The sequence below is a fragment of the Amaranthus tricolor genome, chromosome 16 (assembly GCF_026212465.1).
Source record: "Amaranthus tricolor cultivar Red isolate AtriRed21 chromosome 16, ASM2621246v1, whole genome shotgun sequence".
In the NCBI taxonomy this organism is placed as follows: domain Eukaryota; kingdom Viridiplantae; phylum Streptophyta; class Magnoliopsida; order Caryophyllales; family Amaranthaceae; genus Amaranthus; species Amaranthus tricolor.
This window is the reverse complement of record NC_080062.1, coordinates 585,027-657,115: the sequence shown is the minus strand read 5'-3', so window position 1 is coordinate 657,115 and position 72,089 is coordinate 585,027. Positions and strand designations below refer to the sequence as shown.

At 31.6% G+C, this 72,089-nt stretch overlaps 3 protein-coding genes across 3 annotated transcripts; 2 read left to right on the top strand and 1 right to left on the bottom strand.

Annotated features, from left to right (window-relative positions):
• Window positions 1-25,661: 25,661 nt before the first annotated feature.
• On the top strand, window positions 25,662-31,440 carry LOC130802184 (cytochrome P450 85A1-like). The gene is made up of 9 exons (XM_057666111.1): window positions 25,662-25,995; window positions 26,544-26,865; window positions 27,341-27,490; window positions 28,109-28,354; window positions 28,870-28,956; window positions 29,062-29,140; window positions 30,580-30,686; window positions 30,787-30,911; window positions 31,197-31,440. The coding sequence occupies exons 1-9, from the start codon at window positions 25,805-25,807 to the stop codon at window positions 31,282-31,284; spliced, it is 1,395 nt and encodes a 464-aa protein (XP_057522094.1). The 5' UTR covers window positions 25,662-25,804; the 3' UTR covers window positions 31,285-31,440.
• A 12,289-nt stretch (window positions 31,441-43,729) lies between these two features.
• On the top strand, window positions 43,730-47,593 carry LOC130802183 (UDP-arabinopyranose mutase 1-like). Its single transcript, XM_057666110.1, has 4 exons — window positions 43,730-44,308; window positions 46,160-46,410; window positions 46,499-46,667; window positions 47,080-47,593. Exons 1-4 carry the CDS (start codon window positions 43,994-43,996, stop codon window positions 47,410-47,412), a joined length of 1,068 nt encoding a protein of 355 aa, XP_057522093.1. The 5' UTR covers window positions 43,730-43,993; the 3' UTR covers window positions 47,413-47,593.
• A 149-nt stretch (window positions 47,594-47,742) lies between these two features.
• On the bottom strand, window positions 47,743-53,662 carry LOC130802182 (tRNA (guanine(26)-N(2))-dimethyltransferase 1-like). Its single transcript, XM_057666109.1, has 12 exons — window positions 53,388-53,662; window positions 52,131-52,439; window positions 51,646-51,733; window positions 51,397-51,518; window positions 50,949-51,088; window positions 50,786-50,858; window positions 49,869-49,957; window positions 49,508-49,613; window positions 48,934-49,146; window positions 48,626-48,820; window positions 48,431-48,508; window positions 47,743-48,095 (listed from the first exon to the last, which is right to left on the bottom strand). Exons 1-12 carry the CDS (start codon window positions 53,514-53,516, stop codon window positions 47,856-47,858), a joined length of 1,782 nt encoding a protein of 593 aa, XP_057522092.1. The 5' UTR covers window positions 53,517-53,662; the 3' UTR covers window positions 47,743-47,855.
• Between the last annotated feature and the right edge of the window lie 18,427 nt (window positions 53,663-72,089).

Here is a 72,089-nt window from a genome sequence, read left to right as displayed (position 1 = left end):
TATCCTATCATTCACATTTACGTTACAATTACAAAATTAGCTTGCCTAATTAATGTATGTGATGTGAACCAAACTTATAGCATTGATAAGGTCATAGGCTCTATTTAGGTCACCTGCAACCCACAATTAACAATTAAATCATACATTCTATTCTGTATATTAGCAAAAAAAAATTAATTGTGAGCATGTCATTTATCTTTTTTTCATTAAATGATATTAATTTGAATTTCACTGATTTACATTTTTATATTTATCATATTTTCAAATTTATATTTTTGGAAAAACTCTATATTTATGGATGCAGTAACTCACAATTATTTCAATTACATGGTTGTATATAAATACATTGTTTAAAAAATTATAATGAGATTATACTGATTTTCCACTAATCATATTTACAAATTTATATTTTCGGGTAAACTCATATATTTATGGATGCAATAAATCACAATTATTCCAATTGCACTGTTGTATATCAATGGACTGTTTAAAAAATATAATGGAAAATATATGATGTACTGTGTAGAATATTATATATTGTCTGATAAGATACTGGAATTACACTGCGTAGAAAATTATACTACATAATAAATTACATTTATTCCAATGTAATTGGAATTACAATATTTAGAAAATTATACTGCAAAATTACACTTTGTATAAAAGTATACCGAAATTTAGGAAATTAGTTGATCATTAAAATCAATTATTTACATTGTTGGACTAGCATAATTACAATTTTGAATTTTATGAAAAATGTGTATATTGGACCAGATGATAATTATAGAAACAAATAAATTAATGCAAAAAATCAGCCAACTGGAATCTGTATGAAGGCAATCACACTATCTTAGCTACCAAATATAGTGCAATAAAAATAAATCAACTAAAAAATATTGTTTGATTTTATGTAATGTAAATATGTAATTATTCCTTTATAAAAATAAAAATGTATTTTCACTATAATGGCAGAAATTACAATCAAATAAAAATAGTGATTAGCAGGAAATGGCTAAGAATTCTCATATGCGACAAGAATGGTGAAATATGTCAGCGTACTGAGAATGTAATATATAAAGAGGTGTTTCAAAACCTAAAAAGTCTTTATTAACTGCCTATTTTGTGTTTCTTTATATTTAAATCTTTTTAAATTACAATATACATATGTAAATACTCTATTTCACATCTTCATTTAATATTTTCATTCGTCTAAAATTTTATTAAATATTAACGTATTTAAAAATTTGTGCATTGCACGGATTTCTATCCTAGTTAATCTATATTTAAAATCAAGTAATTTTAGAGAGGCAACCAAGAACAGTAGTCTATCACCGATTGTTGAACAAAAGAATAATTCACATGCTAGTATTTTAGTAAGCTATTACTTCCTTTCCACTTTTAATTTGTATCACTTTTCACTTTTCTTTATTAAAAATCGTCATATTTTTCTTTTAATTTCATTTACAAACTTATATTTTTTTTCCATCTTAATTACTCAGATCATTGATGTTATCTATTTTTGTTTTTTTGTCTCATTATCCAACTTAATTCTCATTTTCACTATTTTACAACTTGTGCAAAATGAGAGAAACACATAATATATTAATATAGTAAAAAAAACCAATGTATCTATCTCTCACTATTCTGGGTATCACGTCACCACATTTTGAACTCTTATTTACATATTTTCTCTCATTTTTTTTAACTTTTAATTTTATTTATTTATTTAAATTACTTTCACTATTTTCTTATTAAACGTATAATATTCTACTGTATAATCTCTTAAAGACAAAGGAGTAATGTGGATCTACTTTTGGTTTCTAGAAGTAATGATAAAAATGCAAAAATAACATTACTTTTATTAGGTTATACAACGTGTGTCAAAATTGATGACACATTGGGGGTCCTCATTTTGTTTGCATATAGGATAATGTAATCAAGCGTTCATTTTAAATGTTAAAGATATGTTTATAACCATTATTGCAAATTGGAAAGGGAAGGATCGAAAGATCGTACTACTCCTACGCTAAGATTAATCATACCCCTAAAGAGGCCCTAGTTTCAAGCTTATATTATAAGCAAGCATTCAATTTTTTTGTTTTATGGGAAACAATGCTCAAGAAAGTACTAAAAACAATGAAATTTCAACCAACACTTAAAAATGCAAAAACAATGCTTAAGAAAGTATTAGGAAACAATTCTTATTGAAATTTCGAGCTAAGGAACTCTTCTTTATGACTATAGGTTATTGTCTTCCATGTCTCTCCAGAGTCTGATTATATTTTTTATAAACAGAATACACTAAGTATGATGATGACGAATTTTAGAGAAAATATGTTTTGTAACTATGGTAATAACAATTAGGAAGTGACAAAATGCCTTTCAAGACTAAAATGCTAAATCAAAGTCAAAGTATAATTGATTCATCTTAAAACAATAAATGATGTTAAGAGAATATAAGCTTATATTAATTTTATTAAAATCATTCTCAACTTTTGAAAATAAGTTCATATATGTATAAGTTAGTTTCATTAAAATAAAATTTAGTAATTTCAAGAAGAAAAATCATATTAATACAATAAAAATAAATTAAAATACTAAAATATGATCATCCAATACATGGAGGATTAAACAAAATCTAAATTGTCCTTAAATTTTTGAATGACCGCAAGGGCAGTATATATGGACATTTTTATGGTTGTTACTCTTTAATTTTCATGTTTGTCAATGTACAATTTGAACCAGAAATATATTAAATTATTAATTTATTTATTAAATCTATATTGTGAAAGTATATTTTTATACATGAGTATTGAAAAAGTCAAACTGTAATAATTATATAAAAAAATACTCAAGAAAATTGAGATTAAATTGAAAACTAAAATTTCTCATTGAGTACCTTATTTAAGCCATATAGTAGGCCTAAAGATCAATCAAAGTAGTTATGTGTCTCAGGAGTATTCTGGTCATCAGATTAATTTCAGATTAGGTGTTTCGAGTTGGTTTAAAATCAGACTTTGTGTTATATTGATATTTACATAATTGTTGAAGTTGTGTCAAATCGAGTTCAATTAGAAGCCTAATTAATTTTCAGGTCATTAGATTTGCTTTGAATAACTCTTTTAAGTAAATTGTCACTATCTAACATTTATAGAGGTGTATATAAAGTGACAATAAGTTTAAAGAGTTACTGTGTCATTAATAAGCTGTAGTTGATGGAGGGTTCATACTTCTTCAAAGTAAAAACATGCAAACAACAAAAGTAGGAGTTGCACAGTAGCTTGTAGGTTAAGGTCCATGCAAGTGCAATTTATTGGGATACTCCTTCCAGTATATCATCAATATACTGTCACAATGTTAATACAATAGAAGTAGTTGACACTTTAGAATATAATGATATATTTAAAAGTTTTTATCATATTTCTTCACCCCAGAGCAAATTGAGCTAAAAATATAGATCAGGATTAAGATTTGGATTTAACGAAAATTTTCATATAAAAATCACAAAAAGAAATTTTAAGTTAGCAATGAAAAATTGCAATTATTTTATGATTTTTGATCGATTTTTTAAATTGACAGCAAGACCAACATGTATTAAATTATAGACATGCCTATATTTAAAGTAATTTATGGTCTAAATACCTCATATATACTAGTACACCATATTTTCACTGATTTTTTAAGGTGGGTTGTAAGTATTGTAACTAATCCTTGCCTTAAGTAGTTTTGTCAATTTCTAGTGTAGATGCAATATGTACATTTTCAAATTACATGACGTTATATTTTCCACTTAAACGAAAGAGCAAATGAGATTTGAACTTAAAACTCAAAATTATTATTGTACCATATGAAGGCGGCATATTCAGTATTATTGTGATTTTCTTAAATAAAAATTAATTAGTCAAGTTTATTGGGAACATAATAATTTTGAAAACTGACAACTAAAAAATATTGTTGAGCTTTCTTGTGTTTTTTAATCAAAAAATAAAATATTAAAAACAAAAAACGATAACAAACTATTGTTGAGCTTTAAAAAATATTCTTCTCCCACTCAATTTTTCTTGTGTTTTTTCGTATCACTTATGAGTCAATCTTTATGAGATACTTTTATGTGTGAATTTAGATACATGCTCCATCAAGTATAATAGGAGTATAACTTTTTCCATGCAAGAATTTAAGATTTCCTTCAATGAGGCATTAAATTTCTTGGTTGACATTTAATTTGTTCATCTTATGAATGAATAGTTAGTTGGGCAAGCTAATCAACAATAATTTATTTGGCAACATCATAACATGCAATGAGAAAAAGTTCAATAACAAATTCACAACAAAATATATATAGCATAAGGTACCTTGTAAAAGGCTATTTTCCATCATATATTATATAAGAAGTTAACTTAAAATAAGAAGAAAAAAATAATTTTTTCTGCTTATTATGTTATGAAATAGGAATATTTTTCAAACATTATTTAATAATATAGTGCCACAATATTTAAGTTTTTCTTGCTCCATATTAACTTATAAATCATTAAAGTTAGATTAGGTTAAAGATTAAAATGTACATAATTGCACTCCTAATTAATTGTTGAGAAGTATCCACTTGTGAGTTCCAATGCTACAAGGAAAAGTAGAGGACGTTTGACTAATAAAAAAGTATTAATCAATAAATTAATCAATTTATTATTGATTGTTTTTAAGATTGGAACTTGTCAAATTTATAAGAAATTATTTTTTTTTCTTGTATGGGCTAATAAGTGAAAGACTAACAAAAAAATTTAACATGATATCAGAGCAAGTTATATACATTTGGATTTAAATTAATTAAAGTGTTGTGTCTCATTAATTCTAAAAGATAATAGATTTAGTTATCAAGTACAAAAATAGCAGTGTTCTCATTCAAGTTAAAAAAAAAAAGCCCAATGTTGAGAATTATCCACTTGTGATCCAACGTCGAATAGTATAGAGTATATGACTAATATGAGATCATCAGATTGATTTTAGAATAACAACTCATTAAATTTATATTTGATTATACTTTTCTCTGATGTAATAAGCCTATCGTACCACAAATTTAACATTAATAATCCTACCATAAAAAAAAGTTAACAATACAAACCTATGACAATTACCACTAATATCAACATTCATGAAATAAAGTTTTTATTTGTATGATAAATGAAATGGGGCTATAATGATGATGTAATATTGTATTGGCTTCCACAATAATCATAAGTTTAAGATCATAAAATCCCTAAATAAAAAGTACTCCATTATCCCATAATTCCAATCTTATTATTATGATAGAGAAGAAATGAAGCAAAATATATTTAACATAATCTGTAGTCCAAAGTGTACATGGAAACAACATAGTATAAGCAAATTGATTAAATGGAATAAGCTAGTATTTAAAACCACAAACTAAACCACCAAATGAAAAAAAGGACCACAAAAAAATATGGCAAATTTCAACTATCTATTTGAGTATAACCCAAAAGGACAGTTGGAAAATTGCTCTCACCCCACGAGGAGATAACATGCAAATGGGCATTTCACCTTTTGTTGTTGACTGAAATAACAAGTTAGTGTAGCCCCACTAATGGGTTCAGTTTATCCCTTTTCATGCCCATTTATATGACCTCTATCACATGTTTTCGTATACATTCTCTTGACAAATTTATAAAAACATATGAAATTTTACAAGTTATATATTTATTTTGATGAAAATCGTAAGGGTTATATGTATTTTCCTATAAATAGATACAATATATTTATAGATTTTAAACATATATAGAATTTGTTATATATTCTATTAAGATACACATAGAGCGATTTCTGAAAGGAACACACTAGTCGATTATTCTTAACTTTATGTAAATCACAAGGGTTAATTGTTTTTTTCCTAGAAATGGATATATACAACATATTCGAAGTCTTTAAACATATAGGATACGTTAATTGTTATATCTGAAAGTAACACACTAGTTGACTATTCTTAGCTTTACATTCACGACAATATGAACTATGATGTGATTTCTGAAAGATATACATTAAGCAGCCATTCTCAACTCTCACATTCTCGAGTGTATATATAATGTGATATGTACTCCAAGTATTTAGGTTATATTGAGGTATATTTTGTTAAATCTAAAAGAATGGATAAAATCAAATAAAATATATTTTGATAGAAATATATAAGGGGATGAAAGAAACAACAGCAAGGAAAAGCAATATAATCAAAAGCTAATCTAGAACACATACACACAACCAATTGCAATGGGGACCTTAACACATGGGGAAGTGGTATAGTGGAACCAAAAACAAGGGCTAGGAATCTTTGTTGTGATATATGTTGGTAGGAAGCACACACTTATGGCAAAGTTGTTTGTTGATAATTAAAATCACTCTAATAAATTGTACTCCTATGCTTTAATTCTTTTTCTTTATTATTATTAATTGATTTTTCTATTCTTAAATATGATCCATATCTATCATTAGGGTTATGTAAGGATGCTTTAATTAATGTCAAAAAAGGACTAGGTGGTTGAAGAATTCTATAAAGGAAAACTTCTTGATATTGAAGCTACATCTTTGATTGAATTGTGAAGTATGTGGTTTGTGGGTGCTAGCTTGAAGTTTAGTTTTTATCTTCGTGCTGATTTTTGTCGTTATGCAATTCTAAAATGTTTCATATTTTAGATATGATGTACTTTCTCTAATTATAATTAATTAATATTTAGACAATTTAAATTTTTGTGTTTTTAATCATTTAATTTTGACTGTATATATCCTCAAATATCTATAAGTAAAACCATTGAAAGTTGTATTATAAAATTAGACATCATTGGAGTAAGAACCTAATATAATCTTACTTGATTATGTTAAACTTTATTGGTTAATTGTGTAAAAGTCAATATAATGCAAACATATAGATTTATTAATTAGTAATAATTAAGTAAAAATTTCCATTCCAAGATAATAAATTAATAAATTTTTTTTGTTAATAAAATTCATAAAGCTTTATTATCGATAATTGAATTTAGGTTTTATCTAGCAAGGAAATTGATAAAACTTTATTATCGTTAATAAAGTTTGGATGGTCATTCAACTTTAATTACTTTATTGTGTTTTAAGATAGATGTAAAAGTATTATGACTAATTAATATCACAACAAGTAAAATTAAGCAGCAAAGCATTAAAAACTAATTAAGATTTCTAATTTGAGTCAGAGGGCTCTTTGAGAGTGCACAAGATGATTGACAGCACATGATCTCCTCTTTTTCCCGTATATGAAAAAATTAATCAAACAAACAAAATATGTTAATTTTATTAATAAAATAAATACATTTACTATAAATAAGACGCAAAAATAAAAGTTTTGCACAGGGCCATCAAATTTTTCAAGATGGCTGTGATTCGAATCATTACACAATTCATGAATTTAATATTTTTCTATTTGATAGACTTTTCTTTTAAACTACAGAATTTTCGCATTTATAATATTCAAATCAAATTAATCAAATTTTAACTTGCTCTTATACAACAATTTTGCAAGTACATCAGTTTTTTAAATATTTCATATATTTTCAATTAATATACGAAATTTATTATTTTATCTTTATAGTCTCAAAAATCAAATTACTTACTAATAATTTGTTTCAACAAATTAAACATATCAAAAAGAATGAGTATTTGACAAGAAACAATAGGTTTAGTTAGTGGAAGAGTGGCGCAACATATAGTAGGGAGTAGGGAGTACCGAAATTGATGAAACTCCATATAATGTTTGTCTATAAATAAACCCTACAAATGCTTAAAGTTTCTCGTGCAATACAAGCAATGCCATGCATGGCAAATAAGATACAAGGACGTTTGATAATTAACTTATTTTTGTACAATGCATTATAATGACGCATTCTGTTAGGAGGCCAAATCCTACTCCCAACATAATCAGAAGAAGATTAACTAATGTATAAAACAGCTTATCTTTAGAGGAGATTTTGAATATGTTTAATATGTTTAATGGTATAGGGTCTCGAAAAAAAATTAGAGGCCTTAATATTAAATTATGTTGTATATGTTAAGTGTTAGCATACAAAGTAGTTAGAAAAACATCATAAATTTTGAAATTGCACAAGACCTTTATAAAATTTGTCAATCTTTACTCTGGCTCTACTCTTGTGATAGACGTACGTACGACCTCAACAAGAAAGTTATATGCTAATATAATTTGTATTAGTTTGGCTATTCAGCTCATGTATAGGCATCGTCTCATGATGAAACCGTCTCGTACAAGATAATAAGAATCTGTGTATGTAAAACTAAGTATAATATTTTCAAGAAATCAACTCAACTAAAATTTTATAATTTAATCAAAATTAGAGACGCATATGTTTATTGACTCAACCCATATTCACACCTTAACACACGAGAGTCTGTTGGGTTAAAAATTCGAATGCAATACAACTCTTTCTCGTAAACATAAAAGTGTTTAAATTAGAGGATTATTGCAAACCCGATTTTGTTTACCTCTTAATCCCTATAATGGGTAATGAGATTTGAACCTTTAATTAGAATAGCTTAGAGTCAAAGTCTTAATTAAACTTAATTAAGTGAGAATTGTATTTTGTCTCGAATGAAATAAATATTACTTTTCCTAAATACTATATATTAAGATTCTAAGTTTTTATTTTATTTAGCTTTTCTCTTGGCTTGACTTGTAATTTAAATTACAAAAATTAATGATATTTGTTTTTATTATCCAAAATCCATAATAATATCTACCCATGACCAACCAAGTCAACAAGAATGAGCCTCAGAGGAGATGCGTAGCTCTGCATGAGGATACTTTTAAAATTAATAGGGAATATAAATCAATAAATATCTTTAGTTGATAACCCTAAATATTCTTATTTTCACTCATTTAATGCAATTTAATGTGTTATTTTAATTATTTATATATAATAAAAATTATAAAAAATTAATATTATAAAAATATATAATTAAATAATTCAAATAAAATTTCACTACTATATTTATTTAAACATTAATCATAATATATAATATAAACTTAAATAATTAGTAGTATCATTAACCTTAACTTAGCAAAGTATTTGATGAGAAAGATAGTATAAAATTTGTGTACATAAAGAGAAGTGCACGAAGATTCAGAAGATTCAAAAAATTATTAAAAAAATTATTAAAAAAAATATAAACTAAATTCTCACTTTTATGAAAAGCGTGTTTTTGTAAATAGTTTGAGACTTCATTACCTCTTTTGTTAAGTACTACAAGAGAAATAATATTTGCAAGTAAAGTTTTATAAACTAATTAATAGAGCGAGTAATTTTTTAAACCTAAGAATATCTCAATGACAAAAGAGTTATATGACACTAGATGAGAGATTAATAACAATCAAATAGGTAATAACATTTGAAATCAAATAATAATCTAAATTAATATTGTAAATGATATTTAACATTTTTACGTATCTTCTTTTTACATCTTTTTACATCGTTATTTAATATAACTTTCAACATAAATATGTTTCCACCTGATGAAGTATGTGATTAGACAATTTAAATAAGATCCATTTTAACTATATTTTTTCTTAGCCTTAACAAATAAAATAAGCTTCAACTATAAATAGTGTCAATAACCATAAAATAGCAACTATTTCAGAACTGAGGAAATATAATACTTCAATTTACAACTTTGAGATTTTTATTAAAACGACATTTTCTTTTATAATATGTCAATATCTGTAGCAATTTCTTTTAAAGTGTATAACATATCTTGGAGCCTCAACCATCAGCTTAAGCTTTTGATTGAGTTGGTTTCTTAAAATGGTATCAGAGTTAACGTGATAAGAGGTCACGGGTTCGAATCTCAATCACCTTTCATTTAAAGTGAAATATTCAGCGTCTGTGCGCATCCACACTTCTAGCCCAAATAAATTTTCATGTGAGAGAACGTATTAGAATATACTCCCTCCTATTCAGCTTATGTGTCTCATTTTCTTTTATGGTCAAGTCTCATTTCTATTTTTGATATGGGTTTTTGACTTTTATGCCCTTAGTACTTTTGTCCTATTTTCAATTATATCCTTCATTACCCATACTAATTTTCCTCCCTTACATTAAAAACCCATAATACCACTCTCTTTTCTACCCTTAGAGTCCCACTTTTGACTCTGCTTAAAATTCGTAAAAAATCAAATAAAACTCCTAAGATATATAAAAGGGATTACAATATATCATGTGATATCAACCATCACCTTAAAGGCTTAAACGATTTCAAAGAGATGGAGTTTGAGAGAGTACTTAAAAGTTGGAATAAAGAAGACGTATTAACTGCCATCTGCCAGTGCGTTGGTATTATTTGAAGGCACACGTGCAGTCCATCTTTTAAGTGAAAAGTGCCAAAAAATTCTACCCACCCCGTCTATTTTCTCTTCCACTTTCAAATTGTGTCGAGCCCAACACCATCACTACCTTCATCAATAATAGGAGTTATTCAAGCTGACTACTTTTTTAAATTCGAACGACCCACTTACATTTACTCCTATGTATAATAAATACCCTTTTTCGTCATTTGATAATTCCTCCGTTTTCTAATTTTTTTGTTGTTTGGAATATTTTATTATAAAAGAAGATAAATTTGACTATAATTTGTAAGAGATATATAGAATATATAATATATATTCTATGAAATTGTATTAGATTTGTCTTAATATATACGTTATTTTCATATATTTTTTATAATTTTTTATAATGCGTAATTAGAGATATTGAGACCGAAAATTACTTTGAAAACTATGTAAAAAGAACGGAGAAAATAATTGTTATATTTCTTTTGTATGTAATTGTATATATTTTTAGATTTTGATATTAATTATATTTTTGAAATAATTAGCAACATACAGTTTTAAAGTTAATTACTTTTGCGAATTATAACTATAATTTTTTCTATTACAGCCACCAAAATATCAAAAACTATACCGGTCAAGTCAATTCACATAATTTCAATCATTTTAGTGGTCGTAATTTTAGTTTAAGTGGTCAGAAATTTGTAATTTGACTTGAACGCTGCAAATTTTGATCTGTAATTAGCAATAAATAAACATTGAAGTTGTAATTCACAAAAAGATAAACATTAAAATTGTAATTTGCAAGAGTTCTAAATTTTAAGACTATAATTCACTAAAAAACTTATTCTATAAATTAGAAATTACCTTAGTACATTTTTAAGAAATAAGCACACTTTATAAATAAAAATTATTTATAATTAATCACAAATTATAATTATTATAATGAAATCAATAAAAAGATAAATTCAAAAATTTAATTAATATTAAAACTAAAAAAGTAAAGAATACAAACTTTCTCGCAAGAAGCCACTTGTTACATTATGATTATTAATAATATCGGATTATTAAAGTTTTTTATAGTATGAAAAAAGAGCGAGACTTTTTCCATAGGAAAGTGGGAACTGCAAATGTTGCAGACTAGGCCTTATTTAGGTCAGATCACCGTCATAGTTTTAATAAATCAAAGTATACACTCACTCAGTCACTCTTTTTTATTTCAACTTTTTTACATGAATTTTATTTTTTTTCTTTTTCCTTTAATTTCATTTAAATTGTTTTTATGTATTAATATGGCTAGAGCTCTTTAAAAGTGACCCGACTCGAAATCGAAAGTAAATAAACTCGAAAATGTATTTTTTTAGGTTTATCGAACCGACATTATCCGACCCGAAGTTATATCTGAACCAGTTGACAACCTAAAATGGGAAAACTAAACCTGAGATGTAACCGCTTTTTGTAACCAACACATAAACCGTTAACCGAGATTACCCGAACCTAATAATGATCGAGCCGAATCATGCTCGAAACCGAACTTGATCCGGCTAAAACCTACTTAACCCGAACGAAGTTCAGATCGAACTGCTGTAAAACTAAACCAATTTTTAACATAGAAGTATTATCGACTCATATTCAATCATCTTATTAGTTATTCTAATAAAGTGATAAATATTTTAATATAATAAATTTTATAAATACATGATTTCATATATTTAGAGTTAATAATCAAATCAATGTTTATTTGACTACCTTTAATCCAATTAGATGAAAATTGATAGAATTTTATAATTTTAATTTTCGATCAAACAAGAAAAAGTAACAATGTAATAATGATCACTAATTGATTTGCATGTTAACTAAATAAATGAAACCTTACTAACAACTTAATCTGATACTGAATTGATCAATAGTAATTCGTAATTCGTAATTCGTAGTCAAATTCTACTTGAAAAATACTCGAACCGATCTGTACTCGGTAAAACCGAACCAATTATTAATTGATGACAACCTGAGACCGATTGAAACTCAACATGAACTTCAACCGACACCGAACTGATGCTAACCCGATAGCTCGAATAACCAATCTTCAACAAAACTGTGACTAACGACCCGATCCGAGTATGACCCACCGTGACGCGCATTCGAAATATAATCGATCGAAATACAACTGAACCAAATGACACCCGTCCAAAACCGACACGATCACTCGAATGAACACCTATAAATACGGCTAATATGTAAAAAAATATAGTCAAATAAAATATTATTTTAATTATCTAATTCCATACTTTTATAATATTAATTTTTTATAATTTTTAGTTATTCATAATTTAATATATAAATTATCACAATTAACACATTAATTGCATAAAAAATTTAAATGGAAGAAGTACTAATATATGGTTACATACTTACATAGTTGCTCACTCTTTCCCAATAAATTCCCTCATTTTCCTTTTTTTATTTATTTATTCTCCTATTTGTCTTAGATTTATTTATGATAATGAATGACTGTTAGTTTTTCTTTAATTATCATTTTCATTTTTAACTTATTTTTTTCATGTGCATATTTCTCCACCATCTCATAGAATTTGTTTTATTTCCTTTTCTGATTTTTCAATCATATGTCTATGAAATAAATTTAATATGATAGAAAAAATATTTTAATATTTTTATGTTCTTAAAAGAAAATATGACAAAATAAAATGTACCAATAAAACAATGATAGTTTCAAAGGGACACAGAGAAGATTGTGTTATACTTTCTCAGTGGCTTTGATATTGGAACACATCAATGACCGAAGTATTAAGAAAATACTTTGTTTTGTCTTTTTGATATTGCAACACGGCTAACAATAACACAAATATTAAATGCGAGAAAAAGTGGGAAAAAATGAGTAAAAAAAAAATTAAAGAAAGTCTAAAACTGGTAGAGACACTATCCATAAATGATTGCATAGTTAAAAGAATAAACCAAAATAATTATTAAATTTAATATTAAAAATCACAGCTTTTGCTCGTTGTTTTTCAAAAATCTCACATTTTGATTATTTTTTAAAAATTCAATCTTTATATAATGTTTTCATTTAAAGTACTGACCTCATTAAGTTATTTGCAAAATTCAGCAGTAAACAAATTAAGAACCAAAAAGTCGGATTTTTAAAAGAAAACGCAGTATTAAGGTCGGATTTTTAAAAAATAATCGAAAGGTGAAATTTTTAAAAGACAACGAGCAAAAGGTGGAATTTTTAAATTTAAATTTTCCTAATAATTATGACAAAATTTATAAGTACAAAAGGAGTATTAGGAACCACTCAATTGTGTGAAAAGAGTGAGAAAATAAGAAAATATGTATGAATAAAAATTAATAAAAGTAGTAAAAAGCGAGGACTCTAACTAATATGTAAATGTTAGAAAGTTAAAACACGAATGAAAATAAAAATTATGGCAAATTCATATATATAAAGGGAGGGAGCAAAAATTCTTTGGATGTACATTTCATTGAAAGGAAAATTTCATAGAGACAAGAGATCTAATAAAGGAGGTATATTGATATTCTTAATTTCCTATCAATGGTAAAAATTAAAATTAAAATTAAACTTCCATTATAGGGAAATTTCCAAATATTAGTGTAAGGATATGATGTAAAATATGCTTTGTTGGTGAATATAATTCCATTTTTAAAAAAATGATAGTTTAATTGTTTTTTCAAAGACTTGTTTTGGCATGAATATAAAGTATACTTCATTAATTAAATACACGTAAGATATAATCACAACACAATTACCTAAAAACGTTCCACAAATCACTCATTTTGCTTGGAAAATTAGCCTTCTAATTAATCATATATTTCACATCAATCAATGATGCATATACAAACACTATCAATAATTTTATAAATGCATAAAGGACTTGATTGGAAGATTTTTCAAAAAAAAAGCCAAAATCACGAGAAGAAAAGGGGATAAGACTTAAGAAAAGAAGTATTAATTATTATTATTATTATCATTAATATTATTATTATTATTATTATTATTATTAGGAAATATTGATATTATTAATACAATATTTTATCTATCCGTCGTGAATAATTCCACTTTTAGATTATTTTTTAATAATTTTACATTTGAAATCTATTTGTGTTTAACATACCATATTAATAATAATAAGTAATGATAAGGTATGCTAACAACAAACTATAATTAAGATACGGATTGGATTATTTACGGCAAAGTAGGGGTAAATGTTTGATTATAAGAAAATAATTTAAAGGTGGGATTATTTACAGCGAAGAAGTAAAATGTTAGATTATTAATGTCGATTTCTTTTAATTATTATTATTATTATTTTATTATTATTATTATTATTATTATTATTATTATTATTATTATTATTATTAATTTGTTATTATATTAGGGGAAATTGTAAAAAATAAACTAATTTTTGTTCTATCCGCTTAAAATAAATCCAACTATTGTTTATTATTAAAATAAACCCACCTATTTGATATAATTGCTAAAAATAAACTCAACTACTGTTTATTTTTAATTCTTGACTTACAAATAAGTTTTGAAAATTGTTATAAATAATAGCTTGGTTTATTTTGAACAAATATACCTAAATAGGTGAGTTTATTTAAAAATAAATAATAAATAGATTTATTTTCTGAAAATTAAGCATAGATTAGTTTATTATTAACAATTTACCTCTTATTATTATTATTATTATTATTAGTTGTAGAATATATAAATCAATCAATTGCAACTCACCTCATAAGGAGAAGATAGCTAAGTTGGTATTGTTTTAATTTGTGGGGGCAATATAGAGGAACAAAAGTCAGTGGGACAGAAAGCACAAGGCAACAAATTAGAGGCACTCGTGCAAATGGGATTTTTAAGATGTACATCACCCTAAACTTTCCCCAACTCATTATTGTTTGTTTTATCAATTATTATCATACATGTATATACATTCATTAAAATCCAAAGGGATAGGAAGGAGAAAAAGAAAAAAAAAAAAAAAAACTTATGAATGAGAAAACATTGTGTATTAATTGTGACCAACCTCTTGTATTGCCTTTAATTATTTTTATTGTGAAGTCTCTTTCCATACAAGACTACAATTATTATTTATTTAAAATATTAAAACAGTTTAATAACGGGTAGATTAATTGGTCATGTGAAGATTTTAGAGGTATTTGTCGTATCCCTTGGTTCTCGAGCATGAGCCTCTTAGAGAGGTTGTGAATAGTCAAATATATCATCTCCTGGTAATCAGAGTTGAACTAGTTTAATAGTTTGCTTTTTTGTCAGTTAAGGTTATGATTGAGAGTTTACCTAGTGCACAGTCCGATATATTTATGAACAAAACGATGATAATAAGTTGAAAAGAACAAAACGCACGAATCTTTTAATGTGTTTATGAAACGTTCACTAAAAAATATACTACTCAAAATATCTTATAAAACTAAATAGGACTTATTGACCAAAAGTTATTATTAAAAAGTACAAAAATTAATTTTAACCATATATATTTTATTCTACAATCAATTTATATCGTAGTTTAGGATGATATCATTATTATTCTTAAATCTTTTAATAATATAAAACTACTTTTATTGGTTTGTAATAGTTATATTTCTCACTTTTATGTGAGAGTTCTTTTCGAAGAAAACTATAAGTGTAACTATTAAAAAAATAAAAAATATTATAATTATCATTTTTTTTATTATCTATATAATTCTAATTTTATAAATAATATAAATTTTGGTTGTTAATAAAATTATTAACTATATATGTGGATTATTTGCCACAATTATTTAAAAGTAGTTATTGATGTCCCTTTTCCGACGATCCTAGCTAGCTAAATCATTTGGTGTGCTTGGTGTTTCTTTTGTATCCATAAAATTGCTTTATGCTTCCCCTCAAAATTAATCATGTATAAGAACATGTCCTTATCTTCTGGTCCAATTCTTCCCCACTCTACCTTATTTCTCTTTCAATAATGGGGTGTTATTTAGCTAGTTGTGGTGAATTTTAATTTCATAAATAAAGATATATAGCTTGTCCTCTCTTTACTAAAACAAGTTAAATTTTCAATCTTGGTTTCTACTTATATATGAAGTACTTATATAGGGATGAACAAACTCTTATTAATACTCTTTTTGTCGCTTTTGTATTTTAGTTTATTTGATTCAAGATCAGCTTTTTCGAAGCAATTTATGTTTTTGGTCATAGATAATAGAGATGAACGAAGATTTTTTCAAACTATTTATTTAGTCTTTAATGTATGTTCAATCGCACCTACCTATTAATTATGTTCAATCGCGATATAAGAATGGCGACAAAATAGATGTTTTGTTGCCAACTTAGTGACAAAAAAGGCGACAAAAATATATTTTGACGAACAAAACTTTTTATTTTATTTTGTAGTGAGTTTGTTAAGGATTAAACTCTAAAGTAGTTTGCTATTAGAATTTAGTGACTAACATATATTTAAGTAAATATTTGTTTTTCATTAGTGCGTTGTAGATATTGTTCAATAAAGTCTCACTATATACAATTATACATATATCAAACAAAACATTATTTCATAATATAAGGATGCAAGCAAAATTGCCAATTAATAAACTTTACATTTGGATGAGGACATGACCTTACAATTGCATGTACGGATTACTCATCTAATTTGAGAAGAGATGAAGATGCATGTCCAATATATTTGCTACCACATATTTCCTTTTCAACTCCATTATTATATCATCTATCGACCCCATTTTCAATCTAAGAAGAATTTTCAGTATGTTTTCAAACGTGTTGTGTATCACTCATCTTATTCTTTACAGGAATTCGTGTTTCGCGCAACGTATGAATATGATATGTCCGTTGCTACTTTCCTCCCTGGATCATACGTTATGTAAAATATTGAGTGGATGACTCTAACTCTAACTCATCATATACCCGCACTTTTTGTTCCTTTGATTTTATTAGTGATATAATATTCTATTAAGCTAGCTAGTGTTAAACTTATTGTAAAAGAACTTGAATGCTTTAAATTTATGTTTATGATTTTCAAAAAAATATTTATTTTTTGATTTTAATATCAAATTTCTCATCTGATCCTATAAAAGTTGCACAAAAACTATCACCAAACTTTACAGCCTACACTTTTATCCCATAAATATTATGCAAGAATTGAAGTAAGTTTGAAGAATTAGGCAAAATATTTTATCAGACAATTTTAACTTATTTTAACACAAATAGATGATCGAATCATCAATCATTTTTATTCTAGTATTTGTTAAATTAGTTGGTTGAAACAATTTATTATTATGAATTAATTATTTTTGAACATTATACTCCTAGGCTCCTAGTAGCATGTTCAAGATCAGCAGGTCAAACCAATTAATAAAATCAACTACACAAATCAGTCACTCTAATAGATTACCAGTTACCAGCTATCATGTATGATTTGTTCGTCAAATACAAATAGTTTGATTCACAAAACCAAATACACAAATGAATAATACAAGTACAACCGTACAAGTATATAAATAGTATATACTAATATTATTAGCATAATTAGTTCTTAGAATTTGGCAAAATTATGCATGCTTTTGTGTCCAATCCCATTCCACGGATCTCTCTACGGATTCTTTCTTTTCTATAAGTCACTATCCAATTTAAACTTTTGTGCCACACCATGACAAACTCATTCATCTCAATTCATGTAAGTCCTAGTCCACCCATACACTAATTTTAATTTTTTTCTCTTCCAGAAAAATCATTATCATCATCATCATCCTCTCAATATATCTCACTCATAGAAAACTAAGGCCAGGGTTTGGAGAGGAAAAGACGGCGGCAACTCACACCCATAAAAGAGAGCGCGGCCAAAGGAGTCCCCCGGCTCGAGGAAGATAAAGAGACGTGATTACACGTGATAGATAACTTAAAGGCCTATAAAAATAAAAATAGAACCACTACGAAAGAAAACAAAGAACTAATAGAAAGGAAACGATAAAAGCAAGAGGTTAAGGACACTAAAAGGTAAATTAAGAGGACATCAATAATCTAAGACATGGATATGGCGTCTCTAACTGCTCCTATTCCTAGTCAGGTCCGCAGAATGGTTTAACTCATGCAAGTCAACTCTTATTTGCTCACCCCAAGTTCTCCTGGGTCTTCCTCGACTCCTCTTACCCTCTACTATAAAGTTTTCTACCCTCCTCACACGGGCGTTGAAAGTCTTTCTCTGCACATGACCAAACCACCTCAATCTACTTTCGCGCATTTTTCCAGATATAGGGGCTACCCCTAGTTTGTCCTTAAACTCTTGGTTCCTAATTCGATCCATCAATGTGTGCCCACACATCCACCTCAGCATATGCATTTCTGTAACTTTCATCTTATGTTTGAATATCTTCTTTACAGGCCAACATTCAATCCCATATAGCAGAGCAGGTCTGATTGTCGCCCGGTAGAATTTTCCTTTTAACTTGCTTGAGAATTTTCTTATCACATAGCACTGCGATTGTTGCTCGCCACTTTGAGCCAACCCGCTTGTATATGATGATTTACATCCCCGTCAAAAAAATGACTAATAATCAATATTATAAAAAATATTGTAGGATTTTTCACATTTTTAAATATACTAGATTATTCATTGCGTATGATTTTCACATTTATTACTCTATAATTTAGTATGATTTTCACTTTCAAAATACATATGTAATTTATAAATATTCAATAAAATTTCCACAATTTAAAAAGGTGTATATATAGATAATTGTTCATGCGTTTTTGCTTATTATAGTAAATTTGTACAAAAAATAATTTTTGAATCTAATATAAGCAATTGGAAGAAAAAGCTAGAATTTTTTAAATGAATTTATTTAAATTATTTTGTTCTTATGTAAATTACTGATTTTTTTAATAAGTTATGATGCAAAGTAAATTTATACTAAAAATAGGATTTTCTTTTAAAGAACTTTTGCAGAATAGAGTATAGCAATTATGGTATTAGTAGTCAAGAAGAATAAATCAACGCCATGTATGAATACGATACATTCACACTTATAGCCCGAAAATATGTGAAAGGGCGTAAATCATGATAGAATATATAATATCCTAATGATCCAATCATCAATTTAAACTTTTGATTGAGTCGGTTCTTTAAAGGTGTCTACTTTCCTTTAACACACTCATTTTCTTATTAAAAAAGATAATTTTTATTTAGCAAAAAATCAATATAATCTTCCCAAGAAATAATCAAATTCCCCTTATTCTTGGACATGATATTGTTCGTACAAACAGCCGAATAATGGAAATATAAATACACCATTCAAGATTTTTAAGTAGCTAATTATGATTGGATATTGTATAATTAGTAATTAGCTTCAAAAATTTAAGCTATGAAATCTAATAACGTGGGATTTGGTAGTTAGACTTGGTGGCCTTACTGATTTTGTTTGTTTCTTTGCCGACGTCTTTATATACGTGCATTCGTTGATCATATTCATGACAATATCAACCCATTTGCATTGTTCGATTATATCATAATATAGTTTTTATAAATTTATATGTGATCTTTAAAAATATTTATACACCCTTTTTTGTTATGTTCATTTGAATTTATATTATATGATTAAAATATATTATCATAAGAGCATTTTACATTGAGTGGTGTAAATTCAAATAGACAGATAAAGTATCATCTTCTTGAAACATTATATCATGATCAAAATAATAACCTAGGTTAAAAAATGTGTTTAAGATGTAATGTTTGTGAAGCATATTATACTTTCCTAATATCAAGATGTGCGTGATTCATAGTTGGATATGATTAAAGCTCTCGATAATCTATTTAACTAAAGTAAAAAATTGTAACTATTTTTTTTTACTCTTTTGAGTTTATATTACTAAATAAAATAATATGAAGAGCTTTTGATTGAGTTGATTGTCTGATATGGTATTAGAAGCAATATAATTAGAGGTCACAAGTTCGATTCTCATCTACACCTCATTTCAAGTTGAATATTTAAAGTCATGTGTAAGAAAGTATGTGTTGTATTAATACTTCTAGTGTACATGACTCTCGAATGAGAAGATATGTTTGAGTACATATAACATTACATAAAACTTCAACTATCAGTTTAAACTTTCGATTGTGTTATTTTCCTAATTATATATATTATTTTTTTAGTTTTAAGGGAAAACACCTCAATTTTTTTTTTCATTGTCAATTATTGGAACTTGAATATCTATGCATGTTCATCTAGAAATGGGAAACATAATATAAATAATGAAGCAACCTATCTAACCAATGGATTATAATTGGGGCACGTTGCCCACTTCTAGCAACTAGTATTGAAGTTTATTTTGTTGATCAATCATTTAAAGAAATGGGTCAAGATTTCCTTATCATGCATGTATATTACAAATCAAATATTAAAGAGTATTTATTGTAATTTTAACTTAATATATCCATGCATGTCATTGTAATGCTTTCTACATAGCATCCTAGACATTTAGCAAAATTAGTCATAAATGATGTGATTAGTATATAATTTAGCTCAATTAAATTGTCTATGACCTAATGGTTGATGACAATTTTGCTTGTCTTATGCAAAATTGTCATTAATTGTCAAACTTCCCTACAAAATGCTCCCTTTTTCAAAATAACTTTTCATTGATTGTGGAACTTTTATTACTTTAAGTTGAAGAAAATTCAAAAAGAAAAATATAATAATAAGATCACTTAGTTTGATAGCTCTTTGTTGGAGGATTATTATTGGATAATTAAATTAATTCATTTATTTGAGTGGCTATCTAGCTAGTATATGCATAAGTGTAACATCTGTATTGGATGTTTATGTTCTAGCTTAATTAGAGAATAAAAAAATATAGAAAGACCATATTATTATCCCAAATCCACAATTATCAACAAAAAAATTCTAAAAGATAGTTACTTTTTAAAAATGTTTTTGTAAGACAATAACAAAACACATAAAGATAGAGGGTTAAAATAAATTGTAGATTTGGGCAATTTAGTCCCATTAAATATAATTTTTTTTTTAAGAATCTAACTCAATAAAAAATTTAAATTTATAATTAATCTAAGGTTATGTAATATAATATATCATGTCCTTTCACAAAAGAGTCTTTAAGATAAAAATGTAGATGCAGATCATGATCTTATACAAAATGCTTAATATTTTAATGGAAGAATGAAATTTGAACTCGTGACCTTCCACTATGTTGGTTGTTGATACCATGTCAATGAATTAAGCTTAAGCTGATAGTTGTAAGGCCCAAATATTTAAATGCAAAACAAGTTATTCTCACACCTGGTATAAAAATTTTCACTCAAACTGAGGAGTAAATGAGATTTTAAACCGATTTAGCTTCTAATAACATATATATTAAGAAACTAACTAAATCAAAAATTTAAAATTATAACTTTAAATATATTATATTCTCTATTAAACTTTTATCACTAATCAATCATTTATTTGATGAGTTGGTCATTTTAATTCTAATGTATAATTGTATATAAACTCATTATAGATTCACCATGTCATCTCCCAGTGCAAACTTATCCAAACAAATTAAATTATTTGCAAACACTTAATTTCAAATGTCAAATCAACAATTAATTAATCTAATCAATCGTTCGTGCGGTTTCTTACAAAAATATTATTTAATTAATTGAACTGTTTTTTATTCTTTGCATACCAGTATACCACTAGTAGATTGTCATATACTCCCTCATCCATACGGCCATACCTCTTATATTGCCCCAATTGAAAACTGACATTGAAATTAAAAAATTGAATATAATTTATTAAAACATTGGTGTTATATTAGAAATCGATTTCTATATGAAAAATATATTTACGTGAAATTTTAATAAATTTGTCTCAATATATAATTTCTAAAAATTAGTTTTTTTAAATTTTTAGAAACTCACAATTATAATTATTTGATTTTAAGTTTATATTAAAATCTACGAAAAAAGTGAATAAAAAGAAAAGGAGAATAAACTAAGAGAGGTAATATATAGTAAAAATGATAGTATCATGTAACAATGACGAAATGAGTAGGACATAGTAAAAAGTTAAATAGAAGATGGAGCAAATTGACTGGAATGAGAAGATTAGTGAACATTTAAGTTGATACTTTCTACGCTATATATAATACTTGTTATATTACTATATACGTTATAAATTAACTTATAAATTGTTCTATACCCTAATTTTATTCCTACTATATAAACTTTTATATTTTTATGATTATTTAAGGGTATCAATAATATTTAATTATCAATCAATCATTTGTTTAATAATTTTTTTAAGCTGAAATAATACAAGTATTATAAAAAGAGTTATTATATATATACGATGTTACATAATAAAACAATGTATATTGCCAAACATGTGAATTGTAGAACCTGTGATTTTCTTACCAATTATAATTGGGAATGATGATGATAATGTGCATGTGACTAGTAGCACTTTACCTCTGATTTTCACCTCACAAGTTAAATAGTACAATCACCAACTTCAATTTTATTCCCCTGAATTAATTTTTTACAAACAAAACAAAGGGATATGTTAAACTAAAAATAGACAAATACTATGTATTGAATGATGATGGGATTTTTTTTTTCTCAAAATTTATCTTTTTTAAGTTATGAAATTGCAAGAAATAATCTTTTATATTATTTTCAAAAAATTTTCAAGCTTATTTATATACTGCATGTTAGTTGTTTGTCTTTCAGAGTTCGTCTCATATATAAACATATGACCATGTATTTTTCAACAAATTTTAAAAAAACCTTATACTAGATAGTTTTTTGCTACTTTGAAATTTCAAAATGTTGTTTATGACAAAATCTCTCAATATTTGTTTTATGCATGTCACTGAAAATCTAGTCTAACTCTTCCACACAAGTAGCATATCAATTATTAAATAAATTATAAATTAAAACTTCTGTAGTCAAATAAGTGATTTGAAAAATTAATCTAGTTTAGAAAAAATTAATAAAAAAGTTTTCTACAAATTAATTGATAACTTAAAAATTAAACCATTATAGAACCTACTAATAATATATTGAAATTTTTAAAAGTTATAAGATTGGATTACACACTTATTTAAAACAATCATAATGGAATTTACTATTAATAGAAAAGCAAATAAACTTGATTATTTTGCACAATAATTTACAAATTAATATTCTCTCATTATTGATATAAATATTGACTTCAATTAATAATAATGGAGAAAATTCAACACTCTAATTTGGGGAAATAGAAGTAGAAGAAAATTCAACACTTATGTTAGGTGTTTAAAGATATAAAATTTTATTAGAAAAATATCATATTTTTAAAATTATACAGAACCTTTGTAAAATTTATAATTTTTATTTTGAGATATATTATTATATACTCAAACAACAGAGAACAACTTTCTAGGCACAAGACTCTCCCCGGCAAGGCGCGTATTCTAATTATACGCGCAGTGAGCCATTGATTGAAAACAAATGGAAACTGTAAATAGTTGGTTGTAAATCGAGTGTCAGCATCAACTCCATATCTCAATCTCTTTCTGCGGGTTTCCGTCCACACGTGTGCACCATTCTACTTACATAACAACAAAACCTTTTACAAGATAACCCAGTCTCTTCATTTACTTGAAGAGTTGTCACACATTCTACTCATATCAAGCCAGTAGTCACGTACTCACCACACCCTTTAGCTAATTTGTCCGTATTTGCTTTTAGCACATAGATTAAAATTTAAATGTAACAGTTAAAATAATATACTCCCTCCTATTTATCTTAGGTGTTTCATTTATTTTTGAGACACTATTTATTTATTACTCTTAAATTTTATTTTATTATTAATCTATAAATTAAAACATAGTCATGTGGGATCTTATTTGATTCGTTTTGATGTAAAGATTATTAATATCAACTTTTTATAATTTTTAATTATACATAACTCGATATATTAACGATTGAATAAGTGCATTGAATAGAGTGCATAAAGTAAATGAGACACTTAAAATGAATAGGAGGAAGTAATATTTAAAAATAAAAGTAAAAGAGACTTGATTGTTTTCAAAAATAGAAACGAAGAATATTCAATAAAATGGGTTAAAATAAAAATGAGTCAAAATGAGTGAAGGGAGAAATATACTACTAGTATTTATTTTTTATTAATTAACCCTATTATTTTGTATTTTGGGTTGGAAGGAGATTGTTTGTAGTTCATGGTTGTTAAACTAATTTTACTCCAGTTTTAAATAATATATGAATAATGTTTTTATTTTTTGTCGGGGATAAGGAGTTCACTTTAATATAAAGAGTTTATATTTTATTATTTAGCTATTTAATTCATATGTGAATCTCACAATAAGACCACCTTATACACCATATTGCGTATTAGGCCTGAAGTTTAAGAGAACTACATACTAATTACACCCTCTGCCTCACTATCTCGTTTTCAATTTTTGGGTGTTCTAAATACTTAGTTTGTATAACTTTAATAAATAAATAATGGGCTTTGCCGCATTCTTTTTATTGTAACCATACATTTTAATTATATTTTAATACAAGGCATACAATTCAATCTTACTCTTTTTTTCTACTAAGTTCCAACCCTTTAAAGAATACTCATTTTGCAATTGATGTAAATTAAAGAGGATAAAGGAGTAAATTATGTAAAATGAAAGCACGAGAAATTTAGATTCATGTTATTTAATTAAAAATCTTGTTAATATTGAATTGTATATAATATATAACACAAAAGAATTACAATTAAGTTATTTCAACACATATACATAGTTGGTTTCAACCCACGCAATATTAATACCCTAGATTCGCCCTTGAGTAATTTAATTTAGATTATAATTAATCAATTTTAAATAGTATAATTATACTATTTAAAAAAAATAAATTTAACATGGAAATTATTCAATGTAAGATTGCAAACTTTCATTGTGAACCTACTCATACATTTTTTGTTTATGGAAGGGATTTTGTGAACCAAGAAGTACAAAAATTCCCCTTACAATGACAAAAAATAGGATACACTACACTTAATAAAGAGGGCAAGTCTACTAACTAGGTTTGTATACTTTTTTCAATGTCCCAAAACTTATAGGATAGTGCCCTTCCATAGCTAAGGTAGTAAAGTGGGTGCATAGTTTTGGCCCTATTTGACCTCTTCCTTCGCACTCCCCAATTTACATAACACATTTATAATTCAAAAAGGCCTATAAATACACCCTTCATTCACTTCACCTTCCTTAGTTCTATCAATTGTTTCTTCAAATCATTCTCTCTTTTTTTTTTCACTCCTCTTAGCCATTATTAAAATAATAAAAAAATAGAGGAGTTTCTTATAAGGAGAAGAAAATAAGCTTTTAAAAAATCATAAATGGCTGTTTTTATTGTAGTTTTTGCTATAATTTTCAGTCTTTTTTGCTTATCAACTGGTTTATTGAGATGGAATGAGCTTAGATATAAGAAGAAAGGTTTGCCCCCAGGTACCATGGGTTGGCCTATTTTTGGTGAAACTACTGAGTTTCTTAAACAAGGCCCTAATTTTATGAAAAATCAAAGATCAAGGTTAGCTACTTACTATAAATAAACTCCCCTGTTTTCTCCTCTGTTATAAAGTTGCCTCCTTTTATTCATAAATCATAACCCAAAACCCATTTTTTATTTTTCAAAAATACCCATTGTTCTAATATAAAAACACATTTTTATATAAAAAAACCCAATTCAAAAAACTCAAGTTCTAAAATGGACCTAGTGGTTAACGGTTTTTTCTTAATAAAATGATCAGGTCATAACCTAAAGAGGTTCATGCCTAGGATTGTCTCATAATAAAATTTAAAATACCCAAATTGTATTATGTAAAATTTAAAATACCCAAATTGTATAATGTAAAGCCTAAATTTCATTGGCATCAGAGCAAAAATTGATAATTTTTTTAAAGACATTATATAATTTCAAAAATTATAATAGTTTTCTAATTACTTTATCTCTAAACATTTTTAATTTTTTTGTTTACAATCGAACAATGTTGAACATGTTTAATACATTATCTGGATGAATAAAGTAGAGTATATGAGTATATATGACTAAAATGAGAAAAAATGTGTATTTTTCAGATATGGGAATTTTTTCAAATCACACATATTGGGGTGTCCAACAATAGTATCAATGGATCCAGAAGTAAACAGATACATACTAATGAATGAATCAAAAGGATTAGTACCCGGATACCCACAATCTATGCTAGACATTCTTGGAAAATGTAATATTGCTGCTGTTCATGGCTCCACTCATAAGTACATGAGAGGTGCTCTTCTTTCCCTTATAAACCCCACCAAGATCAGAGACCATATTCTCCCTAAAATTGATGATTTCATGAGATCCCATCTCAGCAACTGGCAAAATCATGTCATTGACATCCAAGATAAGACTAAGGAGGTATGTTTTTTAGTTTTCTTTTCCCTTTTTTTTTTTTTGCCACTCATTATGTTTCTTGTACTCTAGGCAAGGCTAGTTTACACCTATAGTATAGTAGGTGAGGCTCTATCACCGTGTTGTATAGATTTTTGAGTTACTGCCATCAAATATTAGCCATGTTGACTGCAAAATCTTTTATTAAAATCACTATCAACTGATGTCCAATTCTGAATATTAGTAGGATGACTCAAAACATATAAAATGAAATTGATTTAGTGCTTGAAAATTTTATGGTCTTATCTAGATTTAAAAAAGATAAATAAAATTTAAGAGTTGGAGTGACATAGTAGTACGTTGAGTAGATAATTAATTGTCTTGAAAAATTCTATCTTTTTGACTTAAATAGTTAGAAATTTTATTTAACATAAAGTTTAATAAAGTTTAATTGTGAGTGTTAATTAATTTAATGATTGTTTTTGTTAATGTTAATGTTTAGATGGCTTTCTTGTCTTCCCTTAAGCAAATTGCTGGGATTGAATCAACTTCAATTGCTCAAGAATTTATGTCTGAGTTCTTCAAGCTTGTTGTTGGGACTCTTTCTCTCCCTATTGACCTCCCTGGCACTAATTACAATAGGGGCTTTCAGGTAATTTCACATCTTTCAAAAGATTCTTTCCAAAATATTTATTTATTTATTAATATATATCAACTTTATACAAAAGTCTCTCTATTTTAAACATAACTTAAGCAGAATCGGTTTTGTCATAATCAGCATAGAGTTTGACATTAGTTCGATTTTTGTTCTCTCTTTCAGTCCTTTCCTTCCATCAGCTTATTAGTCTTACAATCAGTTTCATGCACAATTCATTAAAGTTTAATGCCTGTTTTTATTTTGATTTTTTCTAATGGGCTGACTCAACCAGATATGATCTCTCAATGAGATCGTCTCTTGTAAAAATTTATAATGGTGTTATTATTCTTTATGTCATTATACAACAACAATAATGTCAAATATTCTGCATGAGACGATACATGAGTTTTAATAATCATCCACATCAAGTTTTTCTCTATTTATTCCGATTTTCTATCCTCGATCTTTAACTCTTTATAATGATAAAATGTTTATTCCGATTTTTTATCCTTGATCTTTATGTCTTTATAATGATAAAATGTTGTTTCAAGTTCATTTAAAATAAAATATTATCTAAAATTTTGATAAATGAAAACATAATGATTAATTATTTTGTTTTTTTTGTTATTATAGGCAAGGAAGGCCATATTGAATATTTTAGCAAAACTAATAGAAGAGAGAAGAGCATCAAAAGGAAAAGAAGTAGATATGCTTAATTGCCTTCTAAAAGAAGAAGAGAATAAATATAAATTAAGTGATGAAGAGATTATTGATCTCATAATTACCCTTGTTTATTCTGGTTATGAAACTGTTTCTACTACTTCAATGATGGCTATCAAGTACCTCCATGATCATCCCCATGTTCTTGACGAACTTAGAGTGAGTTCTTACTTTTTAAAGTACCCTAGTTTTTTTTTTCTTAATTTTTTGGATAAAATTATGTACTATTTAGTCAACATATATTTTCTGCATTTTGACATACTTGTACCTGATTGTGATATGTGTGGAATAATATTGCTATTAGTAACAAGTATAATGGAGTGGAGGAAACTATTTGTTATTTTTAATGTCACTCCTAGTTAAAGTTCGAAATCATATATATCTAACTTTATTATTGTAACTATACAAATTTTTGGTTCATTTTTAACGGAAAGAATAACTGCAATTTCACATGAATAAAAAAAATTTTATAAGAAGGAATGTCAACAAGTGAAAGTCACGTAAATGAAGTTTAAGATTAGATATATGTAACCTTATTATTGTAAATATGCCTGTGATTTCAGAAAAACGCATTATTGTTAGAATGATATAAAATTTTGATAAAAATATTTAATTTTAAATTAGTACTTTTTTATTTTGTTATTAAAATTCTGATTTTTGATGTGATTTTGTAGAAAGAGCACTTGGCAATTAGAGCTAAAAAGAAGCCAGAAGATCCAATTAACTGGGAAGATTACAAGGAAATGAAATTCACTAGAGCTGTAAGAATATCAAATCAGATTTTTTTTTTCTTATTAATTATAATATTAATTATCTAATATAGTATAATATACTCATAATCTGATGTTTTTTGTTACTTATAACAGGTAATCTATGAGACTTCCAGATTGGCCACTATTGTTAATGGGGTTTTGAGGAAAACTACTAAAGAGATGGAAATTAATGGTGGGTTTCACATAATATTATTATTATTATTATTATTATTATTATTATTATTATTATTATTATTATTATTCATAATAAAACTTACATCATGTAATTCTTTGAGTGAAAGTTTAAGCTATTAATGGACACTTAAAATACTCTATCATTAAAAAAGAAAAATAGATTTTTCTATTTAAATATAATAATCAATTAGACAACTAACGTAAAAATTAAAAAACTAAATGTATTTTTTGATTATTTGAAAGTCAAAACTTTTATTGCAAAGTCACCCATCCAATAATCACTTACCAAAAAAAAAAAAACTAATCAAAAGAACAGAGAATTGAGTCTAACTAAGTCATGTTTAGATTGTTTAATTAAAAGTCTTATTAAAATTGTATTATAAATAAGACAAAAAACTAATAAACCGAGTTAGTTGACCACACATATAAAATAAATATTCGGCTCACTCTATCTATATATTCTAAATTTCCCAGAATTTTCAATATATATACTAATATCTCTGTTTGAAAATACTCACTCTATCTATATATTCTAAATTTCCCAGAATTTTCAATATATATACTAATATCTCTGTTCGAAAATACTTATAATTAGTTGTGATATATTATAGAAATATTTCACTATTATGTATGAGTTACAATTATAATCAAAATAGAAAAAAAAAATGTTATTATGACATGTTACTTGTCAATTCTTTTGTATTGATTGTATGGTCTGCCTTTTTGGTGAGGTGATCTGCTCAAGGTGGCTAGCTGCTGCAGATGCTATGAAGCCAGTTAAAAATATAAATAACTTTACTATTAATAATAAACACTTTATTACACCTTTGGAAAATATAAAATGCAAAAGACCATACTTATTGTGAACTTTTATGGGTTAATCTCTAATTCTCTTTTATAGTGGGCCCTCCTACATTTTGATCCACATGGTCTGCCTATAATTCTGACCCATTATGTTTCATCCTTTAGGCCCATAGCTTTTGGTGCACATTGCACAATACTACTAAGGAGATCTTCTTATAGGATGGAGTAGACTTTTATTTTAATTTTCTCCTATTGCTATAAAGTCAACATGATGTGTTACATGCATTTAACATTTGAGTGTGTTTTGAAAATGGCTTTTAACTTACTTAGTTGGTCGAATAATAAAAAAATATTTATAAATAAATTTTAAGTTTGCTGAAAAATTAAGTTTTTGAACTTGTAAGTAGATTTTTCATTTGATTTTAAAGTTGTAATATCAACTCGCTTATATAAGTTAAATCAGCCAACAACGTTAACTAACAATCATTTGTTAAACAAACTTTTTCTGTTGCTCAATTCGTTAGAGCATTTCTTTCTATATCAGGTGTCATAATAATATCGAGATTTTTACAATTGAATCTTTTTTTTCCGCAACCAACATGAATATTAACCGAGATTTCGTTGCATTTTCAGGTTTTGTGATCCCGGAAGGGTGGAGAATATATGTTTATACAAGAGAAGTAAATTATGATCCATATTTGTACCCAGATCCACTCTCCTTTAACCCATGGAGGTGGCTGGTAAGTAAATTGATCAATTAATTAATTTGGTCTATTAATTATTCTAATGATGAATTTTTCTTAAATTAACTTAAAATGTTTATGTATGTGTAAATTTCAGGATAGAGGTGTTGAATCTCAAAATTACTTTTTAGTATTTGGAGGTGGAACAAGGCAATGCCCTGGAAAGGAATTAGGAATTGCTGAAATTTCTACATTCCTTCATTATTTTGTAACTAGATACAGGTAATTAATAATAATAAAATCGGACCAAATCATAATTAACATTTTAATCACATGATCAACTATGTTACTCGGACTCGTGTCAGAATTACACCTTGATACATATTTTGGGACTAATTGATGGACAATCAGACTTCTTTTCAAAAGATACGGACGTATTTGGATATTAGGACATACATTTGCATTTGACACGAGAGTATTCAAATTCGAGTAACATATTAAAATTAATTAATAAAATATACTAAATAACAAACACTAATTATTTTAATTTTTTTCATAATTTTGCAGATGGGAAGAAATTGAGGGTAATAAATTGGTAAAGTTCCCTAGAGTGGAGGCACCAAATGGATTAAAAGTTAAAGTTTCAAATTACTAAGAATTTTTCTTTGAGGAATTCATTGTAGTGTACAGAAGTAGCTTAGGAGGAGGATGAAATTAGGGATTTTTTGTATAATAATATTCCCTAACATCTAACACACTTGTAGAATATTATAATTATAATTATTGAAATATAACATTTATTTTCTCTTGAGTGATTTTTCTCATACTCTGAACTCCTATTGTATTCATATTTATCTTGGTATTGTACACCAATTCAATTGTATGACTCGATTTAAATTTTTTTTATCTACGTCTATTCTATTTTCTTCAATTTATTTTTCGATTTTAAGAAAAAACATGCTCCTATCTCACTGATGTTCATCAATATACGACACAAAAAGAGCGAGTATTAGCACTGATAAAGTATGTAATATATATGTTGGGGTTACAATCATTTCTATTATATATATATATATATATATATATATATATATATATATATATATATATATATATATATATATAATACCAACGAGTATTAAATTATTTATAACGTTCATCAAAGCCAATCTTTTGAGGAATTGGTTCTATACAAATACACTATATTTCTTAGTATCTCATTTTGCAACAAGATGAACGATAATTATTCGTCCTATTTGTTGCACGGAAGTTAGGGCCATCATCCTAGTCAATTGATAAAAATACTAAAAATATTAAATTATATAATATATAACGCAGAAAATAATAATTTATTTAATTCAACATATTCACTAATGCTAAATTAGTATTTTGAATTTGCCATTGGCTGAATGCCGTCTATTCTATTCATTACAATGTCAATCAATGAATATATTGGCATGAGCATGCTTTATATATGCTATGATTCCATACAACACTAACTTCCCATTACAAATCATTTTTAAGTTAATGGAAGTACATATTTTTAATTTAGGAGTCAAAAAATAATCATTTAAAAATTTTCTTTTTTTTTTTTTTTTAAAAAAAAAGTTTCTTCATGTTAATCATGTAGAGTATACATGATTGGGTGTATAAATCTAATGGGGACCTAAGTACAGTCTGGATATAGGACCCAGAAGCAAATGCAACCTTACAGTCTGGTCTTAGCTTAAAGAGAATTGTCCATATTCTCTAAGTGTGCTTCCCAAAGTGAATCTGATCCTTTGGCAATAAGTAGTAGACCAAATTGATAATCATCAATGCACTAAACTTAAGTTATTATATAAACATATTTTGTAGGCTGGAAAGTTAAGCCCGTAAAAGAGATTTAGTATTATAAAACATTAGCTTAATCAAAGTAGTGATAAGTTGTAAGAAGCTAGTATTGATTGGTGAAGCATAATAAGCCCATCTTGTTACAAGAAAGTGCAACATCACAAGTATTGTTTCTATATCTTCTCTAAAAAAAATAAATTAAAAATAGGATTGTTTTTGACTTTTTAGAGGTTCTAGGTTAAATAACAGATAAATAGTTGCTCGTATACAAATTCAAAAAACATGCATGCTGTTTCGATCGTAAACAATGTTAAGGCTAGATGTGATCAAAATGGTTTATAATGATGAAAAAACCAATGTGGACTTAAGATTCGATTTTGAACTGATCCGAAAAATCTAACTCGAAATTGACCTCTAGTCAAGGCGTTTACAAACTTGAGGTTTATTTAAGATTAATAAAAGTGTTTTTTGTATTTAAAGGGTATTTTCCCATGAATAAATGTTTTTATGATGTTTGATACCCTTGTTTTGATGATGTTTGCTACCAAAAATAATAAAAAATAAATTTTTTATTGAATTTTATTTAAGGGGAACCACTTAGTGAAATGTAGAAATGGTTGAAGGTACTTTAATTTCACCATTAAGATAATGTAGCAAGTTGTTTTATTATTTTTGAGTCCCTTGATTTATGAAAGTTTGTTGTGTTAGTGGTTCATGACAATCAATGTAGTGTTGAAGGAATATGAAACATAAGTTGTTACTGTGGACAATTTTCTTCCTATGATAAGAAGCTTGGGGGAATACTTGTGATGCCCTACCATTTTAACTTGTGTACTCGTGTTTCAGAGTATCAACCTTTTATAATTAACAGTGTTTGATAATACATATTAAATATTTGTAAAAATATATTTTAATTTGAAATTTTATAAAATATTTGATGTAATTGTTATAGAAATGAAACTCTCCTCCATAAACATGGCTTTTATTCATAATTTTCGATGATCACTTAATATCACCCTTTCAAATATTAACGGGTGAGAATGAACTTTTATGAAGAAAAATTAAAGCGCTTCAACATACAAAAATAAGGTGAGATTTGGTAGGCTAAAATATTTCACATTTATGTGAAATATGTATCTCTATTTTCATGTATCCCTAATTTTTTCTTTTTATTTTATAGTGGGTCAAGAAACTAATTCAATTAAAAGATTCTGGAATATGTTATATTTTATGATGATTCCTCACACGAGAGTCCTTTAAATTAAAAATGTAGATGCAATATAAACTCTTCTTATACCTGATGCAAATATATTCCACTTCAATGAGAAGAGGGTGAGATTTTATCCCGTGACCTTCCATCACAAATTGGATGAAAGCTAAACCAACTCAACAATAAACTAGTAATTATGATTAAGTCCAATATATGTATAGTCTATCATGGATTAAATTGGATGAACTTATAATGACATAATTTATATTTTCCAATTATTGGACCAATTATAACAAATTGACAATATAATGTGCCAAAATGAGAGAAGATTGATAGTAGTACAAGTTGGGACATTATAGTTACCTATAACAATAAAAAGGTTACATGATTTTCAAGATTTTGGCCCGAACCTTCGTGGTAGGCCCAATTACGGGTTTGGCTAGCCGCTTAAGTTTTGTTTTTTCTCAAAATAGTAAATTAAGTTATTATAGTATATGGCCCAATTATACAAACTATTTTTTTTTTTGAAATGCCCAATTATACAGACTCAGTTTATAAGAATTTGATTCTAACCATATATAGGAGGATTAGATTTCACCAACCTTTGTCTTTAGGAAATTCTTTACCCTTATCTCGGTGCAAAAAATGCAAAGGGGCTTATATTTACTTTTTGGTTTTGATTTAATCAATGGGTTATTAATTCACACTTATCAAAGACGGTCTCACGTAAAATAATTTTAATTGCACTAAATAGTCCAAGACTCCAAGTAAATTAATTATAACATTCACATTAAATATAAAAATACTCTTTATTTTTAATTTGACTCTTTTATATGAGTAAGCCTTATAATAAGACAATCTTATATAAAATTCAAAATTTGAAAAAAATAAGTCTTTTTAATAACTTTAGTCAAAAAATAAGTTTCGTTCAAAATTATTTCTCAAAATAAGTGTCCTTGGCTCCAAAACTAGGCTTGGTGTATACTCGCTGTTACTAACAGCGAATTAAAGGAAATGGTCAAAAATTTAGTCAAGTTACTGACAGCGAACAACAGCAAACCTGGTCAAACATTTGTTCTCTGTTAGTAACATTGAACAAAGGCTTGACCTAGTTTGACTAGGTTTGCTTCTGTTCGCTATTACTAACATTGAACAAATGTTTGACTTTTATTGACTTTTTAAGGTATGATTTAAACTAGCCATTGTAAAATTGAAAAATAGCCGTTATGAAGTTGAAAATAGCCATTGTTATTATGTTCTATAAATAACTCCATCATTTCCCTACTTCATTGTATCCAAACTCCATCATTCTTGTTTTAGTTAATCGATTTTGAAGGTAGCATAATAAACATATGATAATACGATAAACATATACACATCTACATATATATCACAAAATATACACAACAGTCCACATGTTACAAATATTTAATATATACAAAACGTTACTAATGTTTAATATGTAAAAACAATACTAATGCTAATCCTCCTCCTGTACCCTCTCTAACTGTGACGGTTTATGACGCCTCCTACGATAGTAAGAGGCAATCGCATGACGCTCGGGTAGGGGAGGTGATTGATACTGGGATGATCCAGCACCCTGTGAGGACCCGGCACCATAGTCGGGGCACGTTAAGTTTACCTCCTCAAGATGAACGTCGGCATGATGAGGAGATGACCCCTGAGCGTCCATAGTGGTGTTAGGCACAACGACTTCTGGAATGAAGAGCTGAAACTGTGTCCCTAAGAGTATGACTTCGGCAATCTCCTGTACAGACTCCTCCTGGCTGGAGCTGATGACAGCTGTAATGCCCTGTGCCTGCATTCAATTTGGAGTTAATGAAATCTATAATATGTAAGTTCTATGGATAATAATCAACATGGAAGAATATTTACAAACTATGTCATCGTCGATGCTGCGGGAGCGTACTGGATGGCTACGATGATACCTCGTGGTGTCATCCATCGACAAGTGATGGAGAGGAACCACGGCATGTAATCCACCGAAGTAGGTGCGGCTATAGCATCGATCGGCGCATCTTGGGCCAGTAGCTCTAGCCTGTGATCCCAACGAGCGATATGGCGCCAATTGATCTCAAACCAGTTCTTGGGTTCCCGACCCTTGCGTGAGCTGTGATAGAACTCCGCCTCAGTGTCACAAGGCGGCGGGATGCCCTGTACCATTCCAAATTGGTGCAGTACGCGCTCAGGGAGATGTACTTCGACTATGTCAAAGCATATCAAAGGCATAGATGCTCTCCACACCCCTGATAATATCTCTAAGTGCTGAGGCAATGCAGCGTATGCCCCAGCGGGATAAGGGTCCCATCGAAACTACACGTGAAAATGTAATTAATAAATTACGCAATATGATAGTTACAAGACTAGTAAGTGAAGCCTTTACCTGGTTAGCTCGAAGTAGATCCAATTGATCGCGATAGAAGCCCACGCCAGATCTTGTGTGAGTCCTTGTACGTCTATCAAAAGACCACCGCGATCCATATGGCACATCTGGTGGTGGAAGAATTGGTGGCGCAAATGCACCACGTCCCACATTCCTCATCTGTTGCCCAATGAGAATGTGCTCCCACGCCCAAAGCTATAAATTACAGATATAAGTAAGTAAACGAAACATAAGAACAAATTAAAAAACAAATCAATAACATGTAAAGTTAGTATTACCTGGAGAATAATTAGGGGCCCAACGATCTCCTTCACGTTCTTCTGTGAAGCGTCACATAGTCTCCTGTACAAATAACCTAGGGCTGCGAATGCCCAGCTGTAACCGGAGATGACCTCCTATGGCGTATCAAGCAATGTCAAGTACAAAAGCTGTACTCTATTGGCAGTCTTGTCGGAGAACAAGACAACACCAATTAGATATAAGAGTAAGGCGTATCTCACAATGGTAGCCTTATCAGCACCTTCAGGGAGGTGCGAGAAGTTCTGCGCAAGCCATGTTACGCGCAACCCACTCCCTTTGGATACCTCTGGGGGAGGTCGGACTCCTAAGACCCTATGAACTATATCTCGCCAACTATCGAGTCGGCGTCCAACGGTACAGACGGCATGTCCCTCGATGGGAAGCCGTGTAAGCACAGCTACGTCAAGTAAAGTGATAGTAGCTTCACCTAGAGGTAGATGAAAGATATGTGTCTCTTGGCGCCACCGCTCTACTAAAGCTGTGACTGAAGCCCGATCCACTCACCCATAAGCGATGAGGTAGAAGTCGTATAACCTCACTCACTGAATGAAAGAAATGATCCGTGCGTCAATCTGCCACGGAGCAGAGTCGGGATGCCTGGTGCATATGGTCTCTGTATTGGATACCTAAATACACGCTGGAAAGTTCTAATACTAGGACGGACGTACACACCAACATCATTATCTTTCTTAAAGAACCACTCAACTACAGTCTCGGGGTTAGAAACTTGCATTACTTTCAAGAAGCGTGGAAGGAGAGGATAAGAGTCTTCCCATGTCCCATAGATGGAGAGAAGGGCTTGCTTTTTAGCACACCATGCCCGCTTATAGGTCACTTCGACACCAAATTAGTCTTTCACCATTTGTCGTACCACAGAGACCTTAATTGATGGGTCTTCAGCAACACAATTTCTAATAACATTGTTAATCACGGCTGATGTCAAATGAATATGTTCAGCTGACACATTTTCAGTACTTAATACACAACCCCCATGCTTCCCTTTATATGTAACAATTTCCCATGTAGATGAATAGGAGCTCTTCCTAGCCCTTAGCCTCCAAGCACACCCTCTTTTACACTTCAACATAAGCACGGTTTGATTTGAAGTCTCAGTTCGGTACTCAACGTTCCTACGAATATGATACAATCTAACAGTGTCCAACAAGGCATCCTTGTTATCAAACATCATACCCTTTTGAAACTCTCCTTCATCGGAATAGGTTGTATCACATGCCTAAGATATCCAAGAGTTGTCCTCAACGTGTTCATCTAAAGGGGGAACTAGGGCATAAGGTGTAGGAGCAACGATTGTTGGAATGTTACCTAAGGTCATGTCATTAATTGGAGCCTCCTCATCAACACCCACATCGTCCTCAGAAGGAGCTTCAACGAATTCATTACTCTCACTATTAACATCATCCCAAGACTCATTTGTATCTTCTAAGTTAATCGTATCATCATTTGAGACTTGAAGTTTAAGTTGATTGGGTTCATTAGAAGGAGAAGAAGAAGATGGCATAATGGGATTTTGGGTTTCTTGGGTAGAGAAAGGTGTAGGAGAAGGAGGAGAAGAAGTTACATTCAGGACTGCATTTGTTTCTAAAACATTGACATCTTGATTCCCTAGGGATACCTCTTCTACATATAACTCTAAAGAAGGAATAGAGGTAGACTTTGAATACTCCCACATTGCATCTATAGCCTCCTCATCCTCAACCGGAAGAGCTAACAATTCTCCACTCATATTGTATTTAAAACTTACATTAATAGTACTTCTTGTGGTGTCAATGCCAATCTTAGAGCATATAAGATGTTTAAATTCATTCAAATCCATGTTTGAGTTGCATGCAAATAGTTTACGTCTTCCTCCAACATGCTTAACATTGCTACTACTTGATCGAATTGAACCATTCCAAAAACATACAACAGTCACATGAAATGAAGCCATTTCTACAACAATAAGTACAAAATCAACATCCCCATCAAGTTCATAAGAAAGCAAGTACATTGTTCAACAACCCTCACAACTAGAGTTCACAACATTCATAACAACATTTAAAAACAAGGCATATTGATTATTGACTGCATAAATACATATATATAATTTACAAATTTTGGGTTTGCATTCAAACATTTTCTACATTAAATTCAAACATTTTCTATATTAAATTCATGAACAAACAAGCTCATTATGAAGATCATGGCAAATAATAACTACATTTGACATATTTATAGAGTTTAAGTGTAAATGACCACTATAAATGACATACTTTTTAAAAACAAAAAGAACTAAAAAATTTATAATAAAAAGGTACCTTAATAAGCTATAGATCACCAAGAAGTAGTAATTAATTTGCAAGTTTATGAACCTGCATTTATGTGAAAGTTGATGAAGAAATATAAACACTATATTTTCGAAAAAAGAAAAAAAAATTATTACCTGAAGTGAATGTAGTAAGATGACAGAACTAATTAGTAGTAGAGACTTGGAATTTGATGAGATTAATTGAAGGATTAAAGTTGATTTTAATGGTGGGAAGAAGAGGGAGATTTTCGTGGGTTAGGACTGTGAAACGAAGTTGGGTGAAATGAGGAAGAAGGAGAATTGCTGATACTTAGGGACGCATAAGGTCACTGTTACTAACAGCAACAACACTCTTGACCAGTCAACACAATACTTCGCTGTTAGTAACAACAACTTAATCTTTCACTCAAAATTTCAGCAACAATTAATTCGTTGTTACTAATAGCGACTATATGCCGACCTTAGCTTTGGGACCAAAGACACTTATTTTGGGATTAAAGTTTGAACAAAGCTTATTTTTTGACTAAAGTTAATAAAATGTCTTATTTTTTTCAAATTTTCTATAAAATTTATCATTAATATTTTGGAATGAAAAAATTTGGGTTCAAGATGATAACAAGGTTTGATGCCCATTATACACTATTGGGCTATATTGGTGATTTCCACAAAGTGCTTGTATGTCAAGAAATATAGGCTCATTCTAGCAAGCATTGGGCTTCTAGAACAACTTTCATGGTGGGATTATACTTGATCATAGTTGTTGAAGTGGACGACCATTGCACCAAAAGGTAAAAGGATTCTTAAGTGGACATGCACCAAAAATATCTATACAAATTTAAATTAAAAATTAATGTGTCCAATCAAATTAAATAAAATATTTATTTTTATATTTAAAATAATCACTTTTAGTAATTATCATACCGTGAGATAATCAAATAAATAGTCATCATATATCTGTAGTGATTTGTGTGATATAAACTAACTGTTGACTATGTGAAAGATTTTGAAGGGCCATTTGTTGCACATTGAATCAAAATGACGAAGTGGGAAGTTACTAGAATTCTATCTATCTTTGATGTCATACTCCAAGCACGAAGAATTTAGGCACAAGTCTAAATTATTATCTGAATTTATTAATTAAAACTCTCATTAATATTGAATTATATAATATATAATATAAAATAATAATAGTGACAATTGAATTGATTCAAAATATATGTATAAATGAAATTTCGATCTCAAAATATTGGCGTATAAAAAAGTACGTTGCATATAACTAAATCGATAATAATCACGTAAACATTATATACTAAAGATAATAACTTGAGAACTTAATTTTGTCTATACAAACACATGTGTGTATCAAATATGTTGATGTCTTAACTCATATCGATGAATGTCAATAGTAGAGGTATTCAAAACAGACATATACTCTGTTATTTATCTGGCCTTATAATCTATTTGACTTTAATCTGGCTTAAAAAATGAATTTATAATTATGTAAAAATCAATATAGACATAAGAACCGATTTTGTACTTCCGAAATACCGATGATTCGAATGAACACCTCTAGTTACTTGGAAAAACTATAACGGATTATGTATATTAATTAATTAATTAATTAATGTCATTTAAACTTTTAACATAAAGTATGTTTTGTAACGTGAAGTAATTTCTAAATTAATTAGCTCACATTTTCTTTTAATATACAAGCAACAAAACAAATAAAACAAAATGGTAGCTAAAGATATACTCATATGATAGTGTACTTCTAGGGTAGAAAATTAGAAATCTCAAAAATGTTATTAAAATGAGATGAAAAAGATGCATACTTAATTCAATACAAATTGGAAAACCAATTTAAGTTGAGAGGAATTATTATCAAGAAGGATACAATTATTTTTCTTTTGACCAATACACTCATTCAATGTATTTACTTCAATTGACTTTAATTTTATGCATGTTATAGAAACATCAAAATCAAATATAAACCAAAATATAATTTTGTATTAATTTCCAAATTAAAGATATATATAACCCTTGAAAGGAAAAGTTTATAAAATTATTCAATATGTTGTCTACCCTTAAAAATGGTTACTTGTAAAAATAAAAATTAGTTAAATTTTTATGTGAAAATAACCATTTAAAAATCAAATATTTTCTTTTCAAACTCATTTTCAACATATATTTAAAAAAGTGGTACTGTTACTCATTCCGACTAACTTATTGACTTATAAGACCTCTAACACGTATGGTAGTGTTCTTCTTCCCATAAAAATTGGTCATAAGCGTCATTCATTTTCAACATATATCAAAGTGCATGTTTCCTTTTGATCAAATTTTCAAAATTTTATGCTCTCCTTTAAATGCGAGAATGTGTCTATTTTTTTAAAAAATTCAATTCGGTATTCAAACGTAATTAAAAATCACCTTAAAATATGTATCAACATCGTTATTGGTGTCATTCATTACATCATATTTTTTATTAAAAAATTGTCACACTATTACTTTATCTTATTGACTTATAAGTTATACGCTTGAGAGTCAATTTCTAAAAATAAACTATATTTAGAAGGTTGGCAAATAGTTTGAGTCGTAGTATGATGGTTAACAAATAAGAAAAGAGTCTCCCAAGAACCACACCATAAGTTACTCCTTAAATGTTAAAATACGACAAAGTCAATAAAACCAATTCAATTCTACCACACCATAACATAAGATAGCCTTCAATCATGGTAGTTTCTTCCTTTTCCTTTCAATTTGTAAGTCCAAACGTAGCCTAACTTGTGGTTTACTTTCACTCTTTGATTTTTCAATGTACTCGTTATTTTATGCTTGTCTTAGGGCGACCTTAAGTCAACATGTAGTCGAGGTGGATCGACCGGTAAAAAACGGTTAGATTTCACTAATTATAAACTGAAATCGAAATCAATCTGATTTGTCTATTTAATAGTTCAGTCCGCATTATGGCCGATTGCTCTAACTCGGTTTCCAAATCGGCCTAAAGCTTATTGAAAGTGGTCAATGTTATATTAATACTCTAATTAGCTGGCCAATGAAATTTTGTGATAGTAGTACCTTACGTAACAAATGAAACTCTATTTATATTCGATACATACAAAATTGATTCAGCCCAAACGTGTAATAATAAAGTTTAACTCAACGATTTGAAATTGATCCGAACTCGAAATAATATTAAATCATGTTTCGATTTACATCTAACTGCTTTTGATTTTCATAAGAATTTTAGTGTTTTTTTAACAAACCAGTTCCATAAAAAATTTGATAATTATTTGTAGTTGCCCCCTTCAAATTGATTTAGCTTCATTTGTTATTTATTTATTTTGCCCAATACTTCTTTAACTTTGATAGTTAGGGTGATTTGAAGTTTAGGAAAGCCACGCTATCATTATTATATTATTATAATTTGTAAATATAAATAACATCCCCTATTTTTTTACTAAATAACATCCACATTAATTTTTAAAAAATAAAAGTAGTTATAAATTGGGAGTTGGGATATAGTCTATAGGAGTTCAATTTTCTTAAATAGAGCAATAATTCTTGTAAGAAAAAGAAAACTTCTTTAAATACAACCACAACAAATCTGTACTACTAAGCAGTACAATCTTGATTCTTGACAAGAAACATGAAACAAAGCACATGAAAATTGAAATAAGCTTTAAATGTATCAAAGTATTTCTTTCGGCACTTTTTAAAATCTTTTTCTTTCATTTACTCTCAATAAATTTTAGAATAAATGTGAAAAAAATTCTAAAGATAGTAAATACTCCCTCCGAACCAATTTAGTTGTCTCATTTGCTTGGACACGATTATTAAGGATGGTGTGAGGTCTATTAAAAAGGGTAAATAGTGAAGGGTAAGTAGTGAAGGATAGTTGGGTAAGTAAGGTATATAAAAGTATATTCATAATTACGTGTGTGAACTAAGGATATTTAGGTTAAAAAAAATGACAAAAATAGAAATGTGACACTAAAATGACTTTGCCAAATAAGGAAATGAGACAACTAAAATGATTCGGAGGCAGTATGTTTTATTGGTAGGGAAAAAGTGATAAAATAAATGAATTTTTTTTATTACAATGTAGTCTAAACGAAAAGAAGAATTAAGGAAAGTGACACTCACTTCAAATTGAGACAACATTATAAATGTTTTAATTACATCTATATTGATTGAGATAGCATAGTATTTAGAGTCTAATTTAGATATTTGTTATCAAATTTTTAAGACATAATATAAAAATATCAACAAATTATACACTGAAGAATATTGAAGATGTAAACAATATTATTATTATAGATTTTATGTTTTATGTTATACATTTAATATCAAAAATCTAGTCTCTATAATTCAGGTTTTAGGTTAAAAAAATATTGCTCATAAATTTGTGTGTAAACAAATAAGTTTCAAAATATTTTGAGAAAAGTTAAATAATGTACAATTATGTATATTACCTCATTTAATTAATTAAAAAATCAAAATTCATCTATTAAATAGCCTTTTAATTCATAAAGTAGTATTCTATTTTTTTAGTCGAACTCATCTCTATTGTTTTAAATTAATTTTGTTAATTAAATTACTTTATTTTTTAATGTGAATTCAACTAAATAAAACAAACTTATTATCATTGTTGAAATCATGTGAAATTTAATGATAGATGGCATTTTCCATGATCCATCCAACAATATAGGCTCTTATGAAACAATCAGACAAAGATTCCCTTACCCTTCTAGTTCAAAAATTCTCCAATCATTAATCTTGTGGAGTATTAATAATATCAATAATTAATTAATTATTTTAATTAATTACATCCATTCATATAATATCATCATTCTTTCCTATTTTAGCTCAAAGATCACTCATATTAATTCACCTAAATCATCTCACTAAAATTCTATATAAAGTAATTAATTACCTCTTCGTATCCAAAATTTCTAATTTCCATTTATGTAAACAATATTTTCCAATAAATTCAAAACCATGAAATATATTACCTTAATTTAGGCTTTTTCCTTCCCACCCCAAAAAATCTTAATTCAAGGAGAATTCACAAGCCAAATCACATACCTCTCACACCTTTCTTACATCCCTATTAATTTATTCCCAATATAAATAAATAAATAAATCCCTTTTCCCTCCATCAACAAAATATAAAACAAAAAAAAAACACAAAAAAAAAACCCAAACTTCTATAAATTTCAATCATCCAAAACTCTAAACTCAATAAAAAAACTTTCTACTTTCTCTCTCTAGAAATTTTTTGTTTTCCCCTGTTTTTTTTCTGTTCATCAATGGCTACTTCTGCAACTCCATTGCTGAAAGATGAGCTTGATATTGTGATACCCACAATTAGAAACCTTGATTTTCTTGAAATGTGGAGGCCATTTTTTGAACCATATCATTTGATCATTGTACAAGATGGTGATCCTACAAAAAAAATTAGGGTTCCTCAAGGATTTGATTATGAACTTTATAATAGAGATGATATTAATAGAATTTTGGGTCCTAAATCTAATTGTATTTCTTTCAAAGATTCTGCTTGCCGTTGTTTTGGTTATATGGTTTCCAAGAAGAAGTATATTTACACCATTGATGATGATTGTTTCGTAAGTTTTTTTTTTCAATAACTTTTTAAGTTAATTTTGATTTATTTTATTATTTCTTTGGTTTTTTCCAATTGGGTTTATTGAAAAAAAAAATTTTAATTCGGGTTGAGGCTAAATAATATAAACGTAATGGGAGAAAGAATTAATCATACATTTTTGCTTGTCACGTTAATTTACTCATTATTCAAGCTCCGTCAAATATAATATAATATGAATATGGGAATATTTGTCTAATAAGTATAAATTTTATTGATTTTTTGCACTTGTGACTTGAATTGGGTAGTGGGTTTGTTGTTTGACATTCTTGTAATGAAATTTTATTAATTAGTAAATTGGAATATTGGATAATTGTATCTATAATTGCTTTGTGCGAAAATTTTGATGATTAATGTGTTATGAACTCACTAACTGAGACTAATGGTTCATGATAATTACTTTTATATTTTCATATGAATTTTGTTGATTTGTTTTGATCACGTAAAAATGCTTTAATATTGTTTTTGTGTTTGTTGTGTATTTTTAGAACTAAATTCATAGCTCATTTTCCAAATATTGCATGATATTCTATTACTATTACAAAAGTCAAATCAAAGTCAAATCAATACATTTTTGTGCACCTTAAAATACTCTTCTTGTGCACCTTAAAATACTCTTCTTGTGCACCATATGTGTTCCATGACTAAAGATGTATTTATTTTATTCCAATTTTAATTGAGAGTACGCTGGGATTGAAGAATTACGTACCTTAGGTACAATATGGTTAAGTATACTATGAGCAGGCTTGATAAAATCCTTGTATAACTTCTTCAATTTCTCAATAAAGAGGAATATGATCAATCGTAGTTCGAATGTATATAAAAAGAATTTCTTTTTTGACAAAATCTCTTGACAAGTTTAATGGACATATTTGTTCGATTTAATTGTCTCGTTTTATCACAAAATCCATTAAAATGTATTACTATTTTAAAATGTAGTATTAGGTCACAATAAAAAAGAAAAAAAAATTTATATTCAAAAGTTTCACAACCATAAAGATGACACGATATATTTTATGAAATTTACACTACAAATCATTTTATTAATCTTGCTATTAATAACATTTATTTGGGCTATTAATATCATTTAATTGTACCCATGAAGTACGCTAATTAACTCCTACACTCAACTTATTAAGGAATTTAATTCTGTTGACTAAAATGTTCATTAATCTTGACCTTAGAGATGGAGATAGTCTTATTTTACAAAGATTAAAGGTCACTGTTACGTGTTCAATAAGGCCAAAGATTTATATTTTTTATTATAATAATGAATTTCATATCAAAAATGACTCATTAAATTATGTGTATTTTTATATTTTACATATATGTGAATCAGAGTGCTTAAAATGGATTTGATGACCCAATATTTATCCGACCTTGAAACCGAAACCGTCTTTAAAATGAATTTAAATGATGTAAAAATCAATGTGGACACAAAATCTGATTTCAAACCGGCCCGAAATACCTGACCCGAAATTGACTCGATGACCAGAATGAACACCTATATGTGAATGTAAAGTTGTTGATAATGTTTGCCTTCAAGGGTCGATTCGGAACTACCTCTTTGTTTTTGTTAACAAAGGTATGGTTGTGTATATTTGATCCCTCCAATCTCTACCTAGGTGGGAGCCATTTAATAGCATTGGAGTAATCAAATGTTGTTGCTTAAATTTCACTGTTGTATTACTAGTTATAGTTTTGTTTACAAACTTATAATTTCTTCTCAATATGTGATCTTTGTCTTCCATTGGTGTCACCTAACTGGAATCCCTTGGTCATGTATGTTACGTAAATCTGTTCGTTCGAGCTATAGGTTGCCAAGGACCCATCCGGCCATGACATTAACGCGCTAGATCAGCACATCAAGAACCTTTTGAGCCCTTCAACACCTTTCTTCTTCAACACATTGTACGATCCTTTTCGTGATGGTGCTGATTTTGTTCGGGGATACCCCTTTAGCTTGCGCGAGGGTGTTCCAACTGCTGTTTCTCATGGTTTGTGGCTTAATATCCCTGATTATGATGCACCAACTCAGCTTGTCAAACCCCTCGAGAGGAACAAAAGGTGCCTTCCTAGCACAACAGTTCTTCACTCGTTCGACTGCACAATCTTAAGTTGTTTTCAATTAATCCTTTGGTTATGTATCTTATAGGTATGTGGATGCAGTTTTGACTATCCCAAAGGGTACATTGTTCCCCATGTGTGGTATGAACTTGGCTTTCGATCGTGAGCTTATCGGACCTGCCATGTACTTCGGTCTCATGGGCGATGGTCAGCCCATTGGACGTTACGATGATATGTGGGCTGGATGGTGTGTCAAGGTAATATTTCTCCTTCAAATTTATCATTATCATCATCGTCATCGTACCCAGTGTATCATGCCCTTAGGAAACAATGATTAGGGTCTGGGAAGGGAAGGAAGGCGGAAACCCATACCTATGAAGGAGGATGCGGCCAGTCTCCGGCTCGAGAGAGATCCTCATAAGTCATAATGATAGGCCATCATACCTAGTATATATACCGCTTATAGAAACTACGGTCAGGGTCTTGGGATGGTTAAACGACAACAGACTACATATTTATCAAAATTGATACGCAGGTTGTGGCCAGTAAGACCCCAGATAATGACCAGCAATGGCTGCAAATGAAACCAAAAGACCCATGAACCGATATATCAGTTTCAGTGGTTGTGTGTATGACTTAACGATATATCTTTGTTACGATTTCGTGTAGGTCATTTGTGATCACTTGGGATTAGGAGTGAAAACCGGTCTCCCCTACATCTTTCACAGCAAGGCTAGCAACCCTTTCACAAACTTAAGGAAAGAATACAAAGGCATTTTTTGGCAAGAAGAGATCATCCCATTCTTCCAATCTGCTGTCATTCCACAAGAGTGCACCACAGTTCAACAATGCTACAAAGAGCTCTCCAAGCAAGTCAAAGATAAGCTAGCGAAAATCGATCCTTACTTCGACCAGCTTGCGGATGCCATGATCACATGGATCGATGCATGGGACGAGCTCAACCCACCTAGCTCCAAGTTGCCTAACGGCAACGCCAAGTAGATTTGATCAATAACATTTTTATGTTCAATTCAGATTTTTTTTATGTCATATGAAGTATTGAGGTTACTAATAGGCTCACATTCTACATTTACATCTTCAAAATTTCAGGAATCATAATTTGTTATTTACTTTAAACCTTGTGGGGCCATGAGCTTTAGAACAATAAATTTTAGTTTCTATCTTTGTGTTGGGTTATATTTCTTCATTATTTTGTTTTTTGATCAAATAAGATTGGATCATCCTCTACAGACGATAGAGAAGAAAATTTTAATACTTTTTGTAGGTGGTGAAAATCAAACGTACGTTATATGGGTAAAAAGATAAGTCTACTGAACTTTAACTTTCAATACTAATTATAATTTGAGTCAAAATTTCGTTAATGAACCATGGATCGTTTCAACATATTAAAACGTTACAACAATTAGCTCAAATCTCTAGCATAATTAAGAATTAGAAGCATTATTAGTGTCGGTTTTGGGACGCTTAGCATCAGGCTCTTCATCTTCTTCATGGTTGGCTGAACCGTTAATGGCCTCAGGACCCAAAAGTGATACATGTTTGCTGGTAATCTGGCGGCCTGCCCGAACCTTAGGTCCCCAATGTCTTTCTGGATTTGGAAGAAAACGAGCAACTTTCTTTGTCTGTGCCTGGCTGAGAGAGGCGACTGCTCTGGTAAAGTTAGCCTGGTATATTCAGCATAGAATGAGAACAATGAGTAGAACCAAAAAGTCGCAAGGACGGTTTGAGGTGCAAACCTAACACCCCATCATCGTTTTCAGCAAACTAAACTAGTGCCCATATATTAGTACCAATGTCACATGATTCGCTAATCTCCCCGCGAATTGCGAATCGAAATAAGCGAATTATGCTCTATTTTAAGCGAATCTCAAATTCAAAAGACGAATTAGTTGGCGAATCATGGTACATTGATTAGTACCCCATTTTAAATAATCACATTTTATGCCTTGATATGTACCTCGACAAAATATGATCGAACTTAGAAAGTGAGGTTGTTTACCTGAAGTTCAGGTTCCTTGGAGAGTATCACAGTTCCAGATTGATCTGAAGGCTGAGGTTTAATCGGATGGTTTTTCACCTAAACCGAAATAATGGTGAGTTAGAGTGCTTTATAAACATAAAAACCCGAGGGCCCAGATGAGTAACAGCAACCACTATGACAATATGCAATTTAGGAAAGTATCCGAAAAATTACCCAACAACGCATAATGTCCCAAATGACACTCATGGGTGCATCGGTTTTCAAACCCAACGGGCTTGTGTGTGTTCCGGATATGCGATACCCAGCATTCAATACTGCTGATTTGAATATAACAGCTGACGGAGAGGTGCATTTCAGTGTTCCACCGAGGTTATGCAAACTTAAAAACAATGGAACGTCAGGCAGCTCCTGCACGAGAGGTTAAACACAAAGAAACATAAGCCCGGCAATCAATTTAAGGCATTCCAATTTTACGTTCCTTTCGAGATAGTTTGAGAACTACATTCCCGAAGAAAATTTACCTCTGAGATAGTCGTCAGCAATGCAATAATGCGATTATAAGCAGGATATCGCTCCTTCATAGGTTTGACGTCCGATAGTAATGTAGTCACCCACTCTTGATCGTGTAACGGAGCTGACCAAATAGGGCCGCCCATGTTAAATCGCTTACCACAATCAGTGCATTCTTGTGGGACGATAGGACCATAGCCGGGATAGTATTTCACACTGTTGTTCTATATACACAAGGAAAAAAAATCCAAAACAGATAAGATGAACTTTCGAAAGATGTAAAAAACGAGCAAGATATATAATAAACATGGATGAGCATTCATGCATCTATCCATTCTTTTTAGACAAATTGTTTATTAAGACTAAAGACAGTTTATTATTTTTACTCTAAACATGACAGCAGTTATCTGCCAAATTAAGCTTAAGTTAATCAAATTTTTTTAAAATATAAATGATTTGGGCTGCTTGTGTGGGCCCATTTTCACCGTGAGACGGTCTCATATAAACAGATGCCCCAAAATCTTTGAAAAGAAGATCAATAGATATAGATATTGAACCTAAATATTTGGATGACTAGGCAAATACCTTGGATACAGTTCTCCCGAGAGGCTGTAGATGGAAAGAATCGCATCCAACACATTGGTAAACGTATGATAGCTTAAGAGGAGTCTCCTTCATAAGGTTAGCCGAACTGCCATATATCATATACTCATCAAGAGTTCAAAGGAACGATCAAAAGCTAAAAGTGAAGAGCCAAGCGACATAATAAGCCCCCTAAGCTAACATCGTAAAGTTTTCAAATATATGGAACCAGAAAAAAAAAAAAAAACAGTGATGAGGGTGGGATTCATCTCAGGTCTTGGTACCATTGCCCGAGACTTTGAACTAGTTACGCTAGTTGAATCAGAAGCCCGAATCATAAATTAGTTAAGGATATTTTACCAACCTGTATATGCGAACAAAAACTCGAATGTAAAAATCCATCTGGACAGAGAGCACGGGAACAATGTAGCGTTTATAACGATTTGCATGGCTCTGCATAATACAGTAAAGTATCAGCCCAAGTGGAATATATATGAAGAAATTAAGTAAACTGTAAATCTTGTGTTCTTTCCTATGAACACTAGGTTGCTCTCATATACATACACATATAATGCCTACGCTTATGCCTAAGCCAATACATCAAATATCTAGAGGCAACACGAAGCCCATAAAATGCACGAAAAAGCATGGTTTCTACAGCAGTATAAGGCTACGAGCTACTGCTTTATCGGTGTATTGTCTATTGCTTGTCATACATGAATTCCTTAGAATCGAAGAGATATGTTTACAAATACGCTTGTCGAGAGTTCAATATTGTACTGGAAAGACTATTGCTACTAATAGATATTGGTTCTCACTTTGAGCTCTTCCGGTCTAGATTATACGTTATTTAAGTGCAAATAAGCTTGTAGAGAGTTGTAATTGTGCATAATTTTGATGAATTTCCATTGCATTTTAATTACAAAAGGCCAATTGGTAATTCAACAACAACATTTCATTATTCTAATGCCATAAAGTGGCTCTCACCAAGAGTGAGGTTTGGGGGTTCAGACGTATACAACCTTACCCTTGTGACATTGTTATACCCTTGTTTATTAACAACGAGGTTGTTTCCGATCGATCCTTTGGAAGCAAGCATCAACTGTAACTTCATATTCATAAGAAGTACATATGATTTGATGAGCCGTTTTACAATAGTCCAATATAATTGACAACTGGTATGAAAAAAAACTTTTGGAAAGTACAAAAAGCATCCAACGAAAAATGTTTGTTCCATATTCAAACGTTTCTCTAAATGAGAAGATAGTTCAAGCTCGATACCTCAATGCTAGCAAGCAAAATCCTCAAAGCCATTTCATGACAATACTTAGCTCTCAACGGAATCGATCCATACCTATCAGAATGAGCCAACACTACATCATACAATCTACATCCAATACACTTATAATTGTGGAGTTCAACAAAAATGGTACAAACTACATACTTAGAATAACAAGCTTCTGCATTATTCCCACACAATACTGCCATATCTGTGGCTGTACACATAAGCATACCGCCATCAACAATAGATTGAACAGCCGAGTCCAAAAACACAGACGGTGAACCATATGGATCAAGATCAACCTAGAAGCAAATCCGAAACAGTTATTAGTGCTCCACAATTAAAATCAAAAAACACAAAGAGAAATAAATAGCCTTTTGTTAGCTCCAGAACAGTGAAACATAATCCACTAGTTAGTTCACCTTTTGGATTCACAATTCACTCAAAATGGTTCAAAAATAGCCTATAATCAACCATGATTCGCTTTTTTCTATTCGCAATTTGCAAGGCAATCAGCAAATCATGTACATGAAGAAGAAATCTTATCTATTCATACATACTAGAGCATTTACAACCAGGCTATAAAAGGTATCAATTAATATAACTATACCATATCGAATTCTTTTGGATGAGTAAGCATATAAACCCGAGCATCAGCTAGGTGAGATTCCACCTTCGAACATGCTAGTGAACCATTAAATTTTATGTTTCTCCGGCATGCTTCAACAGAAGCTGCATAAAAACAGATATAAACTATCACTACCACATCAATGAGGACTATAGATAAATTTCAAGAAGATTAGTCTATTAAGACAAAATATTGATATGCGGAGATAAAACTAAGCTACAACTATACTACCTTTATCATTGTCCAAGGCAACAACTTGACCAATCCCTTCTACTTCGCGGGCATATCTTAGAGCTCTTAAACCAGACGCGGACAAAGCCTAAAGATTTAAAATCGAGAAAGATTCATCTCAATGGCATAAAAAACACACATCTAATGTCTGTTACATAAGTAAATGAAGGAAAAATTACCAGGAATAATACAACTTATTGCTTATTTCCCTACAATAATACCAACTTTTGATTAACTATGAATAATACCAACTAAGGGGTATTTCCCTAAAATATTTCCAATATGTTAAAAATCAAACTATAGGAGATTATATGACAAAAAAATTGTTAAATTAGTTAACAAACAAAAGTTGATATTATTCTAGGAAAAAAACCCTAAAGTTGTTGTTATTCGTGGTTAATCAAAAATTGGTATTATTGTAAGTTTTTCCATAAAAGAACAGCATATTCAATATCTTCACCAAAAACAAAATCCAAGTCCAATACCTCGAGAACTCTAGGTGGCTTTAGTTCCCGTTGAGCTTTCACTCCTACGCCATTGCTTGGTTCACCTACATTTCCTAAGGAAACATCAATAAGCTTGGCGGCTTCCGGTGCATCACCATCATGAACGCTATTACTTGTTTCTCGATCAACCTCTGCTGAGCCATTCTCTTTAGAAACAAAAGCATCAGATTTTCCCTCAAATGTTCCAAGTCCGCCCTTGGCTTTCCTAGACAAAAATGCTTCATGCTCTTCTTTACGTTTGTTTATAAATGTTCTTAAAACAGCGATTGAAAGATCCCTATTGTTAACCTGAATCACATAGAAATACACCAATTAAGGACACACAACCAAGCACACATCCATCCCAAAAATCGATCAAGCACTCCCCCATTTTTGCACTTTAAACAAATATCATCTAAGTAACCAAAGAAACTCATTCAATTTGCAAATGTACTAGTGTACCCTCTTTAACGCTTGCTAGTCAATTGTCACAAGCTAAATCAATATACTACCCTTCAATCCCCAAGAATTGACAATGACACATATTGCTCCATCTATTAGAGTATATAAGGCCTTAGCCCGCAGCTTAAAGTTGAATATTTAGTGCCAGATAGGGGATGACTTGTGTTGCATCCACACTTTTAGCTCAAAGGATTCTCGTGTAAGAGGGCATGTTAGATATATAAGATATCATGGTCCCTGGGGCTTGAACCATCTACTTAAACTTTTATTGAGTTGGTTCTTGACACCATCTAAACTAACACATATGGCACCATCTAGGATGAGCAAAGATCGAGAGCGGAACATAAATACACACTAATTTTGTAAGCCCCGATTATTTTACATTTTTTCCATACTATGAGCCCTAAAAACAAGCAATTTAAACTACAAAAAGTAATGTAAACTAGTAAATCAAACACCTTCCACATGCCTAGAACAGCGCAGCCCGGCCCAGCAGAGATTGCATAAACTTCAAGATTTCAATCTAACAACCAAACTTATAAAGCAATAATCTTTCTATATGATTGATCAAGACTTAATACATTAACATTTTGTTAATGCAAACAAAACATTATGATTAAATTTCCGATTGAATTTCTTACAACTATTGATGTGCATCAATTTATTTCCCAGGCATCGCAAAATGAATACAATTACAGTTCACAAAATTCACTATCCATAAATCAATTTTTCACCTCTCTATTTTTATATATAAACCCAAAATAAAAATTAAACAAAAAAATTGTAAAATCAAACCTGGGTTTTATTGAAAAAGACTTTATTCTTAGATTGCATAAGAATCTCAGCTTCTCCTTCTTTAATAATGTCATAATCATTGAAATCAACACTATGTTCTTCAACTGATCTCTTTTTTGAATCATCCATCTCTTTTCACTGATTTTTTCTTCTTCCTCTTTATCAATTAGAAGTTACAGTTTCAAATTTGAGAAATTAGAAAGATTTAAAAATTGGTTTTTATATGTTTTGTGTTCAAAGCAGGAGTCGGTTAAACACTTAAACCCTACTTCCAAATAGTGTATTTTTTTTTTTTTGAAAGAACCCTACCTCCATGTAGTTAACACAAATGTGAGACATCGTCTTGTTAAGAGACAATCTCTAATTGGGTCGATCCATTATATCATATATTTTTTAAAATTATTAAGAATAAAGTAAATAGACATTTAAAATATTGAAAGTAAGCATTAAGAATACAGTAAGTAAGCATTAAGAATAATGTAAGTAGACGTTAAGAATACGATAACTAGGAATTAATCTTTAATGGATAAGTAAGCATTAAGGATAATGCAAGTAGACATTAAGAATACGATAAGTAGGAATTAATCTTTAATGGGTTGAATTTGATATATGTCTCCCAAGGAGACGATATCTCAAGAGATACCGCTAAAGTCTACTACTCCATATTCTTAATTAATATTACAAAAAATATCAAAATAATATTTTCAATAAATGTATTTAATAATTACTTTTTAGGAGTAATATATAAATAGTTTTTTTTGAACCAGTGAAATATTTAGTTAATTATAATTATTGTTTTTATTAGAAAATAATAAAATATACAAAAATATAATTTAGATATGTTATTTACGACAATTAGACCCAATTTGATAGTGTATTATATTCAAGCTAAGGTTTTCTAAGAATCAGGTTTTCAATTCGTTTAGGGGCCTATGGCCTTTGGTCTTTAGTGGTCATCATCTCAATGAGATCACATGATTCAAGGAGGGTGAAAAAATACTCTCATTATAAGGAGGTTGCGATTAAAAAGAGCTCCTCAATTCTGGTAAGGAGTGCAAGACAAGAACTTATCAAGAGGCAACCCATCTTAGTACTACCCTTGTCCAAAGCACGCTTAACCACAAAGTTCTAATGAGATTCGAGGCATTAGTGTTCTTATGTTATCTAAGTGACTATATTAACAATAGGTCTTATGCTTTCTTATTACTTCGCCTATAAAAAGTTATTTGCTTTCAGCATAGACTAAGGAAGGTAAGAAGTAGGTGAGACGCCTTGGGTTGAATATTTTGACTATTACAAATTATCAGTATATAAACTCTTTTTTTGAGGTCATTTCACCCAGAGCCAATATATTAAATTGTCATTGCTAAAAAATACTTGAGTGCTAATGCTATTCTGTATATAGGTGCACAATTTAGTTAAAATGCAAATCAAAGCAGAGTAAATAGTATATGTAGTGTAATTTTTTTAATTAAATTGTTAGAAATTCGTTTTTAATCCTAAATCTGTTTGTATAATTCTAAACATACTACATTAATTGATTTGGGTTGAACTTCAAATGCAAAAATGGTTTGATTTATTTCGGGAACTTTCAAAATCTGGCGTTGGTGTCAAATCAAACTACATAAGCAACTAATTTTGGTTTTAAGAGAGATACTAAAGTTGATATAACCTCACGTTAAAGTCAAACTGACCATAAATATTATTTATGTGTCGATCTAGACGTATGTAGGGATTCTTTAGAACTATCTTATGTTCCTTATATTTGGGTCATTTATGTTTCATAGGCATATAATAACCTAATAAAATGTCTCATATTATCTTAGTATTATAATTGCATTATGATTCAAAATTCAGTCAAGTAGATGACCAAATTATTGCATTATAAATAAAATGTTTAGTCATGGCTATTGTTAAAATAATCTAGAAAAATCTAGGATTTTAATTAAATATAAAAATATCTAAACTAAAGAATTAAAAAATAAAAAGATCTAAGATAATATAATGGAAGATCCTAGAAAAGTAATTAAAAAATTAAAAATATCTAAGATATTTTAGTAAACTTGCACTATAAATACCCATTGATGTAATCAATTTTTTGTGCAATGAAGAACAATATTCATTCTACATATTCACTCATCTTCCTCTCCAAATAAATCCATTCACTATTTTACCATCTAAATTTTTCTTACATTTGGTATCAAGAGCTAATTAAAACCAAGACCTCCAAACAACCTAAACACATTAACCAACATACTCCACAATAAAATAAACCTCTAACCACAAAATAAAAAATGACCTTAACCACTAATTAACCCCAAGTTAATTGGGTTCCCACATTTAAGGGAGAAAAATATGAACAATGGGCTATGCAAATGAGGTCAATATTTATCTCCCAAGATTTATGGGAATTAGTACAAGAAGGTTACGAGCAACCACCCAAAGATGACACTAAAGAGTCATCTTGGGATGAAACAAAAATAAAACAATATAAACAAAATAGGATAAGGGATAACTATGCCCTATCTCTATTATATCGTGGAGTCGACGAGGCAATACTTACAACGATCATGTCTGCAAAAATAGCTACGGAGGCTTGGAGGATCCTGGAGACAAAATACAGAGGTTCCGAAGAGGTAATTCTTTTTAAACTCCAATCACTATGGAGAAAATTTGATAATCTATTAATGGCAGAAAATGAAACAATACATTCATTTTTTGACCGAGTCACTAATATAGTTTATCAAATAAGATCAAATGGTGGTAAAATAGAAGATGAAAATGTGATTCGAAAAATATTAAGGAGTCTTTCACAAAAATATAACATTATTGCCACAACAATAGAAGAAGTTAACAAGAAAAATTTATCTCAATTAAGTATGCCCGAATTAATGGGATCACTACTTGCACATGAAGATAGATTAAAAAGATTTAACGAAGAACCACTAGAACAAGCATTTCAAGCTAAATTAAAATTTTCTAATGGTGAAAATAAAAATAGTCATTGTAAAAATTATGAAAAAGGACAAACATCAACTAATTGTAGCAAGGGGAGAGGAAATTTTAAAAATCAAAGGAGTCGATTAAATAATCAAACTGACCTTTATTGTAAATTATGTAAGAAAACTAACCACAATACTAATGATTGTCGGTACAAATGTAATAGGTGTAAAAAACACTCTCACCTCGAAAAAGATTGTTGGTATCGACAAAAAGAAGCAAACTATTCCGAAAATAATAATTCCGGAGAGCAAATATTTTACACTGGATTAAATGCACAAGAAAAAGTAAGTGACATATGGTATATTGATAGTGGTTGTTCAAACCACATGACCGGCAATAAAAATTATTTTGTCACTCTTGACGAAAATGTTAAAACACACATCACACTTGGCGACGATAAAAAAGAAGATGTCGCCGGAAAAGGAACAATTGCCGTTAAAACAAAAAATGGATCATCAAAATTAATTCATGAAGTTTTTTATGTTCCCGGACTTGCACAAAATTTATTAAGCGTAGGCCAATTAATTAAAAAAGGATATATGGTTAAATTTGAGAATAACAAATGTCAAATCTATGATAAAAATAAGGGTCAGATAATAACAACTGTTGAAATGGCTCCTAACAAAATATTCCCATTAAAATTGTCATTTGAAGAAAAATTGGCTTTAAGCTCAATAAATGATGAATCCACCTTATGGCGTTTGAGATTCGGGCATCTAAATTTTAACAGTCTAAAACTATTAAAACAAAAAGAAATGGTAATTGGACTACCATCAATAAAAAATAAAAGAAAAATTTGTGAAGGCTGTATATATGGCAAGATGCACAGATTGCCATTTCCTACCGCACCTTGGAGGGCCAAGGCTCCTCTAGAGCTTGTTCATGCAGATATCTGGGGTCCTACCAAGAATCCGTCTCTTGGCGGAAAAAGATATTTTCTTCTGTTCGTAGATGACTACTCCCGCATGATGTGGGTATATTTCCTGCAGAAAAAATCAGAAGCTTTTTCCCACTTCATGGAATTCAAAGCCCTCACAGAAAATCAAAGTGGGCATTCTCTTAAGATTCTTAGAACAGATCGTGGCGGAGAATTTACAAGCAACGAATTCAACAACTTCTGTAAGAAGCATGGGATTAAAAGAGAACTTACAGCAAGGCGTACACCACAACAAAATGGTGTCGCGGAAAGGAAAAACCGCACTGTAGCAGAGATGGCCCGCAGCATGATGCAGGGTAAACATCTACCCAAAGGATACTGGGCCGAAGCTGTTCACACGGCAGTATATATCCTCAATAGATCTCCCACAAAAGCAGTTAGGGATTTAACGCCATATGAAGCCTGGCACAAGAGAAAGCCAAGAGTAGAACACCTCAAAGTGTTCGGATGCGTAGCTTATGCCCACATCCCAAAGGAGAATCGGGAAAAGCTCGACGAGAAGGGAGAAAAATGCATATTCATTGGATACAGTCACGAAACAAAAGGATATCGCCTTTACAAGCCTGAATCTAAACAATTAATCATCTCTAGAGACGTAATTTTCGACGAAGCAGCCGAATGGACGTGGAAAGAAAAAGAAACTGAAGCTCGCGAAGGAGATACTCTCCTAAGAGATCCAAGTGAAGAAGACGGAGCAGACCAACCAACAAACCCATCATCTCCGAGTCCAAGTACACCTGAAAGTACAAGATCATTCCCAAGCTCAAGAAGCCAAACATCACATTCAACTCCTCAACCTCAAGAAGCCCGAAGATCAACACGAGATCGGCAACCGCCATCATGGTTACACGATTACCATTGTGACCAAGCAATGATGGCTCTCTTCTCTAGTGAGCCACAAACATTTCAAGAAGCAGCACAAGAAGAAACCTGGATTGAGGCTATGAACGAAGAAATGAAAATGATCGAGAAGAATCACACATGGAAACTTGTAGACAAACCACAAGACAAGGAAGTCATCGGACTCAAGTGGGTCTACAAGGTGAAACATAATGATGATGGCTCCATCAACAAGTACAAAGCAAGGCTCGTAGCAAAGGGATATGCGCAACAACCAGGAATCGACTTCAACGAAACATATGCACCAGTTGTCCGCATGGAGACAATCAGAACAGTCCTGGCATTAGCAGCACAGCATCAGCTACCAGTCTTTCAACTCGATGTCAAATCAGCATTTCTAAATGGAGAACTTGAAGAAGAAGTGTACGTCGAGCAACCGCAGGGATACGTCATCAAAGGCCAAGAAGACAAAGTATACCGCCTTCGAAAAGCTCTGTACGGACTCAAACAAGCACCCCGAGCGTGGAACAGCAACATCGACAATTATCTTCTCCAGCATGGTTTCATTAAGAGTCCGAGTGAACCTTCACTATACATCAAGACACAAGGTAACAACTTTCTCATTTTATGCTTGTACGTGGATGATCTAATCTATACAGGCACACACCCAACGATGATCGAAGAATTTAAAAAGGCTATGATGAAGGAGTACGAGATGACAGACCTTGGTACAATGAAATACTTCCTTGGCATACAAATCAAACAAAGCCCAGGAAAAATAATTCTATCACAAGAGAAATATGCAGAAGACCTTCTCAAGAAATTCAACATGGGTGAATGTAAACCGCTGGCTACACCAATGGCAATCAATGAGAAGTTATCAAAGTACGATGGCAAACCAAAAGTCGACGGAGCAATGTATCGAAGCTTGGTCGGCTCTCTTATCTATCTCACACATACAAGACCAGATATAGTCAACGCTGTCAGCATCGTATCCAGGTTCATGAGTGAACCGAGCAAGGATCATCTAACAGCAGCAAAGAGGATTCTCAGATACATTAAGGGAACAAAAAGCTATGGGATCATGTACGAAACTGAAAAAGATTTCAAGCTCACAGGATACACCGATAGCGACTGGGCTGGAAGCGTGGATGATAGAAAAAGTACAAGCGGGTACGTATTTCAGCTTGGAAACAAAGTGGTCTCATGGTCATCAAAAAAACAGGCGACAGTAGCTTTATCATCAGCAGAAGCAGAGTACATTGCAGCAACAAGTGCAGCATGTGAAGCAGTCTGGCTGAGAAGGATATTAATCGATCTGCAACATAAGCAAGAGACACCAACTACAATGTTCTGCGACAACATGTCAACAATAGCAATGACGAAGAATCCAGTGTTTCATAGCAGATCAAAGCACATCGAGATACGACATCACTACATTCTGAGTTAGTAGATAAGAAAGAGATCGAACTACAATTCTGCAAGACGGAGGAGCAGCTCGCAGACATTTTCACAAAACCCATATCAACTGATAGATTTATCGATTTCAGAAGACGACTTAGAGTTCAAGATTTTTCAGATTAGGGGGAGTGTTAAAATAATCTAGAAAAATCTAGGATTTTAATTAAATATAAAAATATCTAAACTAAAGAATTAAAAAATAAAAATATCTAAGATAATATAATGGAAGATCCTAGAAAAGTAATTAAAAAATTAAAAATATCTAAGATATTTTAGTAAACTTGCACTATAAATACCCATTGATGTAATCAATTTTTTGTGCAATGAAAAACAATATTCATTCTACATATTCACTCATCTTCCTCTCCAAATAAATACATTCACTATTTTACCATCTAAATTTTTCCTACAGCTATTAGCTCAACGATCTTAAATTGTTAAGAATTTAATCATAATTTCTCGATGAAAAATCTGTTTTCCTATGTTATCTAAGAACAATCTTACCTACCACACTTAGCCATATACTCTCAAGTAGTGTATGTTTCAAATCAACAATTGAATTGCCTACCACAAGCACATCTTATTGCTAATGATAAAAGCATTGGAAAATGATGGTTAGAACTTAAAACCTATCAAAGAAAAATAATCTATGATTGATTAATTTGAACGTTAAAGGAAGGGGAGAAGCTGATAAGAAACGAAACAGAAATGATATATATATGCTCAAACTAAGACAATATTCAATTTTTAATTTGACTTATTTTAAATCTTAGCATATTGCTAAGAGCTACTTTTGTGAGACACCGTCTTTTAAAGAGACGATATCAAAATAAGAAGCTCACATTCTTATTTTCTCTTTAATTTGTGTTAATCGGGCTATTTAACTCATATATCTAATGCATCTCTTGGAGATATCGTCTCTCACAACAATTTGTGTATTGCTAATTAGCAGTGTCGTGCCTGACATTATATGGGCCCTATGCAAATTGAATAAAATGGGCCTTCTATATATAAATAATAGAGACAAACCGAATATATTATAATTATCATTATAAATGTAGCTTAGGCGTATTCATATATTTCTTAATAGATAAAAGAACTAATCATAAATTGCAACTTTTTTAAGTTTTACTTTTTTTTTTTTTTAGAACTTTTTAAGTTTTGCTTTATTAACTAAAATTTCAAATGTTGGATCCTTTCTAGCTTTGTGCCTTAGGCAAAAGTCTACCTTATCTAGCATTAGAAACGACCTTGCTAATTAGGTGTACCCCCAAGTTTTATCATTCAAAAATTAATTAGTTGATCTAATTAAAAAATTAAATACAAATACAATAATATCAAGGCAATCCACAAGGTACATTGTAAGTATTAAGTGAATGTATGCTAAGTTTAGTTACATATATTAAAGGTTGTGATGGCGATTAGATTCAAAGTTTAGGTATGTATCTTCTACTTTGTTAGGGGGAAAGAGTGAAGTCACTTATTATGTTTTTTCCTAAATGAAAAGACATATACCCTACTAATTAAATTTGTTTATGATGGAATAAGATGTTTTTAATGTATTTTTCTTTATGCTTAAATATTTAGGCGTGCCATTTTATATTCAATTGAGTCTTTCTTATCACTTGAAGTTTATATAGTTGTATATTTTTAAGGTAACATATTACATTATTAATTTTTTATATTTTTATTGACTATTTAGATTCATTTAGTAAATAAATATTTTCTTAAAATGCTAGGGACGACTCTCTATATACTTATTCTCTTAATAGGATAGTCATGATTTATATCATTACACTTGTCTTGCCAAATGTCCCATCTAAAAAACCCAATTCCCTAAGAACAAAGCAAATTTAGTTAACCAATAAATATTCTTAACGTTTTTCAAAACAAATTGTTGTATAGGTAATAGGTGCATCCATATGGTGGAATTGCATGCAATGTGGTTTAGACATAGTGGTGGATTAATATTTTTCATGTGATTAGAGTTGAACGTGGGCCAATAAATTGTTTCAAAGCAAGAGGTACAACTCTTAAGTTTTTTAAGGAATCTTCCCATTGATTTTAGCTAAATCCAGCTAGAAGCCTTTTCTTGTTTGTAATGAAGACTAATATGTAATTTAGAAGTACTTATTTATTTTATAAAAAATTATATGGGGTAAGATTGATTTTTAATATGCAATAGAAGATGGGAATTAATCTCTCGATAGGTAATGAGAATTTAACATTTATTACAAGAAAAAAAATTCAACCACTAAGTCAGCTTATAATTCTCTAAGAAAATGTTTTATAGCAAATTTACAATATTATTTCAAATTTTAAGTAAAGATTTCATGTTACGCCAAGTATCAAATTCTAGTATATATAGAAGATGATCTTGATTATCACCTCATTACTCACTCCATGACTTGCACAATAATAGAGGATGATAGATATGCAATGGGACATGAGTGTTTGGAGTTTAGTACCTTGATCGAGGGATTGAAAGAAGCAAAGCAAAGGGCTGAAAATGGGTTGCCATGCCACACCAACAACAATCAACAGTAGCAGGCCAAACATATTACTCGTTAATCAAATGTGATTTTCGTTAAAGGTGAAAACTTTTAGTTTTAGAGTGTGAGTTCAAGCTTTTTGAGTGACATTTCATTATTATATTGTTGAATCATTAATAAAATACATTATAATTTGAGAGAGATATACAAAATACTATTAAAACATATTTCTTGTGTTCTTGTTTGTATTATTTGCTTATCTATTGATTATGCTCTTTTATTCTTCACCATTATGAGGTCATAGCTTCAAATGCTCAATCCCAATTTCCAAATGGGACAAATAGTGGTGGTAGGACTAGGAGGTATTAGTATACAAGATGCCAAGATAGAAATCATATAAAAAGTAATTAGAAAGGTTGTCCTCACTAAGAACTATGAAGCTTAATGTACACTTGGTTGGCTCAAGATCTACAATAGACTGTGGCCTTTACTTAGTTATTAAATAAATCAAAGGATTTGAAGATAAAAAAATGCACAACAAATCCTTTAAAAATAAGACATATAGTAATAGTAATATTTATAGTTGTGCTATACATAAATACTACATGTGTTATATAAAATAATATGATTTTCTAATCTATGTACTATTTGCATACGCTTAGATAATAAATTTGATAATTATTTTGAATTTAATAAAACATATCTTTTAAACAAATAAATAGAATAATATTTTAGAAATTATTCTAAATAATATGACATATAGCTACCTCTTTTTTTATCCAAACTTATGCACAGGGTGCATAAATTAGAAAAATTAAATATAATATACTAGCTAATTCAAAAAATATCAATATATATATATATATATATATATATATATATATATATATATATATATATATATATATATATATATATATACACACACGTATGTATGTATATATATATATATATATATATATATATATATATATATATATATATATATATATATATATATATATATATATATATATATATATATATATATATAATTTTATATTTTCAGCTCCTTGATATAGTTAAGTCTAAAGATTGTATATCATTTTTTATTTCTTAAAATATTTAAAATGATTAAAAAGTAACTTTTGTCGTCTAATATTAGTCATTTTCTCAAATTTCATAATACAATCTTCTTTAATTCCAACTTTAAGGTATTAGATTTTGTCTTTTAGAATCTTTCGTTAAATTATGTGCTAAGACTTCATTTTCAATACCTATTTATGGCATTTTATACCCTTAAAATAATCACCTTAGTCCTTAACCCAATTAATTAAACCAGGCCAAACTTTTAAAATATACTACTATTAATGCTACGTGTCAACATGGTGACTTATAGCCAAGTGTCCACATGATGACTCATAGACCTCTTCCATGAAAAAGAGGAAATTCAATCGCCAAATAAGGCATGCTAGAAACTTCATTATGAATATTAAATAAAAATTATTAAAGCATATATTTTATATGAGATTATCTCATAGTGAGAGAAACTAATATAATCAGTTTAATATTCTAATTGATCATATTAAGATTATAAATTATCAATTTAAAGCAATAAATAATTAGATTAAGATTATAAAAGTATTGATCCTTTTAAAAATATAATTAATTACTTTAAGGTTATTGTCATGGTACTGTTTTTAGTTAATTTATTTATTTAATAATTATCATCATATTACCAAAATACCCTTTGACCTTTTCCGTTGACCTTGACTTTCGGTCAATGGGCTTTTTTGTTGAATGTCCCATCCTCCTTGGATAGCCCATGAGCTACTCACTTTCAGATGCCCTAATTTCCCTTGACTCAACTTCCCACTCCCCCACATTCCTTGATAATCCTTCTTCCAAGGTAGATAACTACCCACTATCTTCTGCTTTCTTTCATGACCATCAGCTGCTACCCATTACTCCCACGACTCCCATGATCTTCCACCTGTCCTCTCTGAAGTAACTTCCTCCTTCAATCTTATAAATAGGGACAACCATCAGAGGGGAAGGAGGATCTGAAATAGCTTTCCTAGTATCCTTGCTTACATTACTTCCTTAGCCTTCCCAAACACTAGCACTAGCACTAGCAATCCCAATCCCGACCTTCCTTCTTGCATTCATTCTACAATCTGTCATTCATTAATTTCCGATCTACGTTCTGACTTGAGCGTCGGAGGGGTTTTCCGGGAGGTCACCCCCCGGATAAGGCTAACGTGTTGTGTTGCAGGAATTCAGGTCACTTCCTCTCATAAGTCGCTTCTCTTGATCATACTTCTGCTTATTTCCAGGTATATCAAGTGTCTCGCACTTCCTCGTTTCATTACCGAAACAGTTTGGCGCCGTCTGTGGGGAAAGTACAAGAAGTCATGGCTCCCAAGAAGAACCCGACTCAAACCGCCACCGTGCATAGCACAGATACAGACACTTCAGCGGGTCACGCTAATAATCAAGCCGTGACTCGCCGTGATCTGGACATGCTAGCGCGAAATCTCACGGCCGCGTTCTCTGAACAACTCCGCACCGTCATAAACAATACCCCTACTCAACAACGGGTACTGGAAGACATGGCGAACCAAATAAAAAACTTAGAGGAACGAATCGAGCCCCGTCAAGAGATACCAAAATCTCATGAATCACAAGACGGGAACTCGAGGACTTCCCATTCCAGTAGACGCAATAAAAATAGGCGGGAAAGGTCCAGAACCTACCCGCACCATAGCAAGACAGGTACACGAGATGGCGAATCCAAAACCGCCACTCCAGATGCCCGAACCTTCATAGAGAGCAAAAAGCGAAAGACGTCTGAGAGCGTCCAATCCCTGGTAGATAAAAGAAGGGAGGAAAGGAAAAAGGCACAACTCGCCGGGTCTAGCTGTCCCCTCACTCCCACCTCCATGCCGCGGAATGAGGACGACAAGAGTGTCCTTCCCGAAGAGCCCATATCATTAGTCTCTCCCCTGGCCAGAGAGATACTGAATACTCCCAATCCCGGGAAAATAAAGGTACAAAACATGGCTGCTTTCGATGGCACGTCATGTCCGCAGGAACATTTGACGGCGTATAAGAATCTTATGTTGTTGTATACCACCAACTCATCGTTATGGTGTAAGTTCTTTCCAACTACTCTTACAGGAGTAGCTTTGACATGGTACACCTCCCTTCCCGGAGGAAGCATCCACAACTTTGCCCAACTAGAGGGCAAATTCTTAGGCCACTTTATAGCCTCAAGAAGGCAGGAGAAATCAAACTTCCACCTGCTTAGTGTCACTCAATTGGAAGGAGAATCCATATCCTCATATCTTAAGAAGTTCCATGAGGCAGTGCTGGAAGTGACTGATTTGGAGGAGTCGGTTGCCCTGAACGCCCTAATCAACGGAATGAAGGCCCAACGGCTGAAGTTCCAGTTGGTTGAAAGTCAAGTAAAGACGTATGCAGAGGCCATGAAACAATGCCAAAGTTATGTCACGGCGTCAGAGATATGTCAAGCACATGATCCAAAAAGGCGAAAATTTGAGAAAAAAGATGTCGGGCCCCCCCGTCAATCCTCACGAAGCAGGGAGGAGCATTCTTCGAGGAGAGAGAAGATTTACATGCCGCGTCGTCCTACGCCGCCGTCTGATATGGGACCTCCACGAGCTCGACCCGTATACGTTACAGAAGGAGAAACTAGGACGCGGAATCTGGGAGATGGAGGAAACGACCCCTTATTCAATCGAAACAGGAGGGACATTTTCTTCGCTGTTCGAGATCAATTGCCAGCTCCACCTCCAGTTACCACCCCCTCTGATAGGCGCAACTATAATCTGTGGTGTGATTACCACAAAGAGCACGGCCATACTCTGGCACAATGCCGCGAACTAAAGCGCATCTTGCATCAGTTGGCTGACGAGGGAAAACTGTCCAGGTTCATCAACAGGAGAGATTACGATGCTGGAAGAGAAGGGGAAAGGAGGCCATGGCAACAGAAACGCCGATCCCCCAAGAGGAACGAAGCCAGACGCGAAAGTTCCGACACTCAAGGAACTATCAACATGATTTTTGGGGGATACACTGAGGAATATCCCACCATCCGCGCGGCAAAAAACAGCGTCCACACTTTGCTGAAAGGACCTCCCATGGCAGCGTCTAAGGGACCGGTCATGAAGTTCGATGCCACAACCTCCCAACCGCTGCAACAACCCCATACCGACCCTCTGGTGGTCTCTCTCAAAATCGGGCAAATGAAAGTCAGACGGGTGCTGGTAGATACGGGAAGCACGGCTGATCTTGTTACAATGGAGTGCTTAAGAAAAATGAAGTTCGAGGAAAAGCACTTACAACCCCTAGACAAACCACTGGTGGGGTTTGGAGGGAGTCAGGTCATTCCGTTGGGCACGATCATTCTCCCCGTACGGGTAGGGGAAAGAAGTGAAAGCCGGACCATGCCCATACGGTTCACAGTGGTAGATCTCAACTTCCCCTACAATGCTATCATGGGGCTCCCACTCATTAATAAGATCAAGGCTGCAATCTTTCCCCATCAACTCTTACTGCAGTTCGAGACAGATAATGGAAAAGTTGGCATTCTCAAGGGAGACCAAGTGACGGCTCGCCAATGCCTCGTCAACACCTTGAAGCACGGGTCCTCTGAGACTCGAGCAAAGAGAAAAAGGGAAGAAAATGTCCCAGCTGTCATGAGCGTGTACATGGAAAATCTCAGCACGCATGAAAGGCCTCGCCCCATAGAACGATACGAGGAAGTAGACATGTTCGAGGGGAAACAAATCAAGGTTGGGAAAGATCTTCCTAGCACGGTCAAACAGGACATAGTGGCCACCATTGCTGAGTTCCGCGACGTCTTTGCTTTTTGCACGGAAGAAATGCCTGGCATCCCTACCAGTGTCGCGTGTCATAAACTTGACATCAAGCCAGGCTATAAACCCATAAAACAAAAGCTACGACATCAAGGAAGAGAGCGGACTGAGGCCGCCAAGGAGGAAGTCGAGAAGTTGTTGAGAGCCGGATTTATTACAGAATGCAAGTATGCTGAGTGGCTATCCAACGTTGTCCTGGTGAAAAAACCGAATGGCAAGTGGAGGATGTGCGTCGACTTCACGGACCTGAATAAGGCGTGCCCTAAAGACGATTACCCACTTCCAAAGATAGATCGTCTGGTGGATTCTACAGCAGGCCATGCATTATTAAGCTTCATGGATGCCAATGCCGGCTATCATCAGATTCCGTTGGCAATTGAAGACCAACCTCACACGGCCTTCATTACCAGCATGGGAGTCTATTGCTACAAGGTTATACCCTTCGGATTAAAAAACGCGGGGGCAACTTATCAAAGGATGGTCAACAAGGTCTTCCAATCTCAGATTGGACGGAATTTAGAAGTATATGTAGATGACATGATCACAAAAAGCAAACAAGCAAGTCAGCACGCCGCAGACTTACGAGAGACGTTCCTTACCCTTCGAAGGCACCAAATGAAACTCAATCCTGACAAGTGTGTGTTTGGAGTTACCGGAGGGAAATGCCTGGGCTTCCTGGTAGACGAACGAGGCATTGAGGCAAATCCCGATAAAATCCGGGCTATACAAAACATGAGATCTCCCACCTCAGTAAAAGAAGTACAAAAGCTCACGGGGTGCCTAGCTGCTCTTGGGAGATTTCTTTCCAAGTCCGCGGATAAATGCTTACCCTTCTTCAAAACAATAAAACAACAGAAGTTCGAGTGGACAGCAGAAGCAGAAAAGTCCTTCCGCCAACTTAAAGAACACCTGTCCACCTTGCCAAAACTAGTTTCCCCCATCAAAGGGGAGAAGCTAGTGCTATATGTCTCTGTCTCCGAATATTCGTTATCCGGAGTACTGGTTGCGGAAAGAGAAAAGAAACAGCTTCCTATATACTACATAAGTCATGCATTCCGCGGCTCGGAGGGAAACTACGGTGAAGTCGAAAAAGTCATATTCGCAATCGTCATGGCAAGCAGGAAATTGAAGCCCTACTTTCAATCCCACCAGATCATCGTCCGGACTGATCAACCTTTGAAAAAGATTCTGGAAGGGAAAAACAAGTCAAGCCGCGTCACAGATTGGGCAAACCAGCTGGCGGATTTCGGCATCGAATATGAACCTCGAACGACAATCAAAGCTCAAGCTCTGGCTGACTTCATTGCTGAAAGCACTCTCCCCTATCATCCTGAACCCAATCAGGAATGGAAGTTGTATGTAGATGGGTCCTCTACCCAATCAGCAAGTGGTGCTGGACTACTCATTGTGTCTTCCGCCGGGGTCCGTATGGAAAGGGCGGTCAGGTTCGAGTTCGCAGCATCCAACAACGAAGCCGAATATGAAGCATTATTAATGGGACTGAGAATTTGCCACGAAACGGGAGCCAAAAAATTGTCCGCCTTTTCCGACTCCCAATTGATTGTTGGACAAGTGAACGAGGAGTTCGAAGCTAAAGACGACAGCATGAAGATGTACCTGCAGCAAGTAAAGGAATTTGTTCAAAAATTCGACAAATTCACTTTGGAGCACATTCCAAGGTCCCAGAACGCCCAAGCTGATTCCCTGGCAAAGCTTGCCAGCTCAGCAGAAACATCCGTGGCTCGAGACATAATCTGGGAAGTGCTTCCTAATCCCAGCATCAACTTCATGATCGATACCATCGACAGATCAGAAACATGGATGGAGCCATACATCGAGTATTTGCGGAATAATACGCTTCCCCAAGAGGAACGTCAGGCCAAAATGCTCCGGAAGAAAGCCAGATGGTTTGAACTCCACGAAGGTACGCTCTACAAGAAGTCATATACACACCCCCTCCTGAAATGCGTATCCCCTGAAGAAGGAAACTATATCCTCCGCGAAATACACGAAGGTAGATGCGGTATACACCAAGGAATACGGACTGTCATTGGGAAAGTCCTTAGAAGTGGATATTACTGGCCCTCACTTCGAAAAGACGCGGAACATTTGATCAAAAGATGTCCTGAATGTCAGTACCACTCAAAGATAGGAAGGAAGCCATCTAATTACTTGACCGCCAAGCAAGCTGTCCTGCCTTTCGACAAGTGGGGCATGGACCTCCTTGGCCCCTTCCCTCCGGCAAAAGGGCAACGCAGATTCATCATTGTGGCCATTGATTATTTCACAAAATATGTAGAAGCGGAAGCCCTTAGCTCAATCACGGACAAACAAGTCTGTCAGTTTATATGGAGGAATATCATCACAAGGTACGGCATCCCCCGGGTGATCATAACAGATAATGGAAGGCAGTTCGTCAGCAAGAACACTATCGAATACTGCGACAAGTTCAACATCCAAATTAGATTCAGTTCAGTATCCAGGCCGCAAACTAATGGTCAAGTAGAGTCCGCGAACAAAGAGATCTTGAATGGCATTAAGAAGAAGATAGAGGGGGTCAAAGGTAATTGGGATGAAGAACTACCAGGCATCCTATGGGCAAGTCGAACAACCATCAAAGACGCAACGGGGCATACACCTTTCTCTTTAGTATACGGATCTGAAGCCGTGCTCCCAGTTGAAATAGGCGTACCCTCTACAAGGGTCACCTACTACTCACACGACGAAAATGAGGAAGGTAAAAGAGCAAACTTAGATCTGCTGCCAGAGACAAGAGGAAACGCACTGCTGAGATCAATAGCACAAAAACAAAAGATGATCCGTAGCTTCAATCGCCACGTCAAAACCAGACGCATTCAAAATGGTGATTTAGTCCTCCGAAAAGTAGAAGCTACGGGAAAGATCGTGGAGAAAGGAAAGCTAGGGGCCAACTGGGACGGACCTTTCAGAGTCACCCACGTCGTCAAACAAGGAACCTTCGAACTGGAAGACATGAAAGGAAAAAAACTACCCCGACCATGGAATGGAGACCATTTGAAAAAATTCTTCATTTAATAAAATTTGCAAGGGGCAATCAACAAGCATCAGCATAAACAGCCTCATCAGGGACAGACTCATCAGCACCAATCCGCGACTACAGTCCTTCCGCAACATAATTGCGTTGTAATTCAAAACTACTTCAACCATCGCTTGTATCCTTAACAATCATTAATAAACAGGTTCTATTTTCAGATTGTCCGGCTCTTATGTTCGCAAATGTTTGGTAATTCTTTTGCAAATCTTATTAAATCAATAATATCCATAAGTCGGACCCTTGAGAGGGGGCCCATTATCAATATTTTTTCACTAACGAACCTGCTATAATTCGGACCATTAGAATAGGGTTCCAAAACCAAAAATCAGTTGAAGCATTCACCATCTGTTCGTAGCATCGATAAGTCGGACCCCCAGTTTGGGGTCCCTAGAGTTCAAAATATTCTAAGTTTTTCACAATGATGTTTCCCAACCAGGACATCGATAAGTCGGACCCCCAGTTTGGGGTCCCTAAAATTCAAAATATTCCAAATAATGCTTCCCAACCGGGACATCGATAAGTCGGACCCCCAGTTTGGGGTCCCTAAAGTTCAAAATATTCTAAGTTTTTCACAATGATGTTTCCCAACCGGGACATCGATAAGTCGGACCCCCAGTTTGGGGTCCCTAGAGTTCAAAATATTCTAAGTTTTTCACAATGATGTTTCCCAACCGGGACATCGATAAGTCGGACCCCCAGTTTGGGGTCCTTAAAATTCAAAATATTCCAAATAATGCTTCCCAACCGGGACATCGATAAGTCGGACCCCCAGTTTGGGGTCCCTGAGTTCAAAAGAAATCCCAAGTCTCCCACTAAGGTAACCCGCAACCGGGACATCGACAAGTCGGACCCCCTTACTGGGATCTAAAGGCTGAAAATATTCTAAGTACAAATTTCCTTGATGACGTCTGCGCATGACATCGAAAAATCACGTCCTCTAAGTATTATTCCGCAGCCTCAGAAGAGAGAAGCCACGGCTCAACGAATAAAAGCATGGTTACCACGAATAAACTCCATAATCAGGGATATATACATTAAAATATTCAAAATACAGAGTTGAATGTTTACAAAAATCAAAATTACAAAATTGCAAGATCATACATCCGCCAAAAAAGCCTCGACGTCTTGATCCGGCGGCAGAGGAGGCTCGGTCCTTCCCTCTTCAAGACTCGGGGTGAAGCTTACATAATCTTCAACGTTAAACGGCTCCACCCCGATCTCGGACAGCTCTCGGGACAAGCCCTGGAGGTTCCTACCTTCGTCAATAATAAGGTTCGATAAATCAAGGCACAAAACCTCCAGGTTGGAGAGTGTTAAGTTTTCCGGGACATCTGACGCCGGAGGAGAAGAGAGAGCCAGCTGATCCAAGTCTAGGCATAGAGCCTCCCTCTCAGCCTCAGCATTCATCTTTTCGGACCAGGCTCTCCTTTCGTCCGCATCCCAAGCAGCGTCGACCAGTACAGCCGACTCCCCGTCCAAGACAGGAGCAAGGTTGGACAAGGCTTCACTTCCCTTCTGATCAGCAGTTTGCTGAAGAGATGTAAAGTCCATGCCCAACTCTGCGGCAGCCAAACGATACTTTTCGTCGCTGATCATGGTTCCGGCTCTCACCATCTCCGCCGTCAGATCTCCAAGGAACTTCGACGCTTCCGGCTCATCCGAAAGAAGCCAATCTCGAGCCATCCGGGCCTTCCTAGTTAGACACAATACACTTTGGCCGCGGATAGAATCATCTTGAAATGGGCTGAATCAGTCGATACTTGCTGCATAAGTTGCTGGTTCTGATGAACGAGCTTGGCATGGGTATCCATCAGCAAGCCGACTTCATGGCCGAGGCTCGCAGACCAGGTGGAAGCAGCATCTAAGTTCTCGATGGTCTGGTCCAGCTGCTTCCTTGCCCTTTCCCGCCATTGTTCAAACCTGACCAAGCGCTCTTTCAGCTCGGAACACTTGGCCAATTTCTCTTTTAGGCCCGGCAGGTCCTCCCGCAATTTTGATATCTCGTCATTCAGCTCC

Coding starts and splice junctions, on each gene's coding strand:
- LOC130802184 (XM_057666111.1), top strand. CDS start 25,805: ATGGCTGTTTTTATTGTAGTTTTTGCTATAATTTTCAGTCTTTTTTGC. Junction 27,491..28,108: donor ATTACAATAGGGGCTTTCAG/GTAATTTCACAT, acceptor TTGTTATTATAG/GCAAGGAAGGCCATATTGAA. Junction 29,141..30,579: donor TAAAGAGATGGAAATTAATG/GTGGGTTTCACA, acceptor TTGCATTTTCAG/GTTTTGTGATCCCGGAAGGG.
- LOC130802183 (XM_057666110.1), top strand. CDS start 43,994: ATGGCTACTTCTGCAACTCCATTGCTGAAAGATGAGCTTGATATTGTG. Junction 46,411..46,498: donor CCCCTCGAGAGGAACAAAAG/GTGCCTTCCTAG, acceptor TGTATCTTATAG/GTATGTGGATGCAGTTTTGA. Junction 46,668..47,079: donor GGGCTGGATGGTGTGTCAAG/GTAATATTTCTC, acceptor GATTTCGTGTAG/GTCATTTGTGATCACTTGGG.
- LOC130802182 (XM_057666109.1), bottom strand. CDS start 53,516: ATGGATGATTCAAAAAAGAGATCAGTTGAAGAACATAGTGTTGATTTC. Junction 51,734..52,130: donor AGCCACCTAGAGTTCTCGAG/GTATTGGACTTG, acceptor TTAAATCTTTAG/GCTTTGTCCGCGTCTGGTTT. Junction 51,519..51,645: donor TGCCTTGGACAATGATAAAG/GTAGTATAGTTG, acceptor GTTTTTATGCAG/CTTCTGTTGAAGCATGCCGG.